Below are 72,089 nucleotides of genomic sequence, written 5' to 3' on the forward strand. Positions count from 1 at the left end.
CATAGGTTTTAAAACAATTTTGTTCCAATGCTTACAAGTGACGCATATAATTGACTCTAATATGATTCATTATCCATCAAAAAACAGCAATTATTACTGCAGGATATTAAGTGACATGCGTATCAGAACCAAATGCCAACAGCCAGTATCAGCTCCGTACATCAGTCTAACCCTTTTATGTAAACAACATGACACGCAAGACCTTTTTGAAACAATTTACTGGTCTTCCTCCCCCTCCCTACCTGATCACCCCCTCCTCTTAAATCCCTACCTTTCCGTCCTTCCTGCATTTGATGCATTTTTTATTTATGCCCTGTTTTTTTTTTCAGTCTTTGTATGCAAATCCTGTCTGACTTGTCTGAATTATGTGTGTCTGTCCGGGAGCTTCTCCGAATCGGAGTGACTGAGGATTGCACACACGGTGATTGCATCCACTGGGCCCACTCTGAGCCCTGCATAAGTAATTGAGATGTCAGTATGTGTTCTCATATTCCCACAACAAAACTGCAGGAAAACATGCTCTGTTGAAGGTCATTTGAATAATTCCTTAATAGAAGGGAGGCCTTGTTTTTCGGGATGCATGAAAAAGCAAATGTCAATGATCAAAATCAAGCAGCATCATATCTCATGGAGGCAGCACTGATTCCTGGAGCACTTCAACCTCTATCTCCCTCTCTGTCTCTCTGAAAAGATAGATAAGGGATAAGTGTCTTTGTGCATATCAAACGCAGCACAAGCCACCATTTCTCAAGGGTCTTTTTGAAACACAAATTGGTTTTGAGACTTTTTCTGTGTTGACCTCTTTGATTTGAAATAGGAAATGACAGGAACATGGTAGTAGCTCTCTTACTCTTAAGAAAGGAAGGGAGAAAAAACCCTGAGAGGTCAATGATTAAATCACACATGCACATGTCATAAGGAGAAATATAAATCATTAATCTTTCATATATGGATTCTTGCAGTAGCTATGGACATGTCCACAAATGAGGAGACAAATAGAGATAGATTAGCTGCAGTACAGAAACGTTGTGCATAGGAGAGCATGCAACAGATAGTAAAAGTTCACGTTTGCAGCTACAATATTAATTATTCAGATGCATATTTAATGGGAAGATGCAAGGGAAAAACCACAAAAGTAGGTGAAAAAAGAAGAATGAGTTTAAGATGATAATGTATCTTGTTTTGTGAAACCACATCCCTCATCCTGGAGGACGGAGGAAACATTTCATCCCCCTGTGCTTTGTGTTTTGTCCGGACTTGTGATGGATGAAGGGCCCGGCGACACACACCTGCAGATCTCATCCACCACCACATCATAACTAAAGGCTCGGCAGACGGGGATGATCTCCACCATCCGTTAGCTCGCCGCTGTCAAACACCATCATTTTCTAAAGACAACTCTGTCACATCAGCCGTCCCACCGCAAGATGAACCCACCTTGATGAAAGGCCGCCGGACGTCTGTCAAAGAAAAAAAAAGAAAAAGAAAAGAGGTACAAATACGCTGCTGCTGACACCAGCTGGGGCGCTGAACTCGGCCTGATGAGCACATTGTTCTGCCCCGAACAAGATGGTATGGTGCTAATGAATGACATGAATACATTTTGGGAAAAATAAAGGCTTTTTTTCGTGATACTAATGTTTAATGGATCACTTCAGCTATTGAGCAACATGAGATTCGGTGAATATAAAAAACTCTTATAAAATTGCAGGATTCTGAAATACAAAGATAGAAACAGCAGCAATATAAATGTCAGACTTATTACAACTTTAATGTAATATTCCAACAAACAGGAATCCAGAGGAAAAAATAAATATTAACATAGTGGGATTAGTTTAAATAGAAGAAACCCTGCCATAGCTCGACTGCACATTTGTGAAAACCTCCTCCAACGAATACATTTAACCTTTATTGATGCATCAAATCTTCATACATAACTGCACACATCTGCACACCCTCTTGGATGTCTTTTGTTGGTATTAATCTGGTTGTCGCTCTGCCCACACGCTTTGTTTCTCTGACTGCTTGGATGCCTTTCTAATGGCATCCAGAGGCCCTTTTTTCCCCTTCTCTGTCCTTCGGTTCTGCCGCCTGGAAATGAAGTCAAATCCGGAGGAACCAGACTTATTAAGAACCCAACGGAGCCCCTTTGCAAGATTCTATCTGGAAGGCCAGGTTTTATCAGTATTCATACATAAATTTTCCCACGACGAGCTGAGCTAGTATGATATTGCATTTACATTTGTGAGGAGGTGGGAGGAACCATTCATATCGAACAGGGCTACCAAAGTACTGCTTTTTGCTTTTGATGGGAGAGAAATCCTGCACATTTTATAGCATATAGGCCACAAACTAACTTATATGAACACAGACATAGACGGAGGGAGGTCTCCTCTGCAAAGCGTGCATACTGATAACTTCTTCCTAAGCACAGTTTCCACAATGACACATTTTATCAGGATCCAAACAGATTTCTCTGACTTTAGTTCCTGATCCGGTTCAAAGACTCGCAGTCATTGTAGTTTTGTTTGTTGATTCTCTGTCAGACATTGTTTGTTTGGTTCCAGGTATTTTGGAAGGGTATTAAACCGTACTTTGGAGTTTGTGAGTGAAGTTGGGGGTTTCACAGACTGCAGACGCACACTGGGATCCTCAGCGTGAACTTTGCCTTTGTTCCTCGGTTGACAATGATCTTCAAACCGTTATCACTTACGAACCAGGAGCAGCGACTGAAAACACACAAAGCCTTACAAAAGGCTTGTGAGTAAAACCACAGGTGTGCTTCCCCTGAGCATACATACATTTTGAGGTAATAACACACCTTGAAGCTTTAAAGGAGGACCTCTGGGTAGAGATCAAACATCACAGGAGCTTGGATCAGCATAGCCTTTTTTTTTTTTATTTATTTACCTCTGCTTCTCCGTGAGTCCCGGGTGTAAGTTGACACCTCTCCGTCACTGCCTCCAGCCGATAATACACATGTATATGTGCACTGTATATAGTGTACTGAACCCCGACTGTAAAGCAGAGTTACATTGACATGCAAAAACACGAGTGTTACCCTGTTTTATCTCGGCAGAGGCAGATGTGTGTTATAGAGGTTAATATTTCCTCCTGTGTTCCCACCAGCCCAGGTGATTTTGTTATTCCGTTTGTGCCCTCACCTACACCCACCCCCGTCTGCTGTACATAATGGTCCCAGCCCTGGGAGGAAGCAGGCGTTTACTTATACAAAACCTTGAGGAAATCCCTACCAATCCTCAGGGCTCACGTTCAGCAGCGCCCAAAACACAAAGACTATGCAAATCTGCCCAGCCCGCGTTTATCTACCCTCGGTTTCCGTTTGCACCACGGGAACCAGCATTGTGCCGTGCGTGGCGATTATCGCATGTAATTTACATAGAATACGCACAGGAAGCAGTGCGCTGATCTCTAACAATGCAGGAAAGAGCCTCTATCGGCTCAGGAGCTATCTGACGGCACAGCAAAATTACAGGTTTAGCTGTGGGGTATTAAACCTACAAGGTGTTTTTTTTTTTTTTTTATTCCGTGCTGCGCAGGGAACACTATCTGCTCCAAATGTTGCTTGTTTATCTGACTTGTTTGTTTTATAACCCAACTCTAGCAGTCATTTTCTGAGACTGCCGCGTCTTCAGCCCGGCTAATCTGCCCCTTTGCCTGTGTTTCCTTTGTTGCTGAATCCGTGTATCAACACAGCAAGCTGCAGCCAGATCGAGGAGGTGTGTAATTACACAAAGACACTCGTGCTAATATAGCTGGGAGAGTATGTGTGTGTGTGTGTGTGTGTGTGTGTGTGTGTGTGTGTGTGTGTGTGTGTGTGTGTGTGTGTGACTGACTCAGCTCACATGAGACATGTTGAGAGTGCAGGGAATGGAAGTCATAACACTGCAGCATGGCTTCATCTGCACAAAGGCTGGCACTGTAAGTACTCCGTCAGGAACTTGAGACATGAGGGTGAGATGAGAGATCAAACTCCTGATGTGGACGCTTCACCTGCAGGCCTGCCCGAGGAGGAAAACACAACTTGCTGCCTACCTTTGGAAGGGGGATCATGTAGAGGTCATCGTGGATAATGAGTCACTTTCAGCTCTCACATCAGCTGAATGTTAATGCACCGCTATACATGTAATGAGCTTTGCAATAAAATATACAACGCAACGCTAGAAAAATTACTAAAAAAAGATTTTAAAAAAATTCAGGAAAAGAGCTTCACACCTCATTTCCACTTAAAGTCGATACGTGGGCCCCCTGCTGTTTAACACGATGAACTGCTGTTCTTTAAAGATGGGTTGGCTAGATGCTAATGCTAATGGTGCTAACATTGCTATTGCTAACTCAAGGATGCCATGAGTAGGAAACTTATTTTTTAGTTTCTAACAGCCTACACGTGCGTGTACATGGTTAAACCACTGAATGTTTTTCGTTATTCACACATAGCACTGAATGCTATCATCAACCACTCCGGCTTAAACCGCCTGAGCAGAGTGGTCTGCATTGATTTGGCCTGATGCCCTTCCTGATGCAACCCTGCACGCACGGAGAGAGAGAAACAACCATTCACACACACTTACAAACCTAGCGTGCATGTTTTTGGACCGTGGGAGGAAGCCGGAGTACCCGGAGGAAACCCACGCAAGCACGAGGAGAACATGCAAACTCCACACAGAAAGACTGCCGGGCCTTGGAGTTGAACTAGGAACTTTCTTGCTGTGAGACAACAGTGCTATCCACTTATGCACTGTACTGCATAGCATTTAATGCTATAGCACAGCATATGCTCTCACCATTATCCTCCATGCAAGTTGAAATTTTTCATTGTACGCGATGCAAATAATCATAATAAAAAAAATAAAAAATAAAAAAACAGAGAAGAGGAGTTTTGCAACGATGTTAAAGATTTTTATAGGAATAAATTATTAAATGAGGGAAATGTAGGACTATTTGAGTCTCAAAAGCCAAAATCTTCCATAAACTTCATGAACATTCACATATTTAAAGGACATAACAACAGTAGATGCAGTTGGACGGACTACAAACTACTTGTCATTTGACTGATCATGTAACCCCTTTCAGACACAGGGCTGATCTAACTAATTCAGCACTAAAGTCTTTCATCTGAAAGTGTCCAACACGCTAAAGTGGGCACAGCCTGCGGCTTGCTACCCTCCTCCTCCTCAAAGCAGAACAAAAGGCTTTCTGTCATGTAAAAATATTAGTTTTAATTTCATTTGAAGGAATATTTGTTAGACTTATGAAGCGTCTAGCTCTGGCTGTATCACATCCCTACTATCGTCCAAAAAAACAAAAAGGAAAAGTAACTGTATACTCCATTGCTTCATGTCACACATCAACATTGAGCAGAGCTACTGTGGACATCATGACAGAGGTGACAATGAGACTCAAAAAAGTTATGACGGAAAATAAAATGTGAAAGTGACCGAGTAAGAGACCAGACAAGTAATATTTTATAATACCATGGCATGTGACTGGCAGTTACGTGTCTGAATGGTTTAAGAAGGTGACCAATAAAGGCAGATTGAGCTGGAGCAGCGGGAGGAAGAGGCCAAGCACGGTGCTCCCAGCAACGAAAGGTTTGAGGGCTGAGTGTTTCTGAGTCATGATCGAAGGAAAAAAAGTCTATTGTGGTGCCTGATCAATCTGAACAGGGATCAAAATTGCACTATGGGGCCTTTAAGTAGCAGTGGGAAGAAGGGTTTTATATGGGACACCCGACCCACAGCTCCTGCTCTGGCAGAGTGGGTGACACAGTGACCAGTGCTGACTCTTATACCCAAGTCCCACCAGGCGTGCAACGGTCCGCTCTGCTCCACTGCTGAAAAGCACAGTCACCGTTCTTCTTTTTATATGTGTAAATCTGAAAAGAACAAGGCGCGTTGAGATTTCTAGAAGAAGGGGCTACCACACGATTCTCACATGATCCGGACACCCTTGGCTAAACTCATAATCTCATGAATCTGACTGAGCAGGTGAGACCCGAGGACGGAGAAGAAGCGTTGCAGTATCACACCGTGGCACTTCCCCTCCCTGTGGGACTGACGCATCACAGGCTTGCTATCATTAGAGGAAATATATTCCCTCTCAGCTTCTGTAAACTCAAGGGGGGGATAGCAGTGAGTGACAAAGCTGGACATATTTGGGTATGTGTAGTTCCCGATCAATCAGGACTTGCTGACTGGTTCCAGATCTGTCTCTGCAGTCATCCTGTTCAGCACAAATGAGTCTGAATGTTGGTTAGCATTAATTTAATACCATTTAGCCTGTCTGAATGGTCACATTTTCTACCCCCTGCTGTGTTTGCAAGTATTAAATGAAGCGGTTTTGTGTCTGAAAACAGTATTAGACGCAGTCTGTGGAGGCTGTGGATGTTTGCTAATGAGCCTCTGCGTTTTGACATGCGAGACGTTTCGGTCATCATGAATGATAATGGAAATATACTTCACATGCATGTTATAATTCAGTTTTGACAATAGACTCCCTATTGCCAAGTCTTACTTAAGCAGAGCAGACACCCATCTGATTTAGTTCCAGGAAGAAAGGCTAAAGTACACTGCTTTCATTAATACAACACTGATTCTTTCAGGATGGCCCTCCGAAGGCCAGTCACAAGTCTAGCATGGGTTTCTGGCAGTACAATAGGCACCCTTACAGACTTATCGCCCCCGTCATCTTCATCATCATAATCATTGGCGGTATGATGCGGCTCAGTCATCAGTTAGATGTATGACACTACTGACTTGTACTTAAAAAAAAAAGAGAAAAAAAACCAGACCTATTGATGATCTACCAATAGAGATGTTCTGCACTGCGGCTCCGCAGTGCCAAAGTTTAGAATAACCAAAAAAGAAAATCCTGTTATGTTGGGTTGGGATTTGATCTGGGTGTGAATCTCTTCATTTGCCCGAGAGCAAATTCTGCAGAGCTGCAACTTGTAAACCTTGAGTTTGGTGCACCGCCGTGACAAAAGAACACACAACCACAAATATATGACTGTTAACAACTGCTTTGGGGTTTATTTTACAATTGAGAAAGAAATGAAACAAACTAATTGGTGCTAAAAAGTTGCTGTTGTTTTTTTTCCTTTCATTTTTTTTTTTTTTACAATATTGTTGATAAAACATTGAAATGTATAGTCATTGTGCATCGCTTATTTATTTTCCACACCATTTCATGCATCAAATTGGATGCAAGTATAATTAAAATCATTTATGTAAACCGAGCCAAAGAAGCTTAATTTGTATTTTCTTTAAAAAAAGGACATTTTTGTAGCTCTACAGCATATATCTATGTACACCATCTGTTTTTATTTTTTAATCATTTTTTGTATATAAAATGACAATATAAAAGTTAGAGAATGCACACACCTTAAGATACAAAGAATGCTGAGCCGTTTCAAATGGTAAGATATGTCTAATGGAGTACTGACGTTTCACTGGTGGTCATTTACATGTAACGGACTGTTCTCTTTACAGCTGAATAAAGCGACACAATTTCAAAAAGAAGGCTGTAACAAACCATACAACTGGAAAATTGCTATAAGGTGGTACTTCACAGCAAGGAAAGGTTTTCTTGAGCAAACTTGCATACCAATGGCCATTCACTGATTGACTCGTAACCGAGAAGCAGCATTTCAGTTTTTCCTTTCTTTCTTTTCCCCCCTCTAAAACATGGACAGATTTGTGAGCGTCACCAAAAGACTTTTGGAGTGACAGAAACCCAAGGAGGAGAGTGTTGGGATGAAGGGACGGGGAGGGGGGGGCATGATAATCCTTGATCTTTTTAAATCAGATTTTGACAAATGAAAGATAATCCAACAATTTCAAAATCCAACTGTCTAAGGTGCTACTTCAGTCTTTTGGGGTTAACTTTATGTCGTATACATTGAGTGTTCATCTTCTTCATATAAAGTATTATACAGTTCTCTCTTCCACTCACCACTTTTAGCCTTGAAGCAGTAGTTGTATTTTTGCCATGAAAAGATTAAAATCTTGTGTTTAACCTTGTTTCACTAAAATACATGCACAGGTCAGACAAATAGCATATAAATATATTACAAAATAAGTGTAAAAAAGCTTGGCAAATTAAAACGAAAGAAACAACATTAAAAGACATGGTCCAGTCAGGCAGTTGTCACAACTAAAAATAGTAAGACTGATATTCTTCTGGCGGCTCAGTTCGGCCCAGTGCAGTAACTGTGAACAATGTCATTTTAGTGCAATGAAATTCTAGTCAGTTCCACAGCTGTCAGTCCGTTCCCTCAGCAGATCACAGACGTGCTTGACTAAACTTTCTCCATTTTTTCGAGCTTCTCCAGTTTCTCCAGAGCGGTGACAAACACCAGGTGGTCCTCCGGAGACTTGCCGTGGGTCTTGCTGAGGTGCAGTTTGACTGCGTGTTTGCTGACGAATGTCCGATTGCACAGTCTGCACTGGTACACGGAGCCTGTGTCGTCCTCTGGCGTGGCCAAGGCTGACAGCGGGCTGCCGAATGTCATTTTGTCTGTGATCACCTTTGAGGCAGCCTGCTGCTCCCGTAGGTGCTCAGCTGACAGTTTGGACAGGTCCTTCAAGCTGAAGCCCAGGTGAGACTCCAGGTGGCTGATGTAGGAGGAGGGAGTCCTGAACTGAGAGGCACAGTCACCACAGAGGAACACGGGCTGGCAGGAGTCCATGTTTTTGAGAAACTTGGTGCCCCCAGTCCGTCTCAGCTGGTACTTGACATTAGCCAGCCAGTGAGATATGGTAGTCATGGAGAGGCCTGTGAACTTACAGATGTGAACCCTTTCTTGAGGGCCCAGGTCAGTCATGGCGTAACGGCCCTCTGCGGTTTCCCTCAGGCTAGAGGCAAACTGTGCCTGCAGGATGAGGAGATGCTGGGGATTCCAATTGGACTGCCTCCCTTTTCTCTTCTGAAGTGGCGAGAGGTCCTCCAGGGCATCCTCGAATGCACTCCCATCAGCATCAGACTTCTCTGAGATGGAGGAGGGAGTTGAAGACTTGGGTGTCAGCCTTCCTGTGAGATTCTTAACCATATCGGAAATATCCATCAGAGCGTTCTCCCTCAGAGGAGAAGAGACGGATTCGGGGAGGGAAATGAGGGGTTTGTTTCCATTTACATTAGTGTTGGTCAAGAGAGCACTGGTGCTGCTGCTTTTATTGTTGTTGCTGTTAGCAGTGGACTTGTTTTTACTCAGGTCTATGGGCTGGTCATTGTTTTCATACAGCTGATAGTGGTCAGCTGGCTTGCCCTGAGGGGTTGCGTTGAAGGCTGGCTTATCCATCATGCTGTTGCTGATTTTGTACAGCATCGATAGTGGATCTGCAGATGGGTTTACTGGTTTGGAAGCCTTCCCCAGGTGTGTGTTCATGATCGACTGGAGTGCACTGAGAGGGTTGACGAAGGGACTTTCAGGTGAATGGTCAGTGATGATGCCAAGACTGTTGCCATTGGTTACCGGGGATTGGCACGCCTCGGAGCCGTTCTTTGAGTGGTTGCTCTGGCCATCAACTAGGCTCTCCCTTGGTTCCTTCTTACAGATAAGCTCTGAATCTACACTGCCCGGGCTGCTACTTCTCATCCCAGATTGTTTACCTACAGAAAAGTCATTTGGAGATGGTAGTTGGTCTCTCTGCTCTCTCAGTGCAGGAGAAGGGGATTTTACTAACGACGGGGGCCTGCATCGTTCCATGCTCACCATCTTTTCCTCCTTTTCCTTCTTCACAGTGGCAGCTTTTCCTGTCACTTTCTCCACAAGCTCTTCCATGGCAGTTACGTTGCTCCTGAGGGGAGTTGGCGAGGAAGGGCTTCGAGGAGACTGGATGACTGAGTTGGGGTCACCCACGAGACCTCGTAGCCCACTGTTAAACATCGGCTGCATCTGGACACTCTGGACGGTTGGGGGCAGAACAGTGGATGAGCTCTTCATGCCGTGCAGCTGGTAGGCTGCATGAATGCTGGGATAGCCACCCCATGTTGGTGTGCCTGTCTGAGCCTTGCTGATGGCACTGGATACGGTGTTCTCAAGGGATTTCAGTATATCTAAACCCTCTTTAGGTGTCTCCTCCAGATCTTCTTCTCTAAGATATTTATATGACGTGGTATCAGTCTCTGATTTTTCACTTGAATCATCCTTCTCCTCCTTGATTTTCTTCTCTACTGGTTCGCAACTTTCGACTTTTTCATCCTCACCTCCATCCCTTTTTTCCTCTGAACCAGAGGAGAGGGCTGGGGACACTGGCTGGGACTTAACATTACTGGGAACAGGGAGTCTAGTGGTGGTTGGCGGTAGTGGGATAGACTGAATCTTCTCTTCTACCACAGGATCAAAGACCAGCTGCTTGCCCTTCTTAGATGCAGAGTTTGTAACTTTCAAAAAGTGTCCTGTAACCATCATGTGGGCAGTCAGCTGTTGTAGTGTGTCGTGTGAGCTACCACACTCCATGCATTTGAGGATCTGCGCTTTACGAGCTTCAAACTGCCACGTGTAGCTGGCACCATTTTGGTAGCCATAGCGGTTGTTTGGCGTCACATAGGGGTTAGCTGCAGCTTTCATGTCTTTCATATCCCCAAGAGATAAACCGCCACCACCACCACCAGCATGGAGAGAGTCCGGGGAACATGGGGAGACTATAGCATCTTGCATAGCCCGCTTTTTAGCTGACGTTTGCACCAGCTTAGTAGCCAAGGCTGGCACTGGTTCTTTGAGAGGCACTTTCTGGTAATGCTTGGTCTTGATCATATGAACGCTAAGATCTTGCAGAGACTCAAATGAGTGGCCACAGTACATGCACTTCAGTACTTTCTGGGCATCTTCTTTCCCCTCCATCTCCATCAAGGAGCGCTTGCGTGGCTTGGACCAGCGCTTGCCCTGATCCTCCTCTTTGTCCTTATTGTCATCTCGGTAATGGCCTGTCTCATTCATATGGACTGTCAGACCCACCAGTGTGTCATAGGCAGCGCTGCAATCTTTGCAGCGAAACTTGCTTGCACCAGTAAAAACAGAGCCATACAGCTTGTTGTTCTGCCGGTAGAGCTGCACTGTGCTGAAGAGGCTGGGCTCAGGTAAAAGGTGGTAGGGGGTCTGCTGAAGAGTTTTGGCAAGTGCTGCCTGGTGCCAGTCATAGGTTATACCACCATTACTGGCCCCACCACCGCTGTGCCCACTGCTACTGGTTGCACTGTGGCTGCTAGCAGAGCTAGCTGCTGTGCCATTGGTGCTGGCACTCATGCTGCCCATGTGGTTGACAGTGGTGGTGGAGCTCCTGCCGTTATGGTGACTGCTAGCCACATTGACCCCACTGCTCTTGTTTATGGTTGTAGTTGTTGAGACAGAGGCGGAAGAAACAGGCTCTGCAGGGGAACTGACACTGTTGACACTGCCAGCTGCAGCAGGCTTAGATTTCATGATGTCCATTGCGATGCTAGACCAAGAGGCATCTGAGATGAGATTTGCATAGACGGCTTTCATCTGTGCCAGGCTATCCTGGAAAGACAAGCCGTTGTTGGGACGGAAGGGGAGAGCGGTGCCTTCCCTCTCCTGACCATCTCTTGAAGAGATGCTCTTGAAGTCCACAAGCCGGTCGCTAGCATCGCTGAGCGGCGACGCGTATCCAGCATCAGGATTGGTGCCATTGCTGAGTGGAGAGTCTCTGTAGCTAGGTGCCTGGCCTCCATCAACATCTTCCTCTTCCTCGTTGCACAGGAACTCGGTGTCCTGGCCGTCTAACGAGAGGCCATCATCCTGCAGGTGCTCTTCCTCATCGTGAGTATCTGCCTTAAGCTCATCCTCGGGCATGTACGCTGAAATAGAGGGAAAAGAGATAAAAGAGGTCAGTTGAGTGAAATTAAAGATTTACAGCACACTAACAGGACCACAGTCAAAATAAGATGGAATAAATGTTCAATGATGGGAAATGTAGGCTTTCACTCTCATCCGATGCGAGTGTATGTGTCTGTACGCATGCATGCATGCATGAGTTTGTCTGTATTTTACACACATGTGGCTCTGAAAAACCAGTGGTGAAAAAAGCCTCCAAGGGAAAAAATAAATCACTGAGCTTCTGACAGTTTTCCCTTTCCTTCCCAACTATCTATTCTTCCACACATGCCTCCTGTTCCCCAGGAAGTCACTGGCTGTTTGGCCTTGTTAGCCAGCTGCATGCCTGCATGTTTGACTCCCCCTTTCTCCCCGTACCTCTCTCCCTTACGCGTTATTGCATCTCGTTCATCCATTCCTTATGGTTCAACTAAATATGGTTTCAGGTATTGCAACTGATTAAAGACAGAGACAAACAAACATTCATTTGGACCTTTCATAGCATTTTTTGTAATCCAAGCCGATAAGCTGAAGGTCTTTCTTTTCTTATTTATGTGAGTTAATAAACAAGATCTGGCAGGATTGACAGTGCTACACTCACTGTTCCTCAACCCTGCACAAAAATGCTTCTACGGAAAAAAGAAGAAGGTGGAAAGCAAACACTTGATCAAAAAATAAATGTGTGAAGAGTAATGAACTAATGATGGAAGAGATGTAACAGGTTTGCCATTTGGAAAGGCAAATAAGAGAGACGCACATGTGCATGCTAGGGAAGTGACTGCAAGCAGTTGTAAGTGAGAGAGACAGGAGATAGTTGGAGGGAGAACAAGTGAAAGAAAAGAAGATATGCAGGAGAATGAAAAAGTGAGCAGGAGGTTGTGGCTGAGGGAAGAGCTGCGAGAGAAAAGACTGGATGAGGGAGGCAGGGAGACAGGAAAGACGGCCCCCTAGCTTCTTCCTTTATCTCCTTCCTGCATGGTGAGATGTGCGTCCTAGATGCCAGTATCAGTCTCTCCTGATGAAACAGATGTGCTGTCAACTTCAAACGGCACGCTAACCTGTCACATCATAATCTAAGTGGACATAATACCTGATATATATACACTGGCACCATTTACTGCTGCCTGAGAGGAGATGGGTGGAGGAGGTGGGGGAGGTGAGCAGCTGCACCATCAACTGTGTCTGTGGGATGATGTACATGTGTGCGAGCGCCTGTATTTGAATGCGTGTTTACGCTGCACGCTTACCTTACCGTGCCTATCTCGTGCACATATTTCGTAGCTCATACATGTTTGCTTTCATAGTGCAAGGCTGAACCCACCAACCATAATATTGCCCATAAGGCTAAGTTCGCTGTGTACCACTGATATACCCCTCCCCAAATGAGCAACATGCTCCCCTAACGCCTGACAGGATTTCTGTGAAATGAGAACACTACAGGAGAACCTGGCTGCGCTTCAATCCCACTGACAGACTGAGACCGAGACAGTTTCTAAAACTCCTGAAAATCCCTAACACAGCAGATTAGCATTATGTGCTGTACTCTCTACAACACATCTGCAGAGCGTCTTCTGTAACAGCCCCTTCCCTCTCACTAACACTAACACGCTTCTCCAAGAGGAGGCTATCAATAGGCATCAGCCATTTAAAATACAAAGCACCCTGCAGAATGGCTGTCCATTCTTGACGAGCCCAGAAGAAACAGTGCAAACATACAGTAGGAATTACCTATGCTACTCACTCATGTGAACTGCAGCCAAAAAAGCAGCTAAACCGCGATAGCTGGTGGTGTTTAAACTGCACACATACACAAAAAGCAGGAATGAGAAGCAGCAGATCAGAAATATCCCTGGGTGAGTGACAAAACACAGACTGCAGCAGGGAGGGGCTCTGAACGATGTGCAGGTCGCCAGGGAACCCTTTGACGATCCCTGTCAATCAATTCCTGTCCTGCCATGTTGTCATGGAAACAACAAAGAGGGAGATATCAAAAGCACACAGACAAAAGCCTGGCAGAGACAGACATCTGTAAAAATCATAGCCAGCAAGTGGACGGTTTTGCAAACCATAAATGTGAAATATATTAGTGATGAAATGCAGCTAGCTGGAGTCTGATCTCTTCATCTGTCATGAAATACTGCATTTATTCGGACAGTATGCTAAAACGTGAGGGATGAGGGAGGAAGAATATTAAGAGCTACCTATCAGCCCAATCACTGCAACTTGAAGATGCGTGTTTCTGACTGGCGAGCAGATTAAACCCCTTCCCTCGTCCTAGATGCACATATGCGGAGCAACACCGGCAGCAAAGGGGCGGGCGTTGGAAAGGGGTCGGGCCGTCCCTGGCGGTTTGGTTTGCAGAATGGGTGATGGTTGTGAGCAGGGCCATCTGCACGGGCGCCAAAGCGCCTGTCACTTTTGCTCGGGGACGTGCCGCCATCAAGGAGACAGGCGGCAGGGAGGCCAGGACGAGACTGCACACTGTCAGAAGCGGCAGCAATCAAGGCCGCCACCAGCCACGCCAGATCACCAACAACATGCGCGAGAGGAGGCATGAATTAGCACCCCATTGTCACTGATCTCTCTGGATACCTACATACAAGGTTAATGGAGTTTCAAGAAATGCGACAGGAAATTCAGACATGTGTAAAAGTTAGTACTCCCTTTTTAATCCCATTTTTTGTGTGTGTAAAAACAATAAAGATCATCTGATTGCAGTGGTTTTAAGTATTAGACTAATACAACCTCAAATGAGCAACAACATTTAATTTTATTTAACATCATTATCGTCATTGTATATTTAACAAAAATGATGCAAAAAAAAAAAATGGTGTGTGCAATTTTAATCGCCCATGTGATCTGACAGCTTGTAAATCTTCATTTCCTTTATGAAGTTATCGGTCTCGCACCACTGCGGAGGTGTTTTGGTCCATTCTTCTTTAAACAAAAGGTTTCTGGACATTTGCTCATGCACAACTCTTTCACGCTGGATTCACACAGCAGCTTTGCGTGTGGCAATGTGCGTGCGTTGCATTGATTGTGTTGCTTCCGTCAAAAATTGAGGAATTTTCAACTTTTCCCTGCTTCAGTGCATACGATGCCAAACAAGTTGCAGCTACACAGCTGGAGCTTTGCAAATGGACTCGTACACAGAGCTGGTCGTTTTAAACACACATCGGAGGACAATGGAGGAAAAACGCATCATCGCCATCCCCAACCTTGAAATTCACCTCTCTGCCTGCACTTCTGACAGAACAGAATGCACCCAGAACCAGTGGTTGGCAGATTGCTTATGGCATGACAACAGCGCCAGCCAGAAGCGTCAGACACTGTCGTACGTTGCCGCAATGCTGCTTTGTGAATCCAGCATCAACGTTCCACCATCGCATCTCAATTATGCTGAAGTCTGGACTTTACAAGGGGCCATTCCTACCTTGATTTTTAATCTTCAGCGACTATGATGTTTTCCACTTGTTAGTAATCTTCCTTACTGAACATCACTGAACTCAAAATGTTCTGAATGTTTTTATAACCCTTTCCAGATTGATGTGCCGTGATAATTTACTTTTTCCTTTTTGGCATTGTGTTAACACAGACAACTCCAATCTCCGGACCAGTAAAACATGTAGTTTTATAGGAAATCTGCACACTTGCTCAAAGTCAGTTCATCAAGAGCTGATGATTAGCAGCACGTGGCTAAATCTTACTCTTAAATCAAAAAGAGGTACTAAAAGGATACTTAATATATCCCACATGAATTTTTTTCTTTTTGGCATTATTCTTTTTAAAATATGAAATGACAGTAAAAAAAAGTCAAAAGCTGTTGTTGTTTGCCTAATTTAGAGACCAGATTATTTTTTGTTATTACTCTGCTTTCGCACTGAAAAACATATCATTAAAAAATAAAGGGGTACTAGCTTTGGCACAAAATGAAACTAGTGGCTTCTTAACATGATTTGAAGAGCTCTTCTAAAAATTCATAACACACAATAAGGGCGGCACAAACTTGTTGTGGTTCATGTGTTACAAGAAGCATTTGTGTCTCAAGCTGTGAATTATAGTGAAGTGTACAGATCCTTATTTGATCAGAGATAAGAGCTTTAAAAGAGCTCGGCGAGTGTGTGTACGCTCCCATTTGTGTCGTTTTTATTATTCTTATTTAACTTCCGAGTGTTTTCGAAGCACTAGCCAGCTATTGTACCGAGAAGCATACTTGATTCTGACTTGTGCCTATTACATAAAGACAACTAAACATTATGTGTCATTGCAGATTCGGCGTTTGCAGGTACTCGGAGACCTCAGCAGAGCTGAGTGAGTGCAGCTGCCTGTCGGGAACAGACACGGTTTGATATGTTTTACTAATGCAAAGACTGTGGTGAACGCCCTCTGTCCCGCTGAAACGCAACACGGAGCCTCACAAAGGGACAACAACACGACCAACCAAAGTACGGATGATCTCAAAAACATTCCCCCCTCATACGTGGCTCCACTTCTTGTGTGACATGATTTTTTTTGTAAATATACCGAATGAAATACTTCCAGCAGACATGTCAGCACTTTGGCAAGGAGCAAAGCAAAAACATATCACTCCTTTTCAAAACTTTGCTATCTCCACACCCCTTCCCATTCTTCTGCCTCCTCCCTTTTCTTTGCCGAGAGTCTGCTGGTTGTTAAATCAATATAACTCTCTGTCAGGCCCACGGAGCTTCACCATTTGGCCGCTGTCAAAGCCAAACAAACCAGATAAGAAAGGCAGAAAGGCGATGAGACGAGAGAGAGCGCAAGAGAGAGGAGAAAGACGGGGATGAAACCAGTCAGCTTCGCCTCCTCCACCACCTCCTCCACCACCGGCCACAATTCCTCCCAACACCCCTCCTTCTATTTATTTACACACATTTCTTTATTTATTTGATGTGAGTTTGGGAAGAGGGGGCAATCACGGCAGTCATTTGCGGCACTAATGTCCAATCACGCACCCCTTCACTCATGTGATTTAGGCAGTGCAGGAGTGGGCTCGCAGCAGAGAATGATGGTGGGGGGAGGTAAGGTGGTGGGTGTGGGTGTGGGTTTGGAGGCGGGGGTGCAGAGGCCGTTTAGGCCGGGCCCCTAATAGGAAACTGGCAGTCTTATTCCTTCCCCAGATTCTGTTTGTCACCCCGCTCTCCATTACGTGCCTCTCAGCCCTGATGGCTTTGGACAGCAGCTGATCAAAAAGCCATCTCTTGACCTACACGCCGTGGCAGAACGAGACTCGCGCCCTGCTCAGAGGAGGCGGGGTGAGACGGAGGAGCAGGAGGCGGAGGGGTGCATGACAGTGTATGGTGCAGAGGGGGAGGCAGAGGGAGGAGGGGTGATAGCTCTCGGACTGGGACAAGAGGGCTGTAAATAAAATGACATTATTATTTCCTCTGTCCCGTCATGTAGAAAAGCCAATTATGGTAATGCTGCTGCCGGCGTGTCAGAGGGAATGCTGGGATGTGCTTCCCGTGAAGCGGCTAACATGAGAGCAATGCCCTGATCGGGAACACGGGCCTCGGTTTGACAAGAGACTGAACAGATAGGAGGAAGAAAAAAAAAAGGAGGAGGAGAAATAGGAGCAAGACAGAGATATGAGGCTAACAGCAAAGCTATGTGTGGGCCCTGTTTTCCAAACGGATAAATATTGAGTTATCTGCAAGAGAGATTTCTTTTAGCTCATTCGTTTAAAAGGAGCAAGAGCTTACAGTACTCTGAGCCCTGCATATTTTTCAAATTGTCAGTGTTACAAAAATGTTTCAGTTGTACTGAGGTGTAGAAATCTTTTCATTTTCTAAAAAAAAAAAAAAGAAATCAACAAGTAACAAAACACTCCCGGGGAGGGGTTGCCATCAGTAGCTTCCTGCAGCACGTTCAGGTTTATGATGTAAAAATGATGAGGCACAAGCCTGAGAGAAGCTATCGACATGAAAAGTTCACAAGTTCGTGAATTATCCTCCGCCACGCCTCAAATTTTGACGAGATGAATTATGCAAAACAGTGGTGAAGGAGCCGGATATTGAAGGTGAAGGCGATCATTTACTTTAGAAGCTCATTCGCTCTCATCTCATCTCAGGCTTCTCCTGGTATCCCTGTCTTAAAATTACACCTGATAGTGGAGGCTCTCCTTTAAAATAATTCCTCGGCTACCTTTCTGCTTTTACTCCCGTCCATTACTCCCCCCCCCCCCTCAAGCCGCGCTCACACGCCCACGTGGGCCCCTCCCAAGCGGAATAATGGGAGCATATGGTCTAGGCAGCACCTACAGGGCCTTAAATAACTGCTGCAGCATTCCAGCTCGCTGTACCAATTTATCTCTCACCCACCCCTTCCTCCTCCCGCACCCCATTTCAAAACACTTCCAGCCCCGGTTGAGCCGAGCAGACAGACAAGTGGCGGATGGGACGTGTTGTTCTTAAGACACACAGCTACCACGCCGAATGATGTGGAGAGTGGTGTGAAAGGGAATAAGTGCTGCGCAAACAGGATTAGTGTTGAAATGCTGTTTTATAGGGAGATATTCCGAGTCAACCAGCAGCTTTCCTGGTAATCGTTTGTGCTGGTGGCTCCATGCAAACGCATCAAGTCGTGTTGAGTTACACTGGGCCGGTAGCTTTATGGAAATTTAGATAGATGATTGTTTTGGTTTGTTTGTTGGGGTTTTTTGGTTGTTTTTTTTTTACCCTGAAAGTACCAGAGTATGACGGACTGCGTTCCTGTCTCCATAGCTGAAGCAACTGCTGGATGGAAGTTTAGTAAAAACTTTTTTGCATTAGTGACAGAAGGATTCAGCTCGTCATCAGCTGGAATGAAAGCATCAGCTAGAGACGTGGACACTTTTGACTGGTGTAATTAAAGTGGCAGGGCTCAGAAGATCCCACGATAAGCCTGGCCAGATATACTCCCTCACATTATTAATAATGCTCTGGTATCTTTCCTGCTTACAGTGTTGTCCACTGGTACAGAACATACCGAACCCATTGCACCGGGGCGGGACTGGGCTACGAGTGATGACTCATACAGTAGCATACAATAGCCTCTATCAAAAACAATGGAGATGGCTGCAGAATTCCTAATAACACACGGGAATAACATGTTTTTCCCGTAAAACTGACACCCGTCACTCACCAGCCCCCCTACTTCCCTGCACACCATTTCTGATGTGTTTTGTTGATACATGTCTTGTTGTCATTGGTTACAAGGCTCAGGTGTCCTAAACCTGACCTTTAATCATGACACAGGTCTAAACTGGTGGTGGACCTTCTTCCTCACTGGTTTCTTCTTTGGCGTCTCATAAGCAGATAACTCTTAAGTAACCTCTCAGTGTTTTATCGCTCTTTCTTGTCATCTGAGACCCCTAGCTGGTTAGGCCAGATGGCCCTCACTAGGTCTGGTTTCACTAGAGGGTTTTTTTTTTCTCTTTTTTGAACTGGCATTATATAAACTTTGAATTGAAATTGATTTAATTGGAATAAACTGGATTATTTTTGATTAGACTGTATTGTACTTGTCTTCTATGTAAAGTACCTTGAGATGACTTTTGCTTTCACTTGAATTGTTTGCCTATCCAGTGGTGTTTGGTGTCTTTTGCATCCATCGGTACAGTCCCCTGGAAATCAAAGTCAAATCCAGAGGAACCAGACACATCCTTTGTATCAAAGGAAAATAATCAGGAAGGCTATCCAGGCTACACTATAGATGTGAAAGGTATGCCGCTTTTACAGCACTGCATACAGTTTATTCTTTTTTTTTCGTTTTGCCTGGTAACTCTCGTTTTCTCTCCCGTCGTTACATTCTACTGTCTACCGTGAGGTAGTTTCATCAATGTTGAAGTTTGACATACTGCCTTTAGGCAATCTGCAGTTGTCGCAGGAGACGACCAAGATAAGAGAACACAGTTTATTTGGGTGGTTTTTGCAGATGTTAGGGATGGGAGACAGAGTATGAACTCATATTTTAACAAGCAAAAACTCCCTCGTGCTGCTTTAAATGCAAAGAGTAGAGTCGGACACTGGACAGGTAGTTGGTGCTAAGCTGGTACAAGTCACGCTCTCATGTAAATGCATCAAAATGTCAGACAGACATCCTTCTTCATGACCTTTAGGGGACGTTGTATGGATTCATAGGCAGTCTATATGGGAGTATTTGTGCATACGATTGTATCTGGACAGGCGTTAGATCCATGAGGCATGTGGACGCCGCTGAATGTGTGTGTGAGTGGGGAGAGTGAGCGTGAAAGGTGCTGCTGTTTTATTTATAGAGCAAATGCTATTTATACCTGACTCAAAGATCAGTTCAGAGAAGCTGCTCGTGGACCAAGATCACTCTCCATTTCGTGCATGCAGAACAGCAAAGACCCACAAATACTAACACACACACACACACACACACACACACACACACACACACACACACACACACACACACACACACACACACACACACACACACACACACACACACACACTCGCTCTAGCTGATATCCAAGCTGGAGCTGCAGCCACTATGGTCTCTGGCTTTAACACATACAGTGACAACACAGGGAGAATTATGCAGCATATACAGTATAAGTATGTGTTAGTTGGCGAATAAAAGGTGGCTGAGGGATGGGAGGGGGCGCGGGGAGCCCACACTGACTGAGTGAGTGTTCTTCATGGAGTACAGCAGGCTTTAACATGCTCAAGGATCAATACAGTGAACCAGCGGCAATCGATTGCAATTCATCTGGCCTTTTTTTTTCTCCTTATTTTTCATTCTCACTCGCTCACGCCGCACACTGAGCTGCAGCTGTCCTGCAAGGCAATACATAAATAAACATCCAACGCATTTGCATAAACACGATACCGCGCGCACACACACCTGAGCGGCTGCGGCGACTGCTGCACCCTCCACGCAGGTTCAATAAACCCATATGGAATTTATTTATTTTTATTGAGCATATCACCCCATCCTGGTCCTCTCTGCATAACAAGGCCTGTATAATTAAACCATAAATTTCAGAGCGCTCCTTTAATTACCACAGACAATGTCAGGAGGCAGCAGAGTAAACAAATGGCTTTGAAGTAGGCAAGAAAAAAAACTGCTTCGACACAGCATTGGAGAAGCTGTTCATTTTGGTGGGGATGATGTTGCACTTGAAAAGGATGAAATGTTCAAAAGGGTGTACGCATTCGCGGAGTACAGTATGGTTTTTTTGCCCCCCCCCCCTCCCTCTCACGCTTTACTGAAGAATTGAGGGATGCAGTTTTACTGTGGAGTGAGGGAATAATCAGTACATCGCTGCAAGCGTGACAAATAAATATGTATATTTGGACGGGTTTGTTGCTCTTGCAACACCTAGAAAGGTACTTGCGTGAGTGTGAGTGTGTATGTGCGTGTGTGTGAGTGTGCGTTTAAGGGTTTTATTTTCCAGGACCGGCCCGACGTGTGTTTGTTTGTATATACACAGACTCGTCTCCCTCTTGACCATGATTGGAGACGTCTGCCGAGCTGTTTGTCTTGTACAATATATGTGTGTGCCTGCGTGTGCATTGTTTGCACGCGTGTACATTTTAGGTCAATGTCAACACGCGGGCCTGCTCCTCAGCAGCTTAGCTAATTACACAAGAGCCCTGAAGGCCACTTAGAACAGGTTAGCTAATTAACAAACAGCCTGATTGCAGATTAATTGAGAGGTGTTCTTAATCTTCACCCCTAAATGCAATGACAAATGCTAACTGGCGCTAATTAGCCCTGTACGGAGAGGAGAGAGTGCAGGTTTTATTTACAGTTACCGTGGCTTGTATGGATGTGAGGCCCGTACCCGGCTCCCTCTTCAGTCAAATGAAACTTCACACTGCTGGGAAGCTGCAATGTAAGTTACATAAGTACTGATGGGCTAGGTTCGGTATCTTCATGTCAGGGATTGCAATTTCTGAACATACAATATCTAAACTTGTGTTTTTTAAAGGCTAATAAACGTTGATGTGACGGTCAGGTTCTGGGTTTGAATCCTGGCTGGGCCCGTGGTTGTGGGCTTTGCGTGTTCTCTCTACGGCTGAAGGGTAGGAATGGGCGATATTTTACCGTTCACGATATACCGTCAAAATAATTCCCCACGGTAAGAATTTGTCATCTTGTGGTAAAAAGGATAAATTCCCGTTGATGATGTTTTTGTGTAACAAACATGGCGGAAGGCGGATCTGAGAGCGAGGAGCTTGTTGTTAAACGACGCTCCAGCTCTGGAACTGGTTTGGATTTAAAAAGAGCGACGAGGAGCAAACATCATCTATTATGTGCAGAGTCTGCAAAAACAGAAGGAAATGGTTGTTACATTTTGATATAACGTTTGACTCTTGCGAAAAGAAATTGCAATAGTATCTAACTTGTGGCATGTTCCAAGTAACCACAGGTTAATTTGCACATTTTATTTATATTAGAAGAGGTCATCACTGATTGGATTTTATTTTCAGTTAACTTTAATTTATTTGTTCTGTTTCTTTATTTATCAGGTTGTATTTTTTTCTACTTTGTGATTTTATAAGCTAGGAAAACTTGAAGGACAATGGTACTTTTCCTGTTTGCACTGTTATCCCACTGTTTAAGCCATACAGTTTGAATAAATGTTGAACCTGTTCTTACATTTCAAACTTGTTTCATTTGAGTCATTACCGTACAGGTGTACTAATTTAATAGTTTTTTATTAATTCAATTTAATTGGTTTAGTTTAGTAGCATTTAGTATTCTTTTAGAGCAGTGTTTTGGGGGCTCCAAAGACTGAATGTGGTGATAGATTTATAGTTAAAAAGATGGAGTTGAATTGGTATTATTTTTATCGTCATTTTTATCGTTATCGGGATAAATGCCAGAAATTATCGCGATACATTTTTTAGTCCATACCGCCCATCCCTACTGAAGGGTTTTCCAGGAGTGACTACAGGAGGATGATCCTGTGTTACTGAATCTATCCATGTACTGCATGTTCTGGGATGTGGTGAACCTGTGCAGACTAGTAAGTGTACTACTAATTCTTTATGTTGCTTTTATTTATCACCTCACTAAATACTTCAGTCTGAAAACGGAGCATGGCTGCAGATGGAGGAGAACATTTTAATGTACTAGGAGTTGCTGAATGCGGAATAACAAAAACGGTACAGGATTTTATGTGTATTAAATCAAACAGAGGTGTAAACTATGTGATGTTGCTGTTGCTCCCGCTTTGTTCATCACACATTTCCACCTGGAGGACTGCACCACAGTTTGTCATGCGTTTCCACCTTTTTATGGGGGTCTTGATCCAATTCTTTTAACCCAAGCATGATGACTGTGTTCACACCAGACTAAATGAGCTGCGCCAATCAGGAGAGCCAATTTGAGTTTGTTTGTAGCAAACTAAACCCTGTGGGTGTGAAAGCATCCTTGGTGGTCCTGCTCTTGACTGATGACCTGTCCAGACTGTACCCTGCTTCTCACCCATTGGCTGATGGGATAGACTGATGCATTATCACCTCTAATCATCTTTCAGTTTCCTTGTGATCATTTTCTCCTCTTTTTGACATTTCCATTGCACATTCTCATCATAAACAGACTAGAATGTTTGTAGTTCACCTAGGGCTGGGCGAATTTGGACAAAAATAAATCCCAATTTTTTTCTCTGAAAACCCGATTTTCGATTTCGATTTTGATTTTTTTGGTAAAACTACAAAAAGACAATGGAATAAATTGTTTCAAATATTTTATCTTTATTTTCGTAGAAAACTAGCAAACAAATGTCCCTATTGGGAATGAAGTGCAATTGAAAGATACTGTAAATCCTCCTTGAGTTTAGTAAAGTGACAACATTTACAATTTTCTTGACCAAACAAAGATGACTAGACTAGCTCTGTCTGTAATGCAGACAGCTGCAAAAAAGGAAAATCGATTTTCCGATTTTCCTTTTTTTAACATCGATTGTGATTAATAAATCTGATTTAGATTTAAAATCGATTAATCGCACAGCCCTAAGTTCACCTGTCAGTGTGTGCTTGTACATAAATCTGTGTATCTAAGTGTGTCTGCATTCACATCTACTTCAGCATGAATGCTTTGTGCAGAACCTGAAATCCAAACCGGTGTCAACACAATGGGTCATAGTAGAATGACTAAAAGAAGACAAACTGGCCCTTCAGCAGGGATCTAAACCTGTGTGTGACCAGCTGCCGTTAGGAATCACACCTTACATTATCTTGTCCATTTCACACACAAACAAAGTACTACTACTAGTACTACTCTCCTAAGACCTGACTCTCTCTCTAACTTCTATCTGTCTGGATACATCACCCCAGACCTGTACTTTTTAAACCACACACCCTCTCGAAAAACACACACTTCACACTCCACCTGGCCCCTTTCAACATCTGATCCCACCCTCACCAGCGCCTGTCTCCTTCCTATAATCCTTCCCTCCATCCATCGACTGCATTCCCCCTTTCTTTGCTTCTACCACCTGCGCTTTTAAATCCCTTCATCAAGATCGACCATTTTACCTGAACACACTTCCACACACTGCCCGTAAACGCACACGGGAGAGCCTCCGTGTAATAGCCCGATGCACGCATCCGTGCCCAGGTCCCGGGCAACACACACAAACACAGGCATGTACAAACACACCCGTGCACTGTCCCCGACGAGACAACAGCCAGCAGCAGCTGCTTCCATCTCCTAGCAACAGCAAGCCTGATAGATGACCCAACGATGGATAATTACCGTAAATCACCACAGCTCACACACTACAGGCAGGAAGGGGGGGGGGTTGTGGGGGAGTTGGGTGAGGGAGCTTGAGAAAGACTTAAAAAGAAAGAGTGAGGGAGAGACAGCAATGACAGAAAGGATCAGAACTAGAGGGTTGGGACTGGTCATGTGTGCGCTAATGCACCTTGATGACTTCAAATCCATCTGCCTTTTAAGGAACACACAGGCTTCGTGATGACTGCATAAATGCAAGAAAGCAGGGATCAATGCACACGCTGTTACAGCTATGGCTGTACCTCCCTCTTCCCCTGTGTTTCCCTGTGTTCTCCCATCCCTTGTGTTTCCTTGTGTCACTCCCTGTGTTTTGTTTTGTGTGGTCATCTGCCACTCACACTCAGCTCCTGGATTCCTCCACACCTGTCTGCCATCAGCTCATCAGCTCCCTCAGTCTCCACACCTGCCATCCATCAACTCATCTCCACTGCAGTATATCTACACTGGTTTTTCCACCACTCCTCGCCAGATTGTTGTCAAACCTCCGTGGTGCGCACTTCAGGCCGATCCCAGTGAAAACCCTCGTGAAATCTCCTTGCTATTTCTTGATCTTGTTACTGACTGCCTTTTCTGCTGTTCCCCCAGGACCATTATCATCTGCCAGCTCCAACCAGCCTGTTCTCCCAGCCACCCTCCAGCTCCAAGCTACCCCTGGCTTCCACTCAGCCCTCCATCGTCCTCTCCTCCCCACGCCAGCCATTCCCCGTGCCAGCAACCACCTCTGCCCTAACCGGACCCCCTTTTTCCCCTTCCCTTAAAATAAATTCATTCTTCACTCCACCACTGTCTCGCTCTTGGGTTCCCCCTTGTGAGTCTGTCACACACGCTTGCTACAGCACGATTAATATTCTTTAACACAGGCACACATATCTATGCATCTATCTATCTACCCATCTTCTTGCAAGAACACCGAAACTACCGGCATCAATCAAAGTCAGGCAGGATCTAAACAATAGCAGAACGACGACTGTGGAAGAAGTGGAGGTATCTGCTGTTGCGTCACCCATTGGCTCGTCAACTGACGGTCCCGTCTTTGTATTTTTGAGCCAGAAGTGACCATACCGGCACAAAAGGATGGTATTGGAGATTTAAAACCTGGTTGGAAAATGTACCTCTCTCTAAAACGCAACTGCTACTCAACAACAGCAGCATTTTTGTTAAGACCAGCAGCCTGCTGATCAGAGGGAGTGAAATGAAACGTTACATTTGGACAACTTAGACATCATAACCATTTGCAGAGAGCATTTACTGACTTTTTACCTCAGAAGATAAGCTGGAGGTGTTTGGTTGGAACACCACCGGAGCCAGAGGTGTGTTTGAGCCACCCCTGGTTGCCATCAACCAGCGGGTTGATGAGTTTTATGGGAAAACTGAAAAGCAGTAATCATCCCAGCTCCTTCCATGGTGATCTCTCCATTCTTGTTTGCTTTTCACATATACCTGGTCACAAAACTATTACGTTGCAATCAAAACTATTATAATAATAAAGGCCAGTGGGTCTTACTTCCTCCTATAATAGACAAACGTCCGACAGCACTAAGTGACCCCACTTTTACCATCTACTGCCTACGTCAGTTTATTAGGGTTCATGTTTAGGACAAACTCAAAACTGTTCCATAAAATACTGCTCCAAGACGTTGCTATTTTTAGTAAGTGTATGCAGTTTTTAATTTTATACACCTGACATCTGAAGCACACCTGACAGGAAGTGATCCTTTGTATTTCATTTCAGGATTAATGTCTAATGACGCCGTCAACCCTGTGGACATCAATGAAGCTCGTTTACGTAAGGCCGTACCCGGGTTGACATTCAGTCTGTTTTCCATGAATTCTAAATGTAGCTGCATGTCAAACTGCCTCCAGAAGTTTTAAATAATCCTGAACAAAGTTTACTCCAAGTTATCAACAAATCTTCGATACACACATGCAGCTGCTCCACATTTACTTCCCCTTCATTTTCAGCTCTCTGAGACATGCAATCTGTCCCTCTTTTCCCCGTCTCTCCCCCCCCACCCCACCCCCCCCCCCCCCCCCCCCCCCCCCCCACTCCCTTCCTGTGCAAGTCCTGGCTGCAGCAGACATTTGATCTGGCTGCCTTGTGATAGATTGACAGGTAATGAGGAGGTTGAAGGGGCGTTGGAGACAGGAGCAGGTGTTCAGCACAGTCTTTTTGGCCAGCGCTAAGCTGCCATGTCCTTCACTGCTGTACTGCAGCACCCTGTTTCCTCTCTCTCTCTCTCTATGTCTCTCTCTCTCTCACACACACTCATTCTTTCCCTTCTTCTTTCCTTCCTTCTTTCCACCACCCCCCTCCACCCCAATTCTCTTCCTGAGAGAAGAGGACTATGCAATCCATCACGCGGTGACACGGTCGGACACAGACTGTCTTTATATGGGGAAAACGCATCGGCCGTGGAAATAAATAGAGAAACATCAAGTCCCATGCTGGCAGCAGCAAACTGGGCTTCAGACAGATCAGTCAAACTGAGTTGAGGAGCGGATGTGACCGATTTGGAAAAATTCTGTCTTGAGAGAAGGCTGATACTGGCTCTTAACATGACAATACCAATGAAACCGTCACTTCGGTAATGTTCAAATATTTACGTGGCTCCCTTTTAAAAGGTGTTCTTATCACATCAGAAAATGTATTTCATCCATCAAATGAATCGAAAAGTAACCAGAATGTAAAACTAATGCAATTTTTATTTAGATTTAGCAGCGCTTAGCAGGCAGGATATCACACACTTGGTGAGTAAGTGCCAAAATTACAGCATGTTAGAAGTGGACAGTCTTACAGGCGTAGCAGTATGCACTTTATCTTTCTAATGTTACCTGAGTCACTCTTCATTTTGACCTGTTTCAGTCCTGCTGACACAGCAAGGCACCGCTTTGGGCTGTACATCATAACAAACTCAGCGGTAGAAAACACTGATGAGTGGGAAGAAGGAGCAGGAATCTCAGGAGGAGCAGAAATGAGGACATGAAGGGGTTACAGGGAAGATCAGTCATTTTGAGTCCTACTTAAAGGCTTTGAACCAGACGTTTTTTCCTGCATTTATGATGATTTGGTTGAATTTCTCAAGTTTAATACATCAATCAAGTTGATAAAGTCGATATATGTTCAATCCAGGCTTAACCCAAAGTTACCTGATTTTGGTTTTTTTTTAGGTAGATTGTGCAACATATTCTTGCTTTTTTTGTTAAACTTCCTGAGGTGAAATGTCTGACACCGTGCTTGCGTGGACAACTATACTCCAATATGAACCATGTTAGCAATGACCTTAATCTGAATAAGGTAATATATGAAGTGAACAATAATCACATAAGACATGCAGAGTATTGTGATCATAGCTGCGGTGCTTCTGTAAAGAATTCTAGACATGTAAATATCTTATATGCAATATAACATAATGTCCCAATAAAGTTTTTGCGACATTTTCCAACACCATATGGTATATAAAAAGGTAAGAAGCTTCTCGGAAAGATATATAGTTTCAAACGTGAGCTTGGCGTTGTTGCACGAAATCCTGGAGGGAACGCGTACGTGTACGTTGTAAGGATGTAAGGGAAATAACCTTAATCAAATTATTCTCTTTGACATGTACAGGAATATCAATGTTCTTAAAGAAATTCATAAAAACCTCATTCAGAATACTGTTATTATTGCCATTTGTGTAAGCGTGGTCTGTTACAGGTTTTTGTCCAAATACCAGAGAAACCTTAAAAACTCCTTTTTCAACCACATCTTTCAGGCTCTGCTCAGAGCAGACGTTTTTTTAGGGATGAAGTCAGACTCTTAACTCCACTTCACCGACTTTTCCAAGGTTGCTTCTCCTTAGGAATCCGCTTGATAGTCTCCACTCAGATCTGGGTCTGTGATTTCTGCAGCACCCAGCAAACCTGAACATCTCGCTGACTCCAAACAAAGTGACGGGGGGATGTTATCCTGCAGTTCTTTAGCCGGTCATCACATCAGACATCCAAATGTGTGCTTTCTAATATATCATATTTTAAATTTGACTCCACCTCCACCCCATAGTACGTCCCTTTTAGCCCAAATTAATGCCCACTGCACTGGGGAGCTCTTGCTTTTAGGTGACATACACCCGCTACCCCGTCTTTAAAAACACCTTAAACGCTGTAAGGGTGGAGCCTGTACGATCGTCACGGGAGCCAGCGGGGAGAGCCGGTGGGGGGAAAAACGAGGCTTCAGACTATAAATCCACCCCTCCAGTTTACTACCCAGCATTAAAGGACATGTCATCCTCCTAAATCACACAGCGAGAGGAGACAGCAGGGCTAAAACTGGGAACATTTGCATGTTCCCTCAAACATTCCTGAGAGGTGAACAAACTGCTCAACCACCTTCCTCCAGTTAGATCAACACCGCAGCTCAAACAATTTGCGATTACACTCTACATGATGGACTCCACTGGGCCACTGCTACTCCCAACCGCTCTGAACCAACGTGGAAGTATGAAGACGGGAAGAAAGTTTCTTTTTGACTCATCATTAATATCTAACCAACCCTCTGTTGTTTGTTTGAAGCTACAAAAACAGTCTCACCTGGATAAAATGTGGACACTTTAATTATTTAGCATAATGCTCAACACATAAGTGTAGAATTAAAGAAGGAGCCTGCAAGCTTAAAATTAGTCTTTCCCGATTGTCACCCTCCTCAAAGAGAACCTGTTTTCTAACAAAAAAAAAAGTCATTGACGTGCAATCGCATTCAAACGCACTCGCCTGTCAGTTTATAACTTTCCTCCTCACGCACACATAGACCGAACATCGTCCGACGCACAAACAGACACCCACACGCGCGCACTTTTTAAGCCCTCGCCTGGCATCAGCTGTCACACAACCTGTCTCCGAGAACTAAGCAGAGACAGACGCTGTCAACTTAGACTGCGTCAAATGCCCACATCCAGCCAGGCAGAGGAGAAATCAAGCCTGTCTCCCAGTATAATTTGCGCTAATCCTTCATGGGAGATAGTGAAGTCTATGGCATATCTGCCTAATAGCATCAGTCACCGGCAGGTTCTAATCTCATATTTAGACCCATTTCCATCACGGACTGACGACAAAAGCACCAGCACAAAGTGTGATTACCTTCTTACTTTTTTATTTATTTTTTTTTTAAACATTTCTGCATGACTTGACTCCTGATAATGATGGGTAGGTGGGTGGGGGATTTAAAAAAAAAAAAAAAAGCAAAAACTTTGAGGTTCTTTACTTGGTGAAGGCAGGAAGTAATTTCAGGCAACTACAGAAGACAGGTGGATAGAAAGAAGAAGTAAAAGGGTGAAAAGAAACCTTTCAGTCAAGAGCCTGCAGAGACCCTCACACAGTCACATTAACACATCCTCACACACCCTTACGCGCTCACATACATACACCGCTTTCTTCTCCGAGTGTTTACAACCAGTGGTGTTTGTCCTGCTCTGCTGGCTGCCTCACCACATCCATTTGAATACCGACTGGAGTGCATCCTTCTCTTTCAGACGGCGCCATAAAAGACGACACGCACAATGAGGGCTCTTTTCACCCAAGTGGGGCCGCCCGGGGGCAAGGAAGCACCTCCAGAAACCACCGTGGCACTTCAACTCTCGGGGGCAACAATGAGGTGCTAAGCCCGAGTCCGGTAACAAGAGATTATTCACAAAGATGGCAAAACAATCCCAAACAAACTCAACACAGTGTTAGAATGAAAAGTCCTTAAGCTGCAGCTTTTTTATCAGAAAAAATTGTGTGTTGCTAAACACACACACCGGTGTGATGTGTGTGCTGCTGTCTGAGAGTGACCTGGCCAAAGAGGGACACAAAGAGAAGGGGAGGTGGGGCATGGATCCTAATGAAGCTGTAAATCAGCATCTGATGAGAACAGACTCTGAAGGAGGATCACATCAGGGGAGATCAATGCAGACAGCTCTACACACACACACACACACACACACACAATCACACAAACACACACACAAAGTGCTCACTTTGCCTATGGGGCCGAGAGTCCCACCTCCCCGCTCAATCCCGCTCATCTGAATAATATCTGCTGTGATGAATGGCACCATAACTCTGATATCCACAATCAATCTCTGCTTTAAAGATGCATCCATCTTCTCTGATGCTGAATGGTGTGGTGGTGGGAGGGGCGGGGGGGCGGCGGGGAGCAGAGGAGGTGCTGAGGGGAGCCGGCCTGACCTCCTAGGGGGGGGGGGGGGGGGGCAAGAGGAGGGCTCAAGGGCGCTGATGGAGAGAGCAGTGAGTGATGTGTGTCAGCTCACATCTGGCTGCAAAAGTAAATGAGGCTTATGAAGACGAATGAAAAGGGGGCCGTGTTTCTGGCCTCCCGCGTCCATGATGCACACGTGCATGCACGTACACACACACAACGCGGCCAAGAATGCCAAGAAACGGTTGAGAATAGAGGTGAAAAGACAAAAAAGTATAGGAGAGGAAGATGAATAGGAGAAGTGGGAAGAGACTGGTGTGATCTTGCTTCAAGGACAGTGCTGAGAGTTTTTATTTCTTCTTTTTTTGGATCTTGGACCTTTCTCACTCAATAAATATAAAAAACATATCTTGGCCTAGCCCATACAGATTGAGTCATCAATATAGATGGAGAAATCATTTCTAAAGTTGCAGCAGAGCAGCTAGAATTAGTTTTTTTTTACTTTCCCCAGTCTAAACCTAACTTCACATTACAGTTAGTGATGAAAAGCTTCAGAAAGAAACAGGAAACAGAGATAAAGAAGCGTGAAAGCTCGGGCCTGGACACCTTAGACAGTATGTACAGAGGCGAGGGCGAGGGGGAGGGGGAGGGGGAGTATTTAGTGAGCCGGGAGGCCTTAACCAGTGAACTACCCATGACCTGTTGGAAAGGTCAGCCCTCGGTGACACCGCCGCTGAATATTCTACTTAATGATGTACCACCTCTTTTAACCCCCGCAGACAAAGCAAGGAAACACTATACTGTGGGGAGGGCTCCCCCCTTCGTCTTCTTCTCCCTTTCTCTCTCCTTTCCTGCCCGCCTCTTGTTCACTCTCTCTTTCTCTGCTCACCGCCTCCGCGCGCCCGTGTGAGATTTTTTAATAATTTAAAGGAGAATTGCTCCCAGAGTTTGTCAAGACTCGGTTAACGTCCGGACAGAACTGTTACATCCAGTACTGGAGTTGAGGGGGGATGAGGGGGGATGGCATCCCCCCTGAAATAAAAACGGTCCAAATCACCCCCCCTGTAAAACTGCCATCCCCCTTATGTCATTTCATCAATGAATGTGGTTTTACTGCTATTTCAACATTTAGAGTCATCAGAAAAATAACTTATTTGACAATTTTCACCTGTTTCAAGTAAATTTTCATTTGAAATAAGTATAAAAATCTGGCAGTGGAACAAGATTTATCTTCTTATTACAAGCAAAAACATCTTGTTCCACTGGCAGATTTTTCTACTTATTTCAAGTGAAAATCTACTTGAAACAAGTGAAAATTGTTGTTTTTTCCAGTGATGAGTCTTTTTTTAAGTGTAATGAGATTTTTTTTTACTAAAACGAGACATTTTAACTAGAAATAAGACAAATATTCTTGTTAAGATTTTGAGTTTTTGCAGTGATCCATTTTACTTATCCTGTGAAGGACAGAGTCATATTGATACGTTCAGAAAACTGTTTTTTATTGTTGTGTTTTGATGTATTTGATGTAAGCCCAGTGGATATTTAAAGCTTACAGAAGGCTGTATTTAACTGCTGCTATGTCATTCCTGCAGTATTTCTGCAGGTGTTTTGGTCAGTGCTATTATTTGTAATATATTATATTATTTGTAATCAGCACAAATTATCTGTCCCCATATGATAAAATCCACCATCCACCCTGATTGTTTTTTACAACTCGAGTACTGGTTACGTAGCAGTTTTAGAAAAAGACGAATGAAAACAACACACGTTGAACACCCCACCCTTTCACCCTCTTACTCCTTCACTGTGACAAAGGCGGTAACTAAGAGCTATTTATTAAACTTAAACCTCTAAACAATGTTTAACTGCATTCGCTGAAAAGACCCTTTCATTTTAAGTAGGACCGAACTTAATGGTGATCAAACAAGGCCACGTGTTGCTCCCAGCGGTGGAGGACGGGAAGGTTATCCAGGTGAGGTTATCGACTCCTGAGGTGACCACAACAGTCAATGGTAGCCGGGGCTGCTGATGGGGGTGGATGAAGGCCCGGGATGAAAGGTGAGGCGCTGATGGATGAGAGAAAGCTGGGAGATAGACGTGCCATGACTAGACTTACACAGCTTGCTGCTGTTAGTGGCATTCAACAGGCGTTCAAGCTGTTTCAGGACAAAATGTGTTTAAGATGAACCCTTGACGTGGAGCGGCGCCACCTCAAAAACCCCCAACTGCAGCCCCGCCAACATACGGACACTGATTCTGGGCGCACAAGATAACATTTACTCTGGTAGGCCTTAAATTAAGGAAGAGATTGGCAATTATTATTTAAAAAAAGAACTGTAAAAGACAGTTTTAAACTGATATCAGTGAACTATGACGTTGGGTAATCATTTTATCCACAACTTTATTAATAATGATGGAGTGCACTGTGAACTGAAGTTGCTTCGACCGCTTTCCCGACTGACTTGAAGAAGAGATTTATATTTTTAAATTCGCTGGGAGGTGCAGCCGGCCCCTGAGCGCGGTGGGGTAACCCTGCATACACAAACATACAATTGTACACACAGCTGCTGGGAAGACAGCAAACATTACAGGGCCCTTTTTTTTTTTTCTTTCTTTTTTTTTTTTTTGGCACCAAGCAAAGTGAGTGAGGGGGGGGAGGAGGAGGAGGAGAGCAAGAACAGTGGGGGCGGGCTGAAGAAGTAGAGATGAGGGAGGGAGGGGGGAACGGAGGGAGTGTTGGAATGAACTCTCTCAGGCTTTGTGGTGCACGTTTCCCAAGGCCCCCGCCTGGCCCCTTTGATAAATGACACATGTCATTCTGTCAGCTTGTGACACTGCAGCTGGGAGGCCCGGTGATATATGGCTCTGCTGAAAAAGGAAATCAACTTTTTTCCCCTTCTCTCTCTCTCTTTCTCTCTCTCTCTCTCCCTCTGTTTCGGTCCCCCTCTTTCTTTCCCTCTTTCTCCCTCCCTCCCTCCCTCCCTCGCTCCTTCCCTCAGCCCAGGCGGAGTGCACGGCCTTTTTATACGAGGATTTAGGTTTCCTCTGGTCCAGTGAGCCGCCCCCGCCGCCCCCTCCACCTCCACCAGCGCCGCGCACACATGGAGAGACAGACAGGCACGCAGGCAGCCAGGTTGAGGCTGGTTTGTTCTCTCTCACACACACACACACACACACTCACACACACACACTCTCTCTCCCTGTGACGCAGCTATTATGATCGCGTTCAAAGCCGTAACCCGAGGAAAAGAGGGCAGCGCCACATTGGAGGTGGATCCAGGATTTATGGCAAAATGCCGAGGAAGTAAACAAAGTGCAAAGTTTTTAATAGGCAAGTGGGGGAGGGGGGTGGGTGCATGGAGGCTGTGCATGGGTGTGTGTGTGCGTGCATGTGTGTGTGTAAGAGAGAGAGTGTGGCAGAGGGGGGCACAAAATTCCGGTTGGGCAGGATGGCTGGTGTCTCCCACTGGGTCATCTGTCATCCATGTGTCTGACTGGAGTAGGAGCACACACACACACACAGCTCTGGAAATGTTGAGCATACACACACATACACACACACTCACACACTCCCACAGGAACTGGGATGAACTGAGAAAAGTATGCCACACACGGCAGATACAGCACAAAACCAAGCAGATAAATATTCACGCACTGGAAAAGTCTTCTCCCAGCTCATGCCCACGCTACCAAATCCTCAAACAGTAAAGACAATGCAAAAAAAAAAAAAAAAAAGGAAACAAAGACACAATAAGATTTTATTTCACAGGGCAAATGAATCTAGCCAATGAGCAGCTCCCGCGAGGCCTGCCCTAACCCTCCCTTCCTGGCAGATTAGCCTATCACGACATCCTATTGACCTCTCCACTACATGCACCGCCCACGCAATGGGTGAGCCAGCATAAAGAAGAGCGATCCTTCCCTTTTTTTTTTTCCTCTTTCCTCTCTTGCTTACACACTTTCTTACCCTCTCTAATGACATCCTGATTCTTCCTCTCCCTCTCTCCCTTTACTCGCCCCCCTCCCTCCGTGTACTCTCCTGCTCTCGCTCGCTCTGTCTATCCCTTTACACCCCTCCTCCCTTTGGTTCTGCTCTCAACGGCTGACCCGTTATCCTTGTACAGGAGATTTAATGACCAAAAAAAAAAGAGAGAAAAAGAAGACAAAAAAAGAGCGTGAGTCATGCGTGACGGAGGGACGTTTCCCAGTGTCGCCTCTCAATCTTGGTGTGCTTTCAGACACGCTAAATTCAACCACCTCTACGTGACAAAAGACACTGAATCAAAAGTTTAAATAAAAAAAAAAAAAACACAAGCGACAACAAAAACACACCCAGACGTCGTCTGCGGCACTGCTGAGAACCGGCCCCGTGAAAAAATAAGGTAATCACGACGAAAGGTGATGGTTCTGCTGGTACGAAATCACAGAACAAGGAGACGGATTTCAGGCCATTCAGCAAGGCTGCACACACACTAATGAGTAAGAGTTCACTATGTGTTGCTATGGGGACCAGGGCTACTTTTACTGATGGAGTGCAAAAGAGCACAAGACATAGAAAAGACAGGGAGGAGAGAAGGAAGAAAAGGAGAAGTGTGAAAAGGAAGAAGAAGATGTAAAAGAAGTGTAGGGGCCATATATCGGTACATTTAGTAACATCCAGCGTGTATGAAAGGGTGACCCTTGCAGCCGCAGAGGTGTGCATTTCATTATCAAATGCTTATTATGAAATTAAACACTAAGCTGCTCTGAAAGGTTTCAGCTGCACTTAATTCAAGGCAGCGTTCTGACTGGATTACACAACGAGGCAAAACACTATTGTTGAGTTTATATTGTTAGCTTAGAGTGAAAAATACACATTTAAATTTTTTACGGCATTAAAAAAAAAATCAAATTCATAATATTCATAGTATGCAACAGTATTAATAATACCCACCGCCTTGCAGAGGTCAAACACTGTTATTCACCGTAAACGGACGGTTTTTCCCTGATCTGAGATGGGAAAGAAAGTGTGTTACACAGGGAGGGAAACTGAGCCAGGGAGGAAAATGGAGCAAACAAGAACCTGCGTAGTCCAGACTGCGGCCACCTGAGGGTCGCGACCTGCTTCCGACCTCGTCAGATGAGCCTGGGGGGGGTTGGGGTGTGTGTGCATGTGTGTGTGTGTGTGTGTGTGTGTGTGCATGTGTGTGTGTGTGAGCCGGGGAGGGTGCATCTCTGCTGCAGGGCCAACACATTTATAAATGCCACAGGGCCATCACAATGCTGTCAGCGGCACCAGTGTAACAACTTTGTGTTGCAGAGTGTGTGTGTGTGTGTGTGTGTGTGTGTAGGAGTGGGGTGGGTTGGCGGAGGGGGGGTGGGGGGTGCACCCCCTCCCCCTCTCGTTAACAAGCCTCCTCTGTAACCCACAGGATATTGCTGTACACATGTAAACAACAAACACACTGAAAACACACAGCGCCACTGGATCAACATTCCTACCGCCGATGTCCTTCAGCGCGAAGAGTGAAGCCACTGTGGCCATTTTGTTTTTGTTTAGTCTCCATTTTTGCGCAAAGTTTGCTTTGAGCGGCTCAATTTTCACTTTTAATCACGGCCGGAGGAGAGGAAGAAAGAGGCATGGGTGGGGGGGGGGGGGGGGGGGGGGGGGAACGGAGGAAGTGATGTGACAAGAGGGGCAGTGTGCGGAGGCAGGGATCTCACGAGCGTGTTACCGCGTGAAGGCAGCAGTTTTTGGACTCCCAAGGTCAGCTGATAAACGCCACATTCACAAGTCAAGAGCAGGGGAAGGTGGAGATTCTGCAGCCCACTGCCACAACCCCCCCCACCCCCCACCACCACTGCCACCAGTCCTCCAATCAGAACCAAGCTCTCGCATCAATTAATCACTGGAATTGTTACACCGTGGTAATACTGAAAACAATCTCCATGATCACACGCACAAACAAAATTTCAAATTGCTATCATCCATCTCACCTGCCCCCTGCTAAAAGCACATGGGTGAGTGGGTGGGAGGGGCGGGGCTGAATCATTCACAGCTAAACAAGTAAAGGCACCGGGGCGAGGGGACGGCTGTGCAGCATCCATGGCGGAAGCAGCTATGTAAAACAGTTGCCTTAAGTCAGTCGCATCCGGTTAATATTTAATCCCTCCATCCATCTCCAACGAAGAGCGTTTCCCTTTTAGCTTTAGCTGCCGTTTACTTTGATTACACACAACCGTTAGGGGTGGCTGGGGCAGGATGGGGGGCGGCGGCGGTGGTGGTGGAGCAGGAGTGATAAGACAGCACGGTGGGGTGATTTGCATGGGGATGGAAAAATATTCTCAGGTTTGATAACTGCTCAGAGCAGCAACGCCAGACTGAGACAGAGCGCAGGCAGGCCCCGAGGAGAGAATGAAATAAAAAGAGAGGAAGAGAGAGCAAGGGGGAGACGCTGGGTTTGTGATGAAGAGAAAGTGAAAAAAAAAAAAGAAAAAGAAAGAGGTGACGAGGACCGAAGCTTAGAAAAACAAACCCAATTCCACTCCGAGGGGGTTGCCTTATTTAAAACAAGAGAAATGCAAATAAAGCAGGAGTAGGGAAATAACACTGATATTATCTTCCCCGGTTATTTTCTGTGGCAAACGATTTCTAGGGAGGAAATCCAAAAGTGTAACTCCCAAGTGAACGCGCGGATCCATCTGTGTATTCCCGTGGAGCTCGCCGCGCTCGCTCTCATGTTGCTTTTGCGCGTTGCTGTTTTTGCCTCCTGTTGAAACGTTTGAAGCTGCTCTTGTTTATTCTGCACCAACACTGAAAAGTGCATTTATTACACAGGCCAAGTAATAACTACACTGCGCCAACATCATGACATATGACCATGTAAAAACTTCATACATGTGTTAAAGTAATAAAGTCAATAATAAATATGAAGAAATAACATTATGCAGAAAATGAAAACGCTAATCTTGACGCTCTTGATTCCTCGTTGAACACTGTCGCCACTTGGCTGCTGGAATCCCGCTCTTCCCATGCTTTCTCCTACTCTCTAACAACTCAATGGAAATTCAACTGCACTACTTTAAACCCTCAAAAATTCAGAAAACACAGCAAATGGAGAATGCATGCGGTTTATGTGTATATTTTCTTTACTCTAAGGCCAAAAGCAGGTCGACCCCAAAATGCGTGTCAGCCAGAGGGTTTGCAGGGCGGGAGCCTCGGGATGGGCAGTAGTAGCTGTTTCTTTTTCCTCACTCATTGACCTCGGCGCTCCACTTTACAATGTGGAATAAAACCGTACGGAGTAAGAACCAGAAAAGAGAAAAGGTGCATTCACACCGGACGACAGCTGCCGCTTTGCAGAAGCTGAAAGCGGCGAATCACCCGAGACGACGCTCGCTTTTTACCTGCAGAATGAGGTTAAACGGCTTCACTTAACTTAACGTAATTTCTTAGTGATTGCATTTGTCTGCAACAACTATTCGGTAAGTGGATCAGTTCAAAGGTGAACGTCCCCGCCCCCTCCCAGGACGGTCCATGCACCACCACGCAGCATCAGCATCAGCATCAGCATCGCTGACACTGGCGAGCTATTGATCGGCGGGCGCCGGTGCCAGGGAGGCAGCGAGCGGAGGCTGCAGGGCCCGTGACAACGCTGACAAGGGTACAGTGTTATTCCTCTCGCATGCCGACAGCTGGACAAGGGGGTGGGAGAGGTGCTGGGTGGGGGGGCTGCAGGGATGGAGGGACACGAGTCGGGAGGGGCGTCAGGCTGGCCAGGCAGTAATTCTTAATTGACACCTGTCAGGGTAATGGAGGCAGTCACAGCTGCTGTGGGAGAATTTGTCCATCGCCCTGTTCATCTGTCAGCTTTAATGCCCATTCTAAAAGCTGCCCCCCCCCCCCCCTACCACCGGCACTTACAGATTTTGCCTCACCACCCGTCTCCATCCCATCTATCTACCCACCAAGAACTCGACACATAAACACCACCTTCCTTGAAGCATCGCTCTAGTTTAAATACCGAGTCGTGCCCACTCAACACTATTAAACGTCCAGCTCTCACAACTCCAATCAGACGTTAGTGTCATTTAATTACTTTTTCTGGATTAATTGAAAACATCTTGAGATGATCTAGGAATTGAAGGAAAACCTCTCAGAGATCAAGTGCGCGCAGTAAAAAAAAAACCCTGTTACCGTTTTTTTCACGGCGCGAAACAATCCCCGGCCAACTTTGCTCGATGAAGTACAACCAACAGGAAAAAGCAAACTGCTCTTTCCTCCCTCTCATCTGTGTTTGTACACACTTCTCTCACTTTTTCTCTTCGCTTTTGAGTGTCTGAGAATTAACCAGAGGAGAGATGAGTGGGGGGAAAAAAAAAAAATGCACGAGAGGGAAAAGGAGGAAGAAAGACGGGGAGATGGTACGTGGCGAAATGAGAGGAAAGATGAGTGGTGCGTGAGAGAGATGGAGGGAGAGAAAGACGGAGCGGTACGGCGGGGTTGAGTGTCCCTGGATAGGGCTCTTCTGTAGTGGGCTCATCTCGTTTGTCTTGTTTGTTTGTTGCATCAAAGCGCTGCCTCTCACTCCCCATGCTAACTGATGTAATGAGTGGGTAAGCTACATGTTTTTTTATTTTATATTTATTTATTTTTTTTTTTGACTGCGCCGAGGAATTCAAGTACTTATTAGACAAAATATTCTGTAATTGCTCATCTTTTATTGATAGTAGTAACATGTTAAATTTGGCTCCGGCTGTTTTTTTTTAGTTTTTTTTTTCCCCCCATAGCCTCTTGAGGAGACACGGCGCTGATCAAGAGCGCAAATTTACCCTCAGCAAATGTATTACTTTACTTAAGAAAATTTGAGATATCAATTTTTGTGCCTTAAATGTTGTATGACTACTTCTCTTGAATGCTTCCCCTCTTATCGTCCTCATGTCTCAAATTATCTGCCAGAGGGGGGGGGAAAAAAAAAAAATATCAACAGTTTTTCATTAATGAGCTCTTAAGCCTTATATCCCTGCTGCGGACCCTTAACAAAATGTAATTACTCAGCACAACACCAATATTACATAGTAATTAAGCACACTTCACTGAGAGTTGATAACAGTGACAGGGAGCCGTTTATCAAAGCTTTGGGTTCCTATCTGAATTTAAGAAAAAGCATTTGTTCTGCTGCTGAAACACTGAAAAATGAGAAGAAAAATTTCTTATTTGGGGGGAAATTGTTTTTCTATGGCAGTCAGGAGTAAGACTGCCTGTCAGCCCGTTCCCAGAGGGCTGCTTTCTATCTGTTTCAGACATGATTTTCTCAGACTTTTTTTTTTTTTTTTTTTTCCCTTTTTCCTTTTTAAGATCCCATGACTTGCTTCTGTTTTTATGTGCTGCAAGGCAAGCAACAAAGCACATCTGGCTGCTTTAATGATATGATTTCCCATCATACTAAGCCACCTCCATTATGACCTCCCACAGAGACATGCTGGCTGCACTTAAGCATTAGGTGTAGGTGTGTGTATCTCTCCCGATGTCTGTCTGCGTCTCCGCTCGTACGTACGGTGTGTACGTGTGTTTAAAGAGCAGCGAGGGCAGCAGACTGCCTGTGATGGGAGCAGCGTGCCCCGAGGGCAGCTCTGGTCCAAGAATGCCCCGAGAAGAAATCAGAAAGAGAAAAAGACAAAAAAGGGCATTAGAGCCGCGGTGTGAAACGTAACCTTGTTTATGGTGTATGGAAACACAGCAGAGGCTCAACATTCAGCTGTGTTTAGCCTGCTAATACGGCCTATTTTTGATTATTCACCCACTGTAAATCGATATCAAAGAGAACGCCGCTTCCTCTTGATAAGGGTTTTGGTGACGTTATAGTAGCTGATGTTTTAGTGCACAATCCTTTATGCATGAGGACCGCAAGGGGTAACAAACATGACTAATCCATGTGAGAAATAAATACACACACACACACACACACACACACAGACACAGAAACAAAAGAGCCAGGGGCACTTGTGGTGACTCAAGGCATTAAAAGAGCAAGCTGAGCATGTTTGACCTCTGACTGGCTACAATCCCAGATGTAGATTTCGGAGGATGGCGCATGGGAACAAAAGTGGCTATCGATGAGGCCGATCAAAGCCACCTGCTAACTACACCGCTGCTCCAATTAGCGTAGCCTCTGGCTGAGTCCAAACACACACACACACACGCAGAGACACATGCACACAGGCTACAGGGAATGCCCCGTGAAATATGGAGCGCAACTGAGGGCTGGAAAATAAAACAAGCTGCGGTGGATCGATAACCCTCCCACCCCCCACACTTTTGACTGGGAATAGTGTAAAGATACAGCAGACGTGAGGAGCACGTGGCGCTGATGTTAGGCCTTGTTTTCCTGCTCCTGTTGGGAGAGCGGGTCTGAAGACAGGCCAAGATTAAGAAGATGACTAACACGACGTGGTTACCGTTACACTCGTTCGAGTTATTCATTCCAGGAAAACTAACACGGGTCAGCGCTGAGCTCTCCTTCCTTCTCTCACACACATGTGTGCACACACTCTCTGTCTTTAAACTCAAACATAAACCCTTTACTCAGGCGGCTGTGGAGCCTTCGGGTTGTAAATTTCTCCACGTTTAAGCCCAAAGATGCTGCTAGCAGCTCCTTTTTCAGAAAAAAATTAACTTTGCCCTCAAAACAAGTCTGTTCTAATTCTCAGAAGAAAAAAAAAAGTGAAACAATAAATCTGAAAAACAGACAGACACACACAGCCACACCTAGGGGCTACACACATGTTGGATTTCTCAGGCCGCTGCAGTAGACCAAAGAGTTAAGGAGACACATAAATCTCAGCCCGCTGATTATTTTGAGGGGAGAATATCACGTAACAGCGTCATCAAATAAGAGCACAAAGGTCGCTGTGTAATCTTAGCTGGGCCGAACGTGCAAAATCATTAATCCACGGGCACCGCCGCGATCCTCCGGGTAAAGTGGAGGCCCTGAGCCCTCCGGGCGGCTGCAGCTCTGGGCCGGGGGAACGTTCGACCAGAGAGCGTGTGGAAACCGTGTTTGGATGCGATGGTGATTTACCAGCGTGGAGCTGCAGCACATGCAAAAGTGTAAAAACTTCAGCGGAACGTCTGGCTCGTAAAAAACGGTTCCTGGGATTACTCTCGAGTGCTGATATATCAAGGCCCGAGCCGCGTCATTAATAAAAAAAAAAAAAAAAAGAGAGAGAAAGAGAACGAGCGTAAATAAGTAAAACTCCTGCAACAGCTGAAAATTTTCCAACCTTGACATTCCAGTCGAAAGCAAGTGGGAACTTCGGGAAAACCCAGCTTTTTACCAGCTTAAAAAATTACAACGGCAAGAGTTGAAATGAAAACAAAAGAAAATTAGGAGACGAGTGAAGGAAGACTTACTTATTACAAGGTTATAAGAGTGGTTGGACTGGTGGAGGGGGGACGGCGGGGGCTTTACCGAGGTCATTAACTGGCATTGTCTCCCGACGTGATTAGTCAGGTAGCAAAGTCCATTTGTCACCTGCACAGGAAAATTGAGTTGGTGCTGCACTGGGGGCTATGGGGACTGTATAATATCAACTTGATTACATCAAGGCAGCTGCAGACTTGACACCTTACTGAATTTGTCAGCATTAATCGTTAGAGCCTGTCACAAATCCATCAGCTCCACAGATAATTAGGGCTCCCTCTAATGAAGCCAAAAGGAAGCAACCTTACCCCCTCCACCCTTACCAGCCACCACAACCAACCTTCACCCGCTCCGTGCATGCACACACGCACGGACACGCACGCGCACCTTCTTTCTTATAATTAACCAGCGTGTTCAGCAGACGCAGGAGAGACTATCTTATCTGCGCCTCTTTCTCGTCCGCCTCCTCTAAGACTATCCAAGCATGCCTCAGATGAAAGGCAGCGCCACTCTTGTCCTCATCACCTCCAAAGCAACTTATTTACCGATGAGGCATGGCTGCAAGGGTCACACCGGAGTGTGCATCTGTGCAAAAGTAAATATACAGTCATTAAGAAAAATAGAAGCTTGCAGAGGCAGGTTTATACATTTTCTAAGTTTCTTTCCATCTTAGTTTCCCTGTTTGGGTGTGAATTTCCTGCATAAAAATATAAAAATAGATAATCAGGGCAGTGAGCGCTATATGTTCCCTCTGAAGATATTTCTATTCCATCTTTTGATTTCTTTTTTTTATATGTTGATTTAACTCTACGTGTATACACACACAACACACACACACACACACACACACACACACATATAAGAAAAAAAGAAAATATATTCAAAATGATCAGAGAAAGTCACGATATATTTGGGTATATGTAATTATGGCATTAAAATCGAATTAGGAATTTTTACAACTGCAATTTAATTACCGCGGTTTAAATTGAATAATACATTTTAATATGATCAGGGGAAAAGCAATGCAAAAATGTCACAAATGTATTTATTCACCATCAAGAAGCAGCCTAAAATGTACACATGGCAATATTTTTAAATGCTACAGTTGTTACAAGGGACGTGACAGCGTCACAGAGTTCACAACTGGAATTATTACCACGTCCTAGAATTGAAAGGTATTTCAACGGCACTTTTTGGTTTCAAAACCCCCAAAATAAAACATAATATACGGAATAATATTTGCCATGAGTAGGAGAAAGTTAGAAAATGAATAGAAACCTGTCCAGACAAATTTAATTGTCTTGCTTGTGATTTTCCTACACAGTGTGCATTGAGCAGCAGCACACAGAGGAAGCCACAGGTCAGTACCAGCTCCCAGTGGAGCATCAGCCTGGTGTGTGTGTGTGTGTGTAAGTGTGTGTAAGTGCGTGCTGACGAGGTGGTTATTTTGTAGTGGGAGCTTGGAGTGGAGGGCGTCATCTCGGACCGACCCTCGTGTTCGTGGGAGAATGGAAAACATCCCGTTTGCCAGGCTGTGATTGACCATTACAACCCATGATGCTCGTGCACCCAGTGGACGGTGTAATGGATCAATGTGTGCATGTGTGTGTGTGTGTACGTGTGTGTGTGTGGCAGAGGGGGGAGGGAGGGGTCACAGCAATGTTGTGTTTTTCATGCCCCCATCTAGATGCAGAAATCTAACGGGAGCCACTCTGCTGGCCGACGTGGCCGACGATTTCCAGAGATATTTCAACAAAACAACAGCGGAAACTCTTTCTTTCTTTCTGTCTCTCTCTATCTCTCTGTCACACACACACACACACACACACACTTACACACTCACGAAAAAAGTACAGAGGCACAATATGTAAATCTGAATCCTTGCTTCTCAGTGTGGGCCAGAAATCACGTGAACAGAACCTCGCTAGGAAGGCAAAGGAGACAGAAAGGAATTAGCAGCGAGCACTGGTTGAATGTTCTCCCTCTCCCTCTCATCCTCCTCCTCATCACCACCACCGCCACCATCATCATCATCATCACTCGCTTCCCTGCTTAAAATGATAAAACCTGCTGAGTTCAAAGTCTTCGCTGGCTGGCCCTCCTGTTCGACCCGCTTCGCACATCATATTTCAAAATCTCTTTAAAATTCTGTAACTGTCTTTTGTTCACTCCAGTTGTTAATGCCTAACTTCAAAGGCTCTGCCTCATTAGCACAGAGGTAGAAACCCCTGTCACTCATTTACATTTGTTTAAAGGCTGCGGGGAGACAAGAGGGAAAAAGGGGGAGTCCAGATCCAAACCACTAGAAGTCAACCTTGTCGGTCCCCTGCCAACACCTGGTTTTATCAGCTGGTCACACTGCAAATATCACACTGCTCTCCAGCTGTGGGTTATTGATTTTAATACTGGACTCCTTTCTAACAGTGAATGTGGGATGAATTTGGATGGGACAATGTTTATCGGCGAGAACAGACAGGAGTGAGTCTTGTATGTGCTGATTTTTCAACAAAAAAAAAAAAACACAACCCTTTCATCTGCTCTTGGAACGTTCAAGTCAGAATAAAAGAGGTCATTTTTCCTCCTTAATTCATATTTTTTTTTCTCCCTTTCATTTCAGATCCTGTTTGGAACAGGAGGGCTGTGTCTCTGAATGGCTAAAACCTACCAGAGGCATGCTCGCCTTCATGGAGGGATTTATTGATGTTTATCAGGGATGAATAGATCAAAGACTGCCACATGACAGGCGATCAATCACGCATCAAACCAAGGATGGCAATCCTCTAATAAAACAGAAAGAAAGGGAGGAAAAAAGCGGTTCTCACCAGTCCCCCCCCCTCCTCCTTCCTCCTTTTCTTTCCCAGTCAATTATTCATCATTACTCACTCTTGAACCTCAAAACTCCCTTTTATCCCCCATAACATGCCGTTTACTTTATGCAACCATTCTTAATACAACTTTCCTGGCAAAGACAGGAGAGAGAAAAAAAGAAATTGCGCAGATACGTGCGCAATGTAATGTGCGCAAATGAAATAAACGAAAAGTGTGTGTCAGGGGTGAGTTGCACGTTGTGGCAATGACTAAAAAAAATACTTTAAAGTGGTGAAATAAATAGAAGCATGCAACAAAACTGTACTGGTGTGACATGGAAGGAGATGTTGTTCATTTAGCAGTTATTAGATCAAATAAGAGCGTGGGAAGCGCTGGGAATGAAGGGTTGTACCTGCTGATCGCCGCGGCTCTTGCTGCTTTCTCCTCGGCATAGTGACCGTCACGATCCACGGAGCTTCTCATGCAGGAATTGCAACACAGCTCAAGTCTATCAGTTTGGAAAAATCATCCCGTTGTCGGGGCAGAGAGGAGGAGGAGAGGGGACAGCACTTGGAAGTTTAATTTCAGAGCTTTAAAGTGTCGGGGCTTCTTTTCAAACTGGTTGCTCTCTTTGAGGGAGACAGAGCTCAAAAATTACGAAAGGATTCGGCCAGCTCCTGACACCCTCATGTCCATTAAAAGTCATCTTCCTTCATCTCTCGCGTGGCAGGGGAAAACATTAAAAAAAAAATAATAATAATAATAAAAAAAAAAAATTAAAACAGAAGCACCAGCAAAAAAAAACTATAGCACCTCTTAAGTTTTTCTCTCTCTTTTTTCTTTTTTCAGTTCACTCCCCTCTGGGGAAAAAAAATCCCCCCTAATCTCCAGTCCTGTTTGCAGAGGGAAGAGAGTTTGCTGCGCCTTTTTACGCACGCCAAAACTAAAAAAAAAAAAAAAAAAAAAAAAAAAGAAGAAATAAATAAATAATTTCTGGCGGTAACCAAACAAATAAGTCCCGTGTGAGCGCAGCAGCAAAGCACACCTCTGATGGGGGAAATATATCCGTGCGTTTTCCCTTTTTCTTCTTCAGCCGGAGATCTGAAACGGAGAGAAAGAAGACGGACAAGACAGACAGACAGGCATTAGATGGGTTAATGTCAATCCCCGTCAGCAACCACGCCACCTCAGCCCGGATCCAGCCTCACCAGCCCGGCCGACACTTTTTCCTCCCTCCCCTCCTTTCTTCTCCCATTGAAAATAACAAATACTGATAATAATAATAATAATAAACGGGGACGAGAGCGCGGCTTCTCTCTTACTTACGTTTTGTCAGACGCTCATCTCATCGCATCTCGGGACAGAGTCGTGTTTTTTTTTTTGTTTTTTTTTTTTTGGAGGGGTGGTTGATGCGGTGGAGAAGATAGGACTTGAAAGAGAGGGAGAGAGAGGGAGCGAGAGAGAGGGAGAGAGAGAGAGGAACAAACAGGACGCAGGCGCATCCAAGCTTCGCCAACAACAGATCAGATCGACGAGGACGAAAAATATTTGTCTTTTTAAAAAGGCAACAAAAAAAAGAAAAAGAGAGAAAGAGAGAGAGAAAGAGGGGGGGAAACTCCAAGGGGACTGATCCGAGGTCTCTCACACGGGAGAGAGAGAGGGGGAAAAATGGAAACGCGGTGGATCCAGAGGCTGTTTCAGACAGTCTCAACTGATAGACAGACGCATCGAGTGGCTTTTCCTGCTACATTTTTACTCCTCCCCTCCGCACCAGCGTCACCTCTGACAGAGGAGCCTACCTGTCAATCTTTTTAATTGTCTTGTTTTCCCTCTTCCTCTCCTTCTCCATTTGCTTTTAAAATCTCCGACAAAATATATGTGTATATATATAAAAAAGGCGCACTTTGAAACTTGAGGAAACGAGGATATAACCGCCTCACGCCGACATGTGTGGCAAACTACACCCGCCACTTACTTACTAAAGCATGATTTATGGTCCCGCGTTAAATCGACGCAGAGCTACTGCGCGTCGCCGCGTATCCTACGCCGTAGGCTCTGCGTTGGTGTAACGCGGAACCATAAATCATGCCTTACTTACTTACAACTACGATACAATCTGGATCTTGTGATTACGTCCCCCTGCTGGGGGGGTTCGCCTCCCACCAGGGAGGGTGGGACACGCTCTCCGGCAGCCCAACGCTGCTGTTACACGGGGTTTAAAAGCACTAGGTACTTATAGAAAGTGACAGCCAGGTGATAATATACGGAGAAACTTGAACGCAACACACTTTCAGCAGACGCTGCGCAGAAAGTGTGTTGCGTTCAAGTTTGTGGCTGTGGTTACAGGTGTAGAGGAGGGGGGCGCAAACACACGTAAACATACAGATAAATAAACCACAGAAAAAAAAGCCTTCCTCGGGGATAAATGTGGGTATTTTTTTATATTTCGAGATGTTTGGGGATAAATTGAGTGAGCTTGTGTTTCTTTTCGGGAGTGAGGCAGTGGGACGAGGATTGATTTGTTTCACCTCACGAGGAAGGCAAGGCAAGTTTATTTGTAGAGCACAATTCAAAGTGCTTTACATCAACATTAAAAGCGTGCAAGACACACTTAAAACACCAATAAAATGATAAGAAAAGAGGTAAAATAATAGAAAGCACAAGTTGTTAAAAAGTAAGGGGCAGTAGAGTACAGCAGGTACACATCTCATTCTTAAAAAGGCAAGAATTACGTTTTTTATACGGTCAAACGTACAAAGACCGGTTCAAATACAGTATTAGAAAGTAATCTGTGCCGATTCGTGCGGTGAATCAAAGCCAATTTGACAATTCTACGTCACAACGCCTGTATAAGGGGCTTATACAGCTAAATAAACCACAGAAAAGCCTTCCTGGTGGGGATAAATGTAGGCATTATTTTAATATTTCGATATGTTTGGGGGATAAATTGAGTGAGCTTGTGTTTCTTTTCGTGGGAGTGAGGCAGTGGGACGAGGAAGTGAGTGTTGTTGTGTCCGGGAAGGGGAGGGACTCCGAGGACGAGTCCTGTTTCTGCTGCTGCTGCTGCTGCAGCCGAGTTCTGGGCCGAAACCTGCTTATTTACTGGTCTGGGAGGACGGAGGGGGACGAGGGCTCGGTTAAACTTATTGAGACGCCCCAGAAACAAGGAGTAACGGTAGTTTAGGATTAGAATTAGCGTCGGAGCGACGTGCGCCATGTTCCGCCTGCTGGCTGCGCGCACCGGCGGCAGTGGAGGAAAGTGCGTCGGGAGCGCGCATCCCCCGGCGACCGCCGCGACCGGCGGCCGCCGGGGGATGCGCGCCCCCGACGCACCTTGGGGACCGGGTCCCGCCGCCGCCGTGTTCACGCCGCGCCGCCCCATCGTGGACATGTCCTACTCGACGCACTTCATGGATTTCAAGGGCTCGTCCATACCGAGCGGCGCCAGCAAGCTGGTCGTCACCAAGCTGAGCGCCAGCTTCCGAGAGGCCGTTGCCATGAGAACCGTCGCCGTGCCGACGCCGGGGGACGCAGACCTGCTCGTCAGGAATCGGTAAGTTCTGGTTTTGAAATAAAAAAAAATAAAAAATTATATATTTATATATATCTATAGCTGTCAACCCGTCCACTTCCCGAAAGCTTGTGGAAAAAAAAAAAAAAATTAAATCCGGCGACCCACGGCTGTGTCATTTTGAACGCCTATCCATCACTATATTGTTAGGAAGTTATTTTTTTAAAAAAGGGCTCCGCTTACCTCTGTTCACCCACGTCCAGCACCTGCGATCATCACCATGACAAGATGGCAAAATACGTGAGGGATAAACGCCGTGCTGTTATTCCAAGTTCCGCCCTCCCTGCATTTGTCTATCAATCCATCTCTCTCTCTCTTCCTCTCTCTCCCTCTCTCTCTCTCTTTCCCTCTCTCTGTCCTCCTGTCTCTCTACGTCACCAACCTGCACACACAGTGTCGTGGGGGGCTCAGCTCAGCTCGGGCTGCCATCAGGAGATGGAGATGATGATGATGGAGAAGGAGATGCGGTGTTACGTGGCTGCTGGAACTGCAGCATCCTGCTGTCTCTCATCCACGGCAGCACGCACTGTGTGTGTTTTTGAAGGGATCATACACACCTTTCAGAGCCACGTATAACCCTAGATGATTATACCTGAAGACACAATTGGCATTAAACTAAACATTTACTGTTTTAAATTAGAGTAAGGGGAGTGAAAAAAAGCATTTTTGTTCCAGCTGGAAGTAATATCTTGCTCTGCTTTTGATTTACAACCACTGTGCTGGCTGTATGTACGCCTGATGTGGTTTTTAGTGTTAAATCTGCTCCACGCAAATGCACTTCAGGGTTTATTGTTGTATTTACAGCCAATAAAATGCAGTTTTCCATTAGACAGAGTGTCAAACATACTACATCAGGGCCTAACCAGCTTGTAAGGCGGGCTTGTGAACTAAGACCTTTGACCGTTCGGTCTCCTGCATTAGTGATGCATCACAGTCGTGGGAGCTGGGAACATGTTTCGGCTCTCAGGGAAACCATCGGTTTGATGAAGTCATCTGCAGCCCCTTTTTGCAAATGCAATCTTAATGAAATATGAATTAAAGTGTAAGATGGATCTCGGATTGAGAGATTAATCTGATATCAGCGGCCGAAGAAGCGGAGAAATGCACAAGACATCATAAGACATTTTTATTTGAGAAGTTGAGAGACGACATCACTGCAGCAGATCAGTGCTCTTTTTCATGTATTATTGTTCATTTAAAGGGCTTATAGAATTAACAATTTGTCTAAATGTATCCATTCAGCAAAAACTAGAGGCCCTGTAAACCCTAGCACCTACACCAAATCATATATCTGTTTCACATTCAGTATAAAGATTTTTTGAAACCGAAAAGGTCTGAAAAGAAACTAGTCCGTAAGCGACTCAAATCAAGGTGTTTTTGTTATCTCATCATTATCCATCTATGAAGCGGATGAGCGTTATCTACAAGCACAAAGTACACGCGTGACACACACACTAAAAGAAGCGCTGCGTCCGTGGAGCTCTAAAAGACACTAAATGATTTATTTATACCTTCCTCTTGAACAGATTTGTTTCCAGCATGTAGCAGAAGTATGATAAAAAACATTCGGCTCCATGTTGAGGCAAGAAGCGACTATCTAAGATTTTAAGAAGTGCATTTTGTGGTGGGTGTTTGAAGACAATGCATCATGACGTCATGCAGTGTGTTTAGTGATACAAGCCCTTCCCTGTCAGTACGGGACCGCCGTTTTCAAAGGATGAGGGTGTCATTGCCAAAACAAACCGGTATTTGTGCCTGACATTCCTGTGTCTACAGGAGGATGCTCAAGTCTGGACTTTTATCTTTTTTTTTTTGTAGAACTTCAGGAAATATGTGCTTACACTTATGACCACATAAAGCCACGGCATAGATCATGATGCAGCAGTTTTATTCTCTCACATTTCACTTTTCTTTTATTGTTTTCTTTATATTTCAGCTTTGTGGGAATCAACGCCTCTGATATCAATTATTCAGCGGGCCGTTACGACCCCACGGTGAAGCCTCCCTTTGACGCCGGCTTCGAAGGCATCGGCGAGGTGGTGGGCCTCGGCCTCAGCGCCAGCTCCGCCTACACCGTCGGCGACACCGTGGCGTACTTCGGCAGCGGCGCCTTCGCCGAGTACACGGTGGTCCCGGCCAAGGAGAGCGTGCGCGTTCCCTCTGTGAGGCCGGAGTTCCTCACCCTGCTCGTCAGCGGCGCCACGGCGTACATCGCCCTGAAACGCCTGGGCGACCTGGCCAAAGGGGAGACGGTGCTGGTCACGGCCGCCGCCGGAGGAACGGGGCAGTTCGCCGTGCAGTTCGCCAAACAGGCCGGCTGCCACGTCATCGGGACTTGTTCCTCCGATGAGAAAGCGGGCTTCCTTAAATCCATCGGTTGTGACAGGCCCATCAACTACACCAAAGAAGATCTGGCCAAGACGTTGAGGAAAGAGTACCCGCAAGGCATAGACGTGGTGTACGAGTCAGTGGGAGGCAGCGTCTTGGAGCTGGCGGTGAGCTGCCTCGCCAAGAAAGGCCGGCTGATCGTGATAGGGATGATCTCGGGGTACCAGTCGGAGTCGGGGATCCCCCCTTTCCCCGGAGGAGCGACGCTGCCCGTCAGACTGCTGCTGAAGTCGGCGAGCATGCGGGGTTTTTTCCTGCCCCACTTCGTCACTGACTACAAGGAGGCTCTGAGCAGCATGATGCAAATGTTTGCCAAGGGGAAGCTGGTCTGTGAAGTGGATTGTGGGGAAATGGCGCAGGAGGGGAGATTTGTGGGTTTGGAGTCAGTTTTCCGGGCTGTGGACTACATGTATGCTGGGAAAAACCTGGGCAAAGTTGTGGTGGAAGTGACACCACCATCTGTCTGTAATAGTAAGCTGTGATTTAACACGTTCAAAATGCACTAGTGAAATCAAACTTTTAACAGAAGTTAGAAAGTTTAGAATCAGTATTTTGCTTGAAATGATCAATAAAAGTGAAGAATTTAGGATATAATGTTATAATGCAGATTTATTTGCTACTAACATGATTAAAAATGTGCAATATGAATTAAAAATATTTTATGCATTCAATAGTTTAACAGTTAATATAATATAAACATGTGAATGAAATCATAAAGCGGCTTATTTAGTGGCATTGAACTAGGAATGGGCGATATTTTACCGTTCACGATATACCGTCAAGAAAATTCCCCACGGTAAGAATTTGTCATCTCGCGGTAAAAACGATAAATTCCCGTTGATGATGTTTTTGTGTAACAAACATGGGCTCCTTGTTAAACGAGGCTCTAGCTCCGTTAATCTGGAACTGGTTTGGATTTAAAACGAGTGACGAGGAGCAAACATCATCTATTATATGCAGAGTCTGCAAAAACAGAAGGAGATGGTTGTTACATTTTGATATAACGTTTGACTATTAGGAAAAAAAAAATTGCAATAGTATCTAATTTGTGGCATGTTCCAACCACAGGTTAATTTGCACATTTTATTTATATTAGAAGAGGTCATCACTGATAGGGTTTTATTTTCTTTTATTCTTTTATTTATTTATCAAGTTGTATTTTTTTCTACTTTGTGATTTTATAAGCTAAGAACTTGTTTTGGGGGTTCCAAAGACTGAATGTGGTGATAGATTTATAGTTAAAAAGGTTTTTTTTTTTTATCGTCATCGGGATAAATGCCAGAAATTATCGTGATAAATGTTTTAGTCCATACCGCCCATCCCTACATTGAACTCTCAAAAACTCTGAAGCACACATCCCAATATTCCGCCTATAAACATGGTTTCATGGCTTTTCCTAATCTGGTACGCCCACCTACTCCTACCAGACCACCTCTGAAACAGTTCTAGACCTGCTGCCATGACGTGCCTGCTTTTAGCACTCTCAAGCACTTTATCTTCCATAAATGTTTTATGATAGACTTCATTGTTTCTCTAATAGGGGCTTGGGCTGGTGTGAGCTTGTCAAAAGTGAGTGCTGCTCCAGGTGCGTATGGCATTTCATTGCCTGTTTGTGGCTGACAGAAACAGCAATCACACAATCAATCTTTTCATTCGCATGCCCCGAAGCTGCACATAATAAAAACAAAATTAGTCCGGCTAACCAGGAGTTGGACTAGAAGATGTCATTATTTTCTCCCACACAGAGTGGGGGGAAAAAAATCAGTTGTAGTGAATGTTTTGTAAAATGCCCTTCGACACTTTTTTTCCATTTACATTTTGTTTGTGGTCTTTGTTTTTTTTCCAGAGAAAAAAACAGACTCACAACATGATATAAAAATATTATTTATATAAACAGTTTCACATAAAAAACATACTAAAAGCCATCTAGGGTAAAAAGTTTAGTAAATACGGGATCTAATGGCCGCGCTCCTCCACGAGGAGGAATGTCAGCGCGGCGTTTTCTCTGCTAATGCTCCGTATTCCATCTGAAACAAACACCTGTTCCTTCCTGGCAGGGAGAGCTGTAGTCTTCATGCACTGTGAACACGTTATTTCCTCATCCAGGTGGCTACTCAAAATATAACCCAGTGTGAAATATGTTACAGGTGTGACCCCAGCATGCAAAGCTGCTACCTTCACCAGACGGTGCAGGAAATCAGAAACACACCAGGCCAAGGCCGCTCTGAAACACGGCTTCAGAGTCGCTGTCAGCAAACACGCTGGTCATTTTTCAAATGTGGCTCTGGTAATAATCGTCCAGTGGCGCTGTGATAAAGTGACTCGCAGAAAAACATAACTCTTAAAATGTTCAGGTTATTTATAATGTCACCTGAAAATACAGTCGTATAAAAAGTAAGTGCAACTTCTTTAAACTCTGTGGTTTTAAGTATAAGTTTATAGTATAGTATATATATATATGTATATATATGTATATTTAAAAAAAACCTGACCACAGCCATAAATGAGTGACATAGCACATGTTTTTACACTGCTTTAATTTATTTGATAACAGTCACTAGATCGGTCTCCAGCCTGTCATGTGCCAAAGCGCCCCATTGCCTCAGATAAAAGGGAGGGTTGTGTCAGGAAGGGCATCCGACACAAAACCTGTACCAAATCAATCAGTGATGCACCTAAAAAGAAAAAGTCCATGGAAGTTGCTTTGCAATTATTTATTTTCCTAAGATTGTTGTGGTGCTAGTGGCCTTTATTGATAATAGGTAGCCATGAAATGAGAAAGAAGAGGGAAGACATGCAGCAAAGGGCGACCGGCCGGGACTCAAACCTGCGCTGCCTGCACGAGGGCGATAGCGTCCACTCAACCCACTGAGCTATCCAGGGCCCCTGACATTATTCATCTGATAAAAACAAAGTTCTCATGATTCAGTAGCTTGTAAAACCACCTGAAGTAGCAACCGTTTGAAGTAATTCTCCTCTGTATGCAATCAGTCCCTTGTATTGTGGAGAGATTCTGGTTTTCACTGCTTTATAATGTTACTTCACTTCATTTAGGTTTGCAGGCTTTCTCAAGGTCCTACTACAGCCTTTCAATAACGTTAAAGTGACTTGTAATTGGGCCTTGTGACATTTTCTTTTCAGCTATTTTATTACTTTATAGAAGTAAAAGAAAAAATGTGTGTGTTGACAAATGTATGGTCTCAGTGACTGAAAGACACCCAGGCCTTGTGGCTAAAGAACATTCGCAAATCATCTACCCTTCGCCACCATGCTTAACTGATTTGGCTCAAAGTGTTTGTGTTATTGTCACAAAATGTTGTGTAGAACCAACAAATGACCAAATGCTTCCACTTTCATCCCATCTGAACATAAATTATTATTGCAAGTCTTGTTTGTTCAAATGCCACTTTGCAGTGTTAAGCTGTGCCGACATGTTCCTTGTAGAGAGAAGAGGGTTTCCCCTGGAAACCATTCAAATAAATCATACTTGTTCAGTCTTTCTCTAATTGTGCTGTCATGATCTTTAAATTTTAAATGCGAACTGAGGCCCACATCGCCTTGAAATGTCTGAAATGTACCTCTTGGGTGTTTTTTTTTTTTTTTTTTTTCAAAGCAATTTTTGTAAGCATTGCATGATCTGACCTTGGGGTGAATTAGCTGGGATGTCCCCTCCTGGTAAGATAGGAAATCGTCTTGAATGCTGTCTTCTTGTGAACTATATTTGCTGCTGTAGAACAATGAATGGACACCAGATTGTATGGAAATGTCATTATTACTCTCGTCTGACCGATGAGCAGCAACAATTACTCCTCTAAGAGGTTTGCTGATGTCTTTTCTAGTTTGTACTGTGTTAAGACACGCCTGACGGCTCCAGGGCAGAAATTTATTTTGATTTTGAAATATAAATGATATCACAGAGATGTTTTTGATTGCTGTTCAGAGTTTGTATTTACCTAATTGTGATGGATGATTTGTGCAATCTTGGAACTGAAAAGAACTACTGTGTTTTTCATGGGAATTAAAATTTAACAAAATTCATTTTATTTTGTTATTGTACTTTTATAAAAATCGGCGGTTAATTGTGTCAATATTTAAAATATATTCTCCGTGAATGGGATTTTATTTTATTTTTTTAACCCATGAGACGTCTTACTTCATCAGCATAGATGTAGGCACAAGTGGGAATCCTGGGAATTGCATGTCAGCGTCCACAACAGGCACCTCTGCAACGCTGCTGTTTGTTCAGGTGTTAAAATGCACAAGCAAGCTCTTACACGCCAGCCTCACAAAAGGTGACAGAAGCGATGATGCACACATATGTTCGTCTGAATTTAGCATGCTCGAGTACGGCGTGCGTCCACGGCGGACTGCGACGGGGAGGCCCAGGTTTAGCGTCTCTTCAATTAACGGCAGAGGCCTGGCGTCTGCGTCCTCTGGGGCCTACCTGTACCTCCACTGATTAGTGAGCAGTCACAGCCCCAATTAGAGAACACAGGAACCTGAGGAGACGAGACTCTTTATTTAATTGGATTGTGTTGCAGTCCTCGGCTGCTGACTGGCATCACACCGAAGCAGAAGTGAAACTGCGGAGCACAAACAAGACATAAAAGACGGATAAAGTCCTCTTGAAATGCGGCCCTGGATTGTTGTGTGATGGTGAAACTGGGGGAACATTCTCCTTCATGCAGGAAACAATGGTTCTCATTTGAGTCGAGGCACCGTAGTGATACTTCTGAAAAAGTTGAATCTAAATACATAATGTTGTTGCAGGCTAAAGTAGATGTAAATATGCACAGATTGTAACCAGAAGGGTAATTACAGTACAATCTGGAGGGTTGTACAAAGAAAAACAGTAACTGTGATTATTGGATATATACTTCTATAATTTGTGATAAATCTCAATGCACTTTAGACACAAAGAACATTCCATTTAAAACTGATTCATTGTAATTGTAGGCATTTAATAGCAGTTTAAGCCATATGTTCAGGAAGGAAGAACTTTTTTACAGGAGGACAGACTCAGTAAAGGCTGCCATGTACCTGGGCTGGAAGAGAAAGGACAACAAAAAAGAGGTACCAACAAAGAAATCAATTTATACATACTGAAGAAGGGGAGAAAAAAGAGAAACACAAAGGTAATGACTGTAATAATGCTATATACATACATGGAAGGTGGAGAAAGTGTAGTAAAAGTGCCCAGTGCATCATGGGAGGCAACAGTCGAGGCCCATGGAAGTAAACGTAACTTCAGAAACCTCAAATTTAAGGTCTGTTCATCCGTAAGAGAGACAAGTCATCCCAGCTGCTGACAGCAAACCGATATTGATTTTGTCATGAAACTGCAGATATTGCAGCATTTTATTTTCTCTGATTTGCCAACTCGCGTCATTTCACAGTTCTCACATGTGGCCTGGGTGGATGCTGCAGCTCAGCAGAGGCCAGCCCACCTTCAGGGTGAAAGTATTAACATAAGTGGTTGAAAAATGAAAAGAAAGAACAATAACAGCCCCTTTCTGTCTCTCCCATTATCAATCCAAGACTACAGCACAAGTGCTGCTTTTATTGTCGCACACAAGCTCAAAGGTATCCCTGTCTCTTTTCCCTCTCTCCATACTTTCCCATCCCTCTAATAAGTTCCACGTAACAAAGACATCACCCTCGCAGGGTGGCGTGGTGCTCTGGCTCCGTGCGCCTGAGGGACGCTGGCTCGCTGCTCGGGGCTGCCAGGCATCCAGACAGTCCACCTTCCTTCTCCGCAAGTCAGTCAGACCCCCTCAACTCCCCAACTCCCCGAGCCCCCATCACTGCTGCCTCCACCTAATTACCAAACCTAAAACCCCACTCAACTAATTAGCCACAGCAGACCCAGGAACTGTGAGTAAAGGTAAAGAGATGGCTTCATTGAGGAGCGTGCGTGTGTGCGTGTGTGTGCATGCGTGCGCGTATATATAAGATGTAGCGAGTGAAAGAAAGAGACAAGAAGAAAGGAAACGGAATATTCAAGTCTCCTTTAGCAAACACATCTCTGCAGCCAATTAGAGTCATTTATTAAACTGTTTGCAAAACCTGAGCCCGTGCGTGAGAGAATGACAACGAGAGTGTGTTTGTCTGAGGTAGTGTGCGTGTGTTTCTGGGTTTTGCAGAAGTGTGGGCAGGTTGCCTGCACAGTGCACGCACGTCCTCCCTCACACATACAAACACACAAACATCCACATGTGCTTCAGTATGGCTGGCAAGCTGTCGGCGTTTCTGTCCGTCAGTGGCGCGAGAGCTCAGTGGGACATAAATTACAATATGCAGAAGCACCACTTGTGTAAGTCTCAGTGAAGGGGAGGAATAACTTTCTTAATCAAGTTCCCCTGATTAATTGTAATAAAGGTGTCATCCGTAAATGTGTCCTCCTGATTGAGTAATTCGGGGGCCGGAGACAGAAAGCACATCCCTGTTGATTGGGGAGGGTTGGACAGAGTGTTGGGGGGTGGGGGGTTGGGGGGGGGGTTTGTGGAGGACATACTGAGACACAAATAGCTCCTGGGCACACTGGCAGCCTTCGCACAACTGACAGTTATGAAATACAATTATCGGTGTGATCTGCTTAAGAATTCATCAGCGGCCTCGCCGGCCAGTAAAGACGTTCACAGAGAGACAGAAAGTTGGGGAGGGGAAGGAAGACACGAGGGGAGTGGGGGGGGCTCACTGATTAAATGAGGGTTTTATTTTGTCCAGCAGATTGTTCACATTATGTCACTCTGCTGTGAAAGGATACACCTCTGCCATGTTTCAGACTCTCCAACCTAAACAGGCCGAGTTTAAAAATATGTACAAATTTCACAGGCTAAAATTAAAACGTTTAGGTCAAACTGTATTTTTCAGACCTTTAATTTACTTTCCTAAGCTTTTTTTCATTGTCTTTGAATTGCATTTTCTTTTCATGACCTCTAGCAGCATGTTGAATATGCAATGTTCCCTTTTTCTCTCTTGTTTAAGTAAGTTTTGGAGTGACGTGCCCTGAGCGATAACGCCATGTTATACGTTACACTGAAAAAGAAATATGAGATGCTGAGAATACAGAATCATCTAATGCAGAAGGCCGTGTGATGCTTTTTCACACACCTCCAATTATCCAATTAACAACCGCTTAAAAGGATTAGGACTTACGGGCTGAATTAGGTTACATGTTTCAACAGCTTTCGTCTCCATTTATTTCCAGGAGGAGCAGGTCCTTCCTGTCTGAGACACAAGGGTCCGTGCAGAGGTTTTAGTGGCAGACCCCAAACACAAAACTGGAAGAACTGTTTGTGATGGAAAACAGTTCAGAATGTCTCGAAACAAATGGAAAGTGTCTTGACAGAGAAATCATCCCAAAACTATCGAGAATGCCTAATAAATCTCAACTGATTAATTATTTATACATTCTGTTAGAGCTCGTGTAAGTCACGGCCTTGAGGACTTTCAAATCAAGGCTTAAAACCTAGTTATTTAGAACCACACAATTCTGACAAGGGTTTTTATTTTCATTTTATGCTTTTAAGTCAAATTTTTATGTTCAAATCAGATTTTTTATTTATTTTTATGTCATTTAATATGTAAAGCACTTTGAGTGGCAGCTGGTTGTTATAAGCTGCTATATAAGCAGAGGTTGATTGATCGGTTGATTCTTATATTCTCATTACTACTTTAATCTATTATGACCGACAGCAGCATTTCTGGGGACAAAAACAAACATTTAAAACATATACACATTAAAGGACATGATAATAAATTACAATAAAATCTCTGGTTTGTTCTCTCAAACTATTTCACTATTTCAAGTTTCTTTAAAGGCTTTAAATAAAAGATTTAAGTAGACAGTGTGGTGTGTTTCTTTGGTATAATTTTGTATAATAGTGATTTTAAAAATAGGCACATCCTACAGAAGAGGAGGATGGAATTCTGACTCCGCCCCCCAACGCCGCTGCTGGAAACATGTGGTTGAAAGAGTTGCTTTTTGTACCGTATTCTTGTGTCATTTTGTTTTTTCATTTTTAAATAGGACCTCAGAATAATGTTTTTTATTATGTGTGTGTTGTAGGTTTGCACGATTTCATCTTCAGTCGCAACATCAAGGGGGGCCAAGTTAGGTTGTGTATGGATCCCCGTCCAAACTCAGCCAGCATTTGTATGTGGGGCCCATCCGAGAAATGACTGGGCTGGAAAATACACATGTTGTTGGCAGGTGACGCAAAGATCATTGAAGCTATTTTAAGCTGACAAAGCATGAAACAATCTACATGCAGCACCGCCACACAAATGAGAAAAATCCCATCTCCAAACTGATGAAGACTATGTCCACCTAAACAACACATACTTCCAACACAGAGATGAAGAGCAGGAGAATGCAGCGTGCCACAGGAAGGATCGATCATCCGCAGTGCTCCACATAAAAGGATATCAGCTGAGAGCTCAGCTCAGAGTCCAGAGATGGCAATGATAGAAAGATCACCACTCTGCAATGAAAAGTTTCCCTCATAAATCACACTAAAGTACAAAACCTCACTTATTTAATGTGAACACACGTCTGTGTGGCAGAAGCTCGGGTGGTCAGGAGCAGCAGCCGCTAGCTTTGCTGTAACGCAGTCACTCTGATCCAGTAGTGGACAGTCACTTATTAAAAACTTCCAAAGGAGCGATGAGATGTTGTTCCTGTAATCCGGTAAATAAACCTAAAAACAAATAGGAAAGTTTGGACTATCACAACACTTCATGCACTGTCTTTAAGTGGAGTTTATGGGATTTAGGCTCATATGGACTAAGCTCCAATGATGTAACTCAGATGGCATTTTTTGCACCAAATATCTTCCCCTATACCTGGTTTCATGTGAATTACTCACAGCTGAAACAGTGATGAGTCGGCATGGACCCAACGTGGGTATGTTATCTGCACCCAAACACATAAACCGACCCAAGTGATTCCTATGAGCTTATTTAAATTATCTGCACCTTTCATTCTTGGAAAGTTAAAAAACCAAAAAACAACACTCCTATGCATATAAAGTGCACGCCAGCGACTTAGAACAACCTTGCTTTAAGTGTTGTGTATACAGCAATATAAACATGTACAGTATATGACCATATCAGGTGTACGTTGACAGAAATCTGATTATTTATTCATATCACGTGCTCCTGTTTTGCTCTTCTTCCCAGGTGGCGACGCCTGTCGTAGGGTTAATGACTAAGGAGAGGAGAAGAAGAGGTGGAAGTCCTCTGCCAGGCTTATTTACTCTTTTACCCAAAGTTAGTTAGATTGGATTCATGGGGGTTAATTTTTATGTATTTATTAAATCATTTGTTAACAAATGCCACTTCTATTTACTCCAGCTCAGCCTTTAAAACCAGCCTTTTTTCCAACATCTCTTTTAAAACTTTGCAGGGCCGAACACATCTCAAGTCAGGTCACGACACGTCACCAAGGAAGCGTTTGAGAGGAGTTCAGACGGACAAGTAATTTGAACATGATTTACAAATGTGTTTTTAAAAAAGAAATAGAGAAAAAGGAATTTTATTTGCTCTTATCAAAAAGGGGTAGCGCGAAACCTCATTCCAACACACTGCATCACCCGCAAAGATATTGAATAAAAGATCAAACTAAGTGCTAACGTTTCTATTTGGCAGATAAAAATCACATTTAACAACATTCATCATCTTTCTCCCCACATTAACTCTTCTGGGCATCATTTTTGGCCTGTGAAAGGCAGCGAGAGTCCCCCATCGTGTCTGTCCAGATGTAGATATATATATTCAGGTGAAAGGCAAGGGCACCGTTGGCCACCCCAGGATTAATGACAGCGTCACCGCCGCGGTGACCAGCACTGGGCTTTCATTGTCTGGATAAAGAGGAGAGGAAAGATGGTGGTGGGAGTAGAGGATGGAAATATGAGTGTCCTGTCAGCAGGATGACGGACAGGTCCTCGGTGCTACTCCCCCAGGTCCCCCTTCCCCGAAGCCTGTCCTCATTCCTTACCGGCCCGCGTTGGCCTACGGAGGCAGCGTCTCTGCGACCAAGGACACAGAAGTGTCAGCGGCGCGCCGCGGTAACATCGTCCATCAGGCCGCATCGGTAATGGGGAGCTCTCTGTGACAGTGGTCATCAGGACACAAAAGCAAAAGAGCCCATAAACATCACATGACAGATGGCTGGGAGGACGGCATCGGGCAGGGGAGGGAGGGATGAAGAGCGAGAGATAAAGTGAGACGCAACGGAGAAGGACAGTGGAAGAGAGATCTCAGACTAAATTGTTAACTCCTTCAAAAAGTCTTACGCGCCGGATGGTTTATGAAAGTCCACGTTCAATGTCGGCTGTGAAGAAAAAGAAATAAGGAGAAGTCGCTGGGGGATTACAGGCAAATCCCACGAGAAGCGCCGGAACGAGCAAATAGTCAAATTAAATCAGCAAAAGTGCAGAAATGAATGCAAATCAAAATCAACAATGGTCCTGTTCAAAACAGGAAGTGGGAGCGTTGAGAATTTTATTTGAAATACTGTTTTGTTGTCTTTTGTCTCTTCATGCGAAGTTTAATATTCAAAACTCATGATTTCCCCACATCCCAGCGCTTCTCACTTCATCAATGCCTATGGCCAATTAGTGCAGTTAAACCTTTCAACCTTCAGCACGGTGCACGCCGGGTAAGAAAACAGCTCAACGGAAGGTCCGACAGCAAACACTGCGTTTGTTTAAGACAAAAGGAATATGAGGACGTCTCTCCAGACACTCAAGGAGGATAATGTTTTTAAATACGTTAAATAAGGCTCTCTTGAGTCAGGTGAAAGTTAAAGGAATAATTATGGAGGTGGTGTCAATGACAAAGTGAGAAACAGGTTGTGTGAAAATGGAGAGAAGGAAGAGTGTGGAGGGCTGTCACAGAGTCCCTCTGGAGAGGAGGCAATTGTTGTGTTAGCAACACCTTTGTCACCTCGGGATGTATACGACGTCTGCACGTGTTTACGGGGACGTCTTGTCCCAAATGTGAGGTCTCATCTTCAAAACACATGCAAATGCAGCTCCGAGCTCCTGCGCAGCGGCGCCGCGGGCCTCGCCGCACGCTCTTTGTTTAGTGGGAACAGCCTTGCCCGTCCATTAATCGCCATCCATCCATCCTGTGCACCTGTATATAAAAGGGAAATTAGAATATCCATCACTTGAGCAAAACGTCACCGTGATTGATGGGTTAGTCACAGGATCCCCTCCGTTCCCCACTCAAGTCTGTGTTTCAGGAGTGAGAAGTGAACATTATCCAGTGCCATGATCAGATTTAGTCGGCACATTTCCATCTAGGAGAGCGTTTTGAGTGGATGATACACAATCCACAGGAGAAGGCAGCCGGCAGAAGGTTTATGGAAATCTAATATCGTAAGACTTTTTGGTTTGTTAGACTTGTTATTCATGGAGTGGGCTGGTGACACTTTTGATATAACAGTAGAAGACAATGTAACGAGGCAGAATCTCATTTTGTTGAGGTGTTTCTGTCAGACTATAGTCTGAAGGATGATGGGAAAAATCTGGGCAAACAGGTTTTGAGTGGGGTGTGCGAAGACTAAAATACCAAACGCTATCAAGCAAAAGCCTGTGGTAAATAACAGTCAACATCCCTCGGAGAAGGCGGTATGGATTCCGGCGTCTTTCAAGTTAAACAAAAAGCGGAAAATAATCGCCACAAAAACAAATAAGAGGAATTAAATCCATATATTTTTTATATATATGCGCAATATCCGCCCCTGTCAGTCCGAGCGTGCTGGTGCTTAAAGATCCATGCTGTTCAAGCTGATGTCGCCACTTCTCTGCGTGTGTTTGGTTGCGCGTGCAGGCGCGTGCGCCCTGACGTGGTGCAGGCAGGAGCCCTAACGCTGCAGGATGGAGAAAGGTGAACAGGAAACAGAAGGTGCCCATGGAGGAGGTAGATGACATCTGTCAGGATCCAGGGTGGGTGGGGGAATTCGGTGCCCCCACTTCTGCCGGCCGAGGGTCACCCATCCTGCTGCAGTCGCTGAAGTTGTCACCACACCGTGACACTTCCTTGGCAATGGTGGCCGAGAGCCCGGACAGGCTCGGACGCTCAAGAAGACACGCACATATTTTTGAGTAAATTCGTTTGAAGGGAGTGGGGGGCATTTTCTGTGTTCTGTTTGTTCTTCCTCTGAACAGAAATGTCAGCGTCTTGCTCGTTGTTTTTTTTTCTTTTCCATTTCCCCATCCCCCCCCCCCCCCCCCCCCCCCCTCCCCACCCCCCCCCACCCTGTCCTCTTCAGGGTCCTGGATAGGGGAAGGTCGGCTGACACGGCAAGGTCGACAAACAAACAAACAGAAGGAATTAAAATAGAGAAAAACAGGGCGGCTGAAACGCGGCGGTGTGTTTTGGGCGGCGTGAGGCTGATGGCGTGTAGCAGCCATTACTCTGTTGTGTCCTCTGCCCCCCATCGGCTGCAACAACACCGCCTGGCACGGCTGCCAGTGTCACATCATCTCACACTTCTGCTTAACTACATGGACACGGAGGGCCACTTCACACCAGGATCAGTTTACTGTTTCTTACTATTCCGGCAGCTGTGTCTGCCCAAGGTGGGAAAGGTCGTTCACACTTGATTTAATCAGGAAAAAAAAGTTCTCCAAAGCCAGCGTGAGATCAAATTAGATTTTGTAATTTGTGTTGTCTTCATGCAGGATAAAAAGACAGGAAAGGGAACCATAAAAGCATTTTGACACCGTTTCTCCGCCTTTAATGTACCTCATCAGGTAAAATCATATTAAAAGGACAGATTTTTGCATAATCAGTGACAATTTTTCTCAGTTTTTATTTCTTTTGAGTGACAGCTGTTTGCAGTTTGCGGTGTCACAAAAGATTAGAGCTATTTGAGGGACGTGAATCAAAATTTAATAGATCATAATCATGTTGATTTCACAGATCATACGGCTTGTTGTGCTGTTCATTTTGAAATGTCACCTAGTGACATCAAGTGAATTAGAATATATCAGTTTAAACACGTCCAACACTTCAAACATGTCACTATAGAAGATTTACTATTATAATATATTTAAGAATAATTTAGATTGAAATCTTTAAAAGCCAGAAAGAGGTTCAGGCCTTCTGCCCAGAGGATCAAACTCATCACGGTGCTCTGGGTTGGCTAAAGAGAGTCCGAAGCAAAGGAGTCTTGCAGCTCCAAGCACAACTAACCACTGAGCGTTACGTCGCTCTCCTGCGACCTCCCAGAGCCGTGAACGCGGAGCTCGCTGTCTGCGGTGACCTTTCTCCAGAGGTGGGTAGTAACGAGTTACAGTTACTCTGTTACATTTACTTGAGTACATTTGGGGAAATTTTGTACTTTTAGGAGTAGTTTTGAATCACTATACTTTTTACTTTTACTTGAGTAAATTTGTGAAGGAGAAACTGTTCCTCTTACTCCGCTACATTAGGCTACGTTGAGCTGTTACTTTTCTTTTATCCCTTTTATCCACATACGGGTCAATCTCATGACATCACTGGTGATTCTTTGGGAAAAATGTTTGTTTTCGCATGTTTTGTCACATTTACACAGACTCAAACACACACACAGAGTTTCTATGAGTTCATGGGCTTGTTCTAGTTCTGCCTGGTTAAAAAAGAAAAGTACAAAGGCTTGAAATTTTGTGCTACTTGTGCTTAATTTATTTGTTATTCTGTTATTATTTTATTATTTATTAAAGTACTTGAATTTACTCTAAGATTATTTTAATTTAAGCTATTTTTTATTTTTTATTCATTTTATTTTATTTTATTATTTTATTCATTTAATTTGCCTGAAGATGATTATTTTGTACTTTTGTCTGTTAGTAAGTAAGTAAGTAATTATTTGGATGACTACTTTTTACTTCTACTTGAGTCATATTATTCTGAAGTAACAGTACTTTTACTTGAGTACAATTTTTGGCTACTCTACCCAGCTCTGCCTTTCTCCCTGAGAGCAGCGACGGAGCCCCCTCACTCCCAGCCTACCCGTCTGCTGGGCTGGACTGTGGACTGCGTTGCACCACCAGGCCGGGACCGGCTCAAGTTAATGTCTAATGACATCGGATCAATGACATCTGGAACAAGTATGGATTCAGTTCAGTTCACTTCACCTTTGTGTTCCACCAGCTCAGAACAGAAGTCACGGCGAGAGACTAACACAGGAGACGAGTCCAATACACTCCAGTCTAAGATGATCCAGCTCAGTTCAGCAGCTGTCTGCCTGGACAGGCTGGAGGGCTGAGATTCAGTCACACATCTGACTCTGACATATAAAGATTAAGGAATGCAGAGGGAGGACAGAAACCAGTGTTTCATGAAAAATACATGAAACTAATGTTAAAGGGGACCTATTATGAAAAACATATTTTTTCTTGCTTTAACATATATAAAGTGGTCTCCCCTCAGCCTGCCAACTCAGAGAAGGAGGAAAGCAACCAAATTCTGCAGTGTCTGTACAGCCGCCCGGATGATCCGTCCAGTCTGAAGAGGCTTCTACGAGCCGTTTAGATTCTGCTCCCGTCGTTACGTAACAAAATGCAATTTGCATAGGTTTGCCTCCAATGCGTGAAAACACGCCCACAACTAACTCTTCTGCCATTTTTTCGTAGCGGTGTATCGTGTCATTCAGGCAGCCAATCAGCACAGAGCCTCATTATCATAGCCCCGCCCACTCAGAATCCTGCATAGATAATGAGGTTAGAGAATGGGAAGATAAAGACATGGCTCAGAGGCTGAATTTCTCATTTATTTAGCAAAAAAAATCAAAAGCTTGTTTTTAAGACATTCAAGGCCTGTTTAAAATAGGTATTAGATGCCATAATAGATCCCCTTTAATTAATTCATTTTCCTATTTTAGCATGAGCTAAGCTAAAGTAGCTACCTTGTGGAAACTGAGGTTGTGCTGGGCTGTTTCCAACTAACCGCTGCTTTGTTTGCTCCACTTATACAGTCTGTTGTTCACACAACAAAAGTGCGTATTTCTGTAATTGAAATAATTTGTGGGATGCAGAGATTTTAGTCACATTACCTCCATCACCATCATGATAAAATGGTCTGCACTCATTTATTTTTATTTTTTTTAACCTTATCTAGGACATTATTCACCCAGTCACACAATTACACGTATACTCATTAGCACGCATTATTATATAGATATCTGCACTGTGTATGCAGTATGTAGTGCTTTGTTTCTGCAATCCTACCCTAATGAGGCCAACAGGGCCAATGTGGGGTTGAAAAGTATGCTTTGCTGCACGCCAGGGCTGGGGATCAGTTTTTATTTGCCAACAATAATCAATAAATTAAACTAAAATGAAGGTATTTTGTGGGTTAAATGAACTGATAACACATACAATATTAATATACTTGCCCTGTATCTAGACTTTGAATACATTTGCATCAGGCTTCTGCAGATGAAGGCTGCACCTCAACTCCACAGATCTGTATGCAGAGTGTGCCTTAAAGAAAAAAAGAAAAACATGCTTCTTTTGTTTATTCTTTGCGTTGTCTTTTCCTCTCTGTACAGAGTTTTGACACCAGAGATGACAGGTGTCTGTGGAGTGGAGGAAGAGGAGGAGGAAAAGAAATACCAGTAAGAAAACAATCCTTGACTGCCTGTGGGTGAAGGCAGACTCCTCTAGGCAAGGCGGCCTTCAGCGTTTAGCTGGGGGCGCAGTATCAAAATCACAGCCACTGCTGTACCCCTAAGGCACTAATCTCAACCATTTACCGTCAAGTGCTGCTTCTTCTTTATATAATCCTTCATACCCCCCCACACACCCCCACCCCCTCAGCTCTCTCCATCTTTGCCGTTCCTCTGTTTTTTCCAGACCCAATCCACAACGGCGAGAGGATAAATGATAGTGTGAGAAGGTGCTGGGAAACCAAGCATGTTGTTTTTTATTTATTTATTGGTTTATTTATTCTTTTGCTCGTCAGTGTTAAAATAAAATCACATACTAAATGATTTTCCACAATTGTAATATCATAATTAGCAGGGCTTCTGTGCTCCTCCGTAGCACACTCAGCAGATGCTGGGGAGACCTCTGCCGTCATTCAGTCGCCTCGATGAGGGAGAGTTGTTGTTTGATCACTGGATGACTGCTAATTTAATACGTGTTAACTATAGTGCAGCCAAGCGAAGCAAAGAAAGAAAAAGGAGGGAGAATGTACAAGTATGAAGCATTATGATCAACTGATGACATGTTCAACTGTGCGCATAATATGAGGCTCAGCAAAGCACGCACACGCTGTTTGTCAATTATTTAAAACCGCAGGAAATTAAGTCCAGGTAATCTCATCAGGTGTAAATAACATTCTTTTGCATGGCAGCTTAATTGAATTCATTTGAATCTGTTTAAGAATAACAAAATTACATGCACCCAAAGAGTCTCATGAGGGGTTCTTTGTAAAGGTGAGTAAAAGAGGAATTAAACTTTGTTATTACAAACAGATCGGAAGAGATCAGGCATGAGGATAATTGAAGTCGTGGAGGATTCCTCATGCACTCCTGCAAACACTCAAATTCCTGGACTCGGCACAAGAATATATATTCACTATATTCACACATTTTCAAGACTTTTTCAGGTCATTTTTCTGTTTAGTTCAGGAAAATAAACTGTCTATCTGTATGAGACCATTAGATAAATACACTAAATGTCTAAAGAATTAGCACCAAATACAGTTGGAGACCTGTTTAAATCTTCTAAAAGTTCAAATCAGTATTGCCATCTGCACTTATCTCCGCAGCTTCAGTTCTTTAACAGATGTATCTGCTCAGCCAATCAAACGGCAGCAAGTCCAATACCCTTCAGGTGTGTAGACATGGTCAAGATGACTTACTGAAGTTCAAACTAGGCATCCAAATGAGAGAGAAGGATGACTGAAATGACTTTGAATCTGGTCTTCTGGGATTTTCCTGCACGACTATCTCTAAGGTTTACAGAAAAATTAACAAAAAGAGAAAATATCCATAAACGATTAGTCGAAAAGGAGGATGATCAGGTTGATCCCAGGAGACAGCGGCCACTCAAACAATCTATGGGTGCAACTGAGGTTTCTAAAGGAGGATTTCTGAATCCATATGATGAGAAACCTTGAAGCAGATGGGCTGCAGCAGTAGAAGACCACCCAGTGATGTTTCATACACGTCTGGCTGCTACCACAAGGCCACAGAGGTGTCAAAAGTATTCACATTCATTACTCAGGTAGAAGTATAGATACTAGAGTTTAAAAATACTCCTGTAGAAGTTGAAGTATCAAATAAAGTTTTTTACTCAAGTAAAAGTATAAAAGTACTGGTTTCAAAACTACTTAAAGTATAAAAGTAAAAGTAATGTAAGGGGGAAAAAAGCCATTAAGGACAAAAGTCATTGAAAATGAATGCATCTTAGTATAATGCAAATATATTAAAGAACCATATATGTGTACTATTGAGCATTAACATGTGTTTCAGAGAGCAGGAGATATGATGACTAGTTGCCTATAAGTATGGTAATGGTGCAAAAAGTCAAACTTCAGAGGCATGTTATCATTTATCCTAACCTTTATTGGAAGGTACATCCAAGTTTAGTTGCAGGAATCTGAGGGAACGGATGTAAGAACAAAACTGGACAAGAACATCTGAAACAACCACAACCAAATTCACTCTATCTGGATGGAGCAATTTAACTGGATATTTTTTTTTTAAAGGCTGAAATGAAATAGAGTAACAAGGCTGTTGTTAAAATGTAAGGAGTAAAAAGTACAGATAATTGTGTGAAAATGTAAGGAGTAAAAGTAAAAAGTCGTCTGAAAAAGAATTACTCCAGTGAAGTATAGATAACCAAAATTTCTACTTAAGTAAGGTAACAAAGTATTTGTACTTCGTGACTTGACACCCCCCCCCCCCAACCTAGTTTATCTAGTAGATTAGATTAGATTCAACTTTATTGTCATTGCACATGTTAAGGTACAGGGCAACGGAATGCAGTTAGCATCTAACCGGAAGTGCTTGTGCAGTGAAATAAACACAATGTACAGCATATACACATATATATAAATATGTATGTACACAGTGCAGATTAATAAATACTGTTATTATAAGGTGCAGGTCAGATATGAATGAGTGATAATGAGTAAATCATATAATTATATGATATGTAATTATATGATTTACAACAGATTTCAACAGTATGTACATTGCAGCATTCACAGTGTGGAAGTATTTACAGTAGTGTGAGGAGGTAGTTAAAAAGTCCAGTGCAATTCTATTATGTACAGATGTGCAGAATTCAGTAGGCTAGTTTGCCTGCACCAACAGCCGTCCCATGATCAAAGTCACTCTCTTGCTTAGTTTGAACTTCACAGTCAGTCATTAAATGGCTCAAACTTTTCTGCTCTTTTGTGGCAATGAAACACCAAAAGAAAAAGCCAGTGTGTGTGCTGAGGACTGGAGTGAAGCTGTTTGACAGTGGGATGTAAAGACCAGACCAACCATGCAGACACAGAGACACTGGCCCCCAGGCATTTCTTATTCTGCCTTACAGGTGGGGCCGCATGGCTTGATGGGTATTTAGACACACATACACACTCCAAGACAAACACACCCACGAAGAGCCTTGATGCAGACCGTAGGTGAAGGCCGGTGTATGTCTGTCTCGTCTTGTGAGGGAGCGGGCCGGAGATGGAGGTAGGGGAGACGGATTGGAGGGGAGGAGAGGAAATGGAGGGATTAGATGAAACCTTTCAGTGCGTGTCATCATCCCTGACATTCTGTAGGGCTTGACCTTAACAGAGCAGCTCTGTGTCAGATACAGGGTCTCATCACAGAGCCCCACTCCCACCGCCGCCCCACCTCCCACAAACACGCAAAACCCTTCAAAGATCCCGACAGCTCGGACACCAGCGCCCGACGTACATTCTCACATATACACAATCATCCAGTCACGTCAATAGAAATTAAACAAATGAATGAGGTGGTACTTCCACCCAAGTCAACAGCCAGCCTGGTGTTGTCAGATGATGGGACGTGACAGGGGGGGTTATTGTGTATTTACTGATGAATAGATCATTAGACGTCTTCCGAACAAAAAGTGTTGAAACAGTTTAGTGGATATGTTGAATGATCGTGAATAGCAATAGTAGTATTTTTTACACTGCAAGAACTCAAAATCTTACCACGAATATTTGTCTTATTTTGAGTTAAAATGTCTCATTTTTAGTCAATAAATCTCATTTCACTTAAAACAAGAGTCATTACCAGAAAAATAACTTGTTATTTGACAAGTTTCACCTGTAAATTTTCACTTGAAATAAGTAGAAAAATCTGTCAGTGGGACAAGATTTATCTTCTCATTACATGCAAAAAAATCTTGTTCCACTGGCAGATTTTTCTACTTTTTTCTACTTATTATCACCCAGAACACATTCAAATATGTCCTAACTGATCAAAGATGGCCGCTGGTGCAGCAATTGTTTGTGTCTCTCCTTGGATTCTAATTTTTATTTGATTGATTCTATTTTCTAAGTGATTTTATTTGATTTTATTGTTAACTAAAAACTCTACAATAGCCGTCTGAGATGAGACGAAGCTAAACAGAGCACCTGAACAGCAGAGATTACCACCAACGGGCCAGCAGTAGCAGCGGCGGCTACCACCACCGGGCCAGCAGCAGCTGCGGTGGCTTCCACCACCGGGCCAGCAGTGGCGGCTACCACCACTGGGCCAGCAGTAACTTCCACCCCCGGGCCAGCAGCAGCTTCCACCACCGGGCCAGCAGCAGCAGCGGCCAGCTCCACCAGGCTCCAGGCCCTGGCTTCAGGAGCTCCATCCACCACCGGTGAAATCACAAGCTGTGTCTCTCTTCTTGAAACAAAGAAACTGCAACAGACTATGAAACAAACGGACTGCGTTAGCTGTCGTGACCTGAGAACTAAAATCACGGAGTTAGAATCCCGGATATCTACACTTTATTCCATCCACGAAAATGAGCAATTCATCAACTCTTTCGTTTCTAGTCCAAACTCCGGTAGGCCTAAATCTCCACCAGACTATCCTGAGGCTTCTGGGGGGCTTGATGAGAAGGAATGGCCGGCCCTCGCTGCGTCCACACCACACCGAGCATGGATCCGACCTAAGCGATCGAAACGAGTAAGGAACTCGTCCTGCATTCTGTCTCCCCCCATTCAACTCCAAAACAGCTACGGACCTCTGATGACCATTCAAGAAGTTTCAAACACAACTCTACCTAAAGCTAAGCGCCAGCGCAGCACTGGAGGGGCTGAATTAGAGGAAACTCCCGTCTCATCGACATGCACTGTACCAACGCTGACACGTCCTGCTCAGCTCCGCCCGGGTAACGTTAACTTTACACCATCGCCCTCTCGGGTTATCAACCGCAGGTACTCTGCCACAGCTCATTATACTAGCAGGGAAGCTAATGTTGCTAATAGTAGCTCAGCAGCTAATACGGACAGGGGAACTGCTACTGCCGCTACCAGCAGCACAGCAGCTAACCCTAGTACAGAAGCCAACATCGCTAACGTCACTAGCACAGAAGCTAACGCTAGCGGGGCAAATGCTATCAGACCACCAGTAGCTAATACTGCTAGCATTGGCACTAAGACCTTTCAAGGACGTTATGCTACTAACCCAAACATAGGCCCCACAGCTATTGATGACACGAATGGTGACGTGGCGACTGAGAACACGATGCCACAGGTGGACACCATACTGATTGGGGACGCCATGACAAAGCATGTGAGACTGGCTAAGACTGAGAACATCTGTCTTGCCAACACATCCATTGAAGAGCTGACGTCAACACTACCAACACTTCTAAACAACAAGTCAAGTGACTCCAAGATTGTCATCCACGCTGGCTCTTTTGATATCCTGCACAAAAAGACCGGCACTGAGATACTTAAATACCAGTTCACCCAGCTTCTGAACGCACTCCGCAGATTTCGAGATGTATCCATCAGTGGACCGATTGCATGTTTTCGAAGAGGAAAAGAAGTTTTTAGCAGACTACTATCTTTCAACACCTGGCTAGCGTCTGTCTGTCAAACTTACACTTTGAGATTTATTGACAACTTCAATATTTTTTGGAACTC

The 72,089-nt window shown here is 44.3% G+C and overlaps 2 protein-coding genes across 2 annotated transcripts; one reads left to right on the top strand and one right to left on the bottom strand.

Moving 5' to 3' along the window:
• Positions 1 to 7,026: 7,026 nt before the first annotated feature.
• On the bottom strand, positions 7,027 to 46,711 carry LOC133425810 (teashirt homolog 1-like). The gene is made up of 3 exons (XM_061716331.1): positions 46,340 to 46,711; positions 45,426 to 46,114; positions 7,027 to 11,838 (listed from the first exon to the last, which is right to left on the bottom strand). Exons 2-3 carry the CDS (start codon positions 45,463 to 45,465, stop codon positions 8,321 to 8,323), a joined length of 3,558 nt encoding a protein of 1,185 aa, XP_061572315.1. The 5' UTR covers positions 45,466 to 46,114; positions 46,340 to 46,711; the 3' UTR covers positions 7,027 to 8,320.
• A 1,329-nt stretch (positions 46,712 to 48,040) lies between these two features.
• LOC133425826 (prostaglandin reductase 3-like) lies at positions 48,041 to 51,566 on the top strand. The gene is made up of 2 exons (XM_061716332.1): positions 48,041 to 48,566; positions 50,521 to 51,566. Exons 1-2 carry the CDS (start codon positions 48,229 to 48,231, stop codon positions 51,452 to 51,454), a joined length of 1,272 nt encoding a protein of 423 aa, XP_061572316.1. The 5' UTR covers positions 48,041 to 48,228; the 3' UTR covers positions 51,455 to 51,566.
• Positions 51,567 to 72,089: the final 20,523 nt, after the last annotated feature.

The sequence above is a fragment of the Cololabis saira genome, chromosome 3 (assembly GCF_033807715.1).
Source record: "Cololabis saira isolate AMF1-May2022 chromosome 3, fColSai1.1, whole genome shotgun sequence".
NCBI classification, from domain to species: domain Eukaryota; kingdom Metazoa; phylum Chordata; class Actinopteri; order Beloniformes; family Belonidae; genus Cololabis; species Cololabis saira.

Coding starts and splice junctions, on each gene's coding strand:
- LOC133425810 (XM_061716331.1), bottom strand. CDS start 45,465: ATGCCGAGGAGAAAGCAGCAAGAGCCGCGGCGATCAGCAG. Junction 11,839..45,425: donor AGAGCCGCGGCGATCAGCAG/GTACAACCCTTC, acceptor CCTCTATTTCAG/CGTACATGCCCGAGGATGAG.
- LOC133425826 (XM_061716332.1), top strand. CDS start 48,229: ATGTTCCGCCTGCTGGCTGCGCGCACCGGCGGCAGTGGAGGAAAGTGC. Junction 48,567..50,520: donor GACCTGCTCGTCAGGAATCG/GTAAGTTCTGGT, acceptor TTTATATTTCAG/CTTTGTGGGAATCAACGCCT.